Genomic DNA, 72,089 nt, shown 5'->3' with positions numbered 1-72,089 from the left:
TGAAGAAACAGTGTTGTCTGCTTTTATTTTTTTTACTTGTGTGTGTGTGTGTGTGTGTGTGTGTGTGAGAGAGTCCTGTTTGTGTTGTGAGGTCGCCAACAACCTGTTTTATCTTTTTATTTGTTTTTTGCTTTTTTTTCCTTTTTCAAATTCTATTAGCATAAAATTACTTCGCCCTTTTCCTCTCCTTCCACAGTGTTGTATAAGTAACAGAAAGAAGAATTATGGCTAATAATTTATTTATAATAATAATTTATTTATTTTATTTCTCTATAATTTAAATCAAAATCATTTATGTATTTTATTTTATTTATTTAATTGATAAATTATTTTATCTTAAACTAGCTGTTAATCTTACTGTTTCACATCTTTGTATACATTTTGGTACCTGTGCTTTGTGACTGCCTGTCTATGAAAAGTGCTTAAAAGAGAAACTTTGCTTACTTACCTACACAATAGCCCACAGTAGCGTGGATCTGCTCAGCTTTGAATTTGAAATTAATGGCACACATTGCAAAATGCATACAGCAAAAGTGTCATCATCACATGACATTTGATGAATGTTTTGCATGTGGCCCACATTTTTTTTCTTAACCATCAGGCATATGTAGTGCAGTACTTTGTTACGTTGCACCACTGTACATGATCTGGCCTTCAGAGTACCCTGTTACCCTTTCAAACAATTTTGAGATAAAATGAATCCATATGTTGCGTCAGGACTCAATTTATGCTTCTATAAGTGAAAGAGACCAGATTACTCCTGTCATCTTTTTCAAATCTTATCAGTGAATATATGTAATATCATATCAGTATATACTGCCTGATTTAGTGAAATGTGCTTTACTCTAAAGCCATAGTCAACACTAACGACCTTGAAACTTTCATAAAGTGTTTTATTTTAAGAGACTACAATGGGCTTGATAATGTGTCTGTCTAACAGTTTGCAAACAGCAGAACTAATCAAAGAACATCAACCCCCCAGGGCAAAATCTGGTAAATCCAGGAGTATCTTTCATATTATTAATATGGGATCTCCCAAAATCCATTCTTACATTATTAAACTGGTAGAGCTACTCCATTTATGCTCCCTCATTTCTGCTCTCTCTCAGAGAAAGCAACAGTTAGTGAATGCACATTAAATGTCCACTGGGGAGAGCATAGTCTTGGACTCACTATAGACGAAGTATGTAGCTTTCGGTCCCTGTTGTCTGGACATAATCAGGCCGGAGCAGCTGTTTTTTCTGGAAGCTAGGTGGGGGACAGGGCTATCATGATGTTCCAAGACCAGTAGCTGGTTTGGCTATTTTATGTCACACACAATGTGTAGTCAGACAAAGACAGAAAAAATACAATGAACTCTGGACTGCTGTTTGATCACATAAGGGTCAGACAAACTGCACTGCAGGAAGTATAACTGAAGTCACTGTGGGGTCTGCAGTGACCGCTGGTTAGCCTTTCGAAGGCTGACACAAAGGGAGGTGAAGTCTACATCCTAACTTAATAGTGTGACAATATGAAAATAAAGACGTCCCAAATAAATAGTGTAGATATAGCCTGTTGATGTTTTGCAATTTTTAATGTCAGTTTAGTTCAATAAAATAGCTCAATTAGAGTTGCTTGATTATGGCAGAAATCACAATCACAATGCTTCTTGAATGTTTCTGACAATAACAACACAACAACAACAGTCGCCCTAAGGCACTTTAAGGTAAAGACTAAACAATAATAAAGAGAAAACCTCAACAATCCCTATCAGCAAGCACTTGGTGACAGTGGGAAGGAAAAACTCCCTTTTAACAGAAGAAACCTCCAGCAGAACCAGGCTCAGGGAGGGCCAAAAATAACTAAAGATTAAATATAAAGTGGTGTATAAGACAAATACAAATACATCGGTGAAAAAGCCCCCCAATAAAAATATGGTACAATGTGTCATTTTAAAAGTAAGGATTTTTTAACCACACAATGAATTTTACCATTTATAGAAATCCCAGTAAAGCTCCAATTTTTTGCTACAGTAACTTTTAAAAATGAGGAGATTTTAAAGCAGAACAGGGTCGTCCATTCGATATTTATGTCTAGCCTACGGTGTATTTTTGAGTGTGAAGACAAACAAGGGGAAGACAAGTGACCCAGGCTGCAGTGAACCTCCACATTGTGGGAAAACCTGCAGGAAACCAAAGGGAAAGCAACAAAGTCCACTGCAGAGAAAGGTCGAATAAGGTAACAACAAAACCGTCACTGCTAAAAGTGGACCAGACAACAGACTCCCAGCCATCCAAACAAGATCAAGGTGTTCATGGTCATTCTACAGATTCACTTACAAAAACCTTTTTGGTCCAGTTTTTCTCTTTGTTCACAGTTCAGATCAGGCCAAGATGATGCAGTGATTTTGTGCTTGGTGGATTTATAACACAAAACAAAGCAAGATCATCATTATGAAACTGCAAATAGTACAGTAACTGTTTCATGTCAATTTTCTTGATTTTTAATGTATGAAATCAAACAAGGCTTTGTTCTCAGTGAAAAGGAGCAAACTCAGTCATCTGAGTGAAACAAAGAATGCTTCTAGTCAATGTTCTCAGTGAAATTTGTAGGCTGTCATCCTAATCTCTGACGCCTAAAAAAGGGTTTAATGTCTGATAGTAAGTAATAAATGACAAAGCACCAATGACTAGGCTGCTAACCAATTGAATAATAAGGCCAAGAATGACTTTTATGGAACCAGCAAGGTCTTAAAAAAAACAAAAAACAACACAGTTCTCAAAAATTCATTTGCTTGTTCAGGAAAGCTAAAATCAAGTATCTGTTGCTCACAGTAGGCTAATCTAACACCATTGACATGTTTATGTTATGCCCCCAGCTCTTTGGGGGTAAAGGGAAGTAACATTAACAACTACATAATAATGGCTCAGTCTCCAGGCAGTAAAAAGGGTGCCTCATTAGTCAAACCCTCCAGTCCAAATGGCTAAAAAATACACAGACAGCATGTAACAACTAGCTAGCAGATAGAGAAAACACAAGCCTGTTAGCAAGTGTTGTATAAAATGCAAAGCGAATGAGAGGTTGAGAGCACTGAATGATTTTGCCAAACACTTTTAAATCACAGTGCTGTCTAGTTTATAGTCCATCATAAAATATCCTCCATTCCATAATTTGTTGTTTGGTCAAATACTTTCAACCTAACAGCTCACTGAAAAACAGCTTTTTAGCATTTAAATAAAATACATTGTTACAAGGCTTTTGTTGTTGTTGTTGTTTTTTTTCCAGAGGGAGATTAGCAGAGAACATCAAAAACATTAATAAAAGCAAAAATCATCCTTACTAAGCCAGATAAAGCATGAAAACGGGGAGCTTGGGTGGAAGTGGGTTGCACAGCGGCTTGCAGATCCTTGGGAACTAAGTGCATGCTAAAGCAGCTTAAACAGTGTTCCTTGTGTAAGACTTGCCATTTGCCATTTGGAGACAGGATCGAGATCAGGCGATCTGCTGGCAACGCTGCTGAACTAAGCCTATGCTTGATTAAATGCTTTTTCTCATTTAGATGATGAAACATATATTCCAGAGAGGATAATATTTCTTGTTACCACCAAATTTATAACATATAGTCTACAAATGCATATTTAAGAAGACAGGATTAACTGTGAACAAATTATCTGTCTTTGATGTTAAGTCGAAAGATGCAGAAATAACACATTTTAGGGCTTGTCAGTGGAAAAATTCATGATTGTCCTGTGGAATTCACTTTAATTCATTCTTAAGGCAATAAATCGACCACTACAGTAGTATCAGTTTGTCTCCTTGAATGGGAGCTGTTGGTCTGCGGATAAGGGATGTGCCGCAGGGCAAGGGCTGTTGTTACTAAGAGTGAGTGGAGTGCATGTCCCTCCACCTCCACCTCTATCTGTTCCTTAAACTACGACAAGTGACACCACCCCCCATCCCCCCTTACTATACACGCTTCATTTTTCAATCTCCCCTGCAGGCAACCACTTTTATCCACCTGAGTTATCGCAGGGAAACCAAAAGTATCACCAATAAGAACAGATATAGATATTGTTCTTTAGCCTATTGGAATTCTTAATTGAAATAGAAAAAAGAAAAGACGCATGTGTGTTGTGCAGTTTGGACACACTGACAGTCACTATCGCTGCTGTTTTGTTTCCTTCCATGGGAATAAAGAGGGGTTAAAGAGAGAGTGAAACGATGAGGGGGAGAAGGTGTTTCTTCCTCCCAGAGGTAATTACATATTGATCCAAGTCACTGAAGATCTAAACTGTGACAGTACATTTAGTTTTATCTTAAAGGGAGCTTGTTGTTGTTGTTTTCTTTTTTTTCCTTTATTTGTCCCCCTTAAATTCTGCAGTGGTTGATTGCAAGGAGAAATGATATTCAGCTAATTACATTTTCATGGAGTCGTCCCGCTTCCCTTGTCTCCTGCTTTCAGCTCTCTGTTGTTATGCACTTTACAATTACTTGATAATTAAATGGTGGAGGTCTTTGGACTCTACTGTTTGCAGAGTCCTTTATTCGTGCTACGAGGGAGACTTTTTAAATTACCAAGTCACTCCTTTTCTCCGCCTCTCGCTCCTCACTCTCCCTCTCTGCCTTTCAAACTTCAGACGCTGTCTGTCCAATGATCCAGAACAGCCTTCAGTGTACCCCACCCCCACTCCAGCACCCCCACCACCACCCCACTGAGGAATTAAAAGTGTTCCTTTGGCATTCGAAGCCTTGGTGGCAAATTCAAAGGCAAGAGGCAAATAATTAAAAAAAATAAAAATAATAATTTAAAAAAAGATTTCTTTGAGAAAGTGAGAAAGGATGCACTCCATGCTTAAAGAGTGCACTCTTCATGCTTTAAGTGAGTGCCTTTTTTGGAGGGGGGAGGGGATTTTCAATGATGGACAATTATTAAAGAATGTTAACGGCAATTGCGTCTCAAGGCCGCCTGGGAGAAATGTGCTTTAAAAGCTTAAGTGGGGCAAATAAATAAATAAATAAATAAATAAAACATTAACATCATTAAGGAGGCATGTCACGTATAAACCTTTGTGGGCTTTATTTTTCCGTAAAAAAGAGCTGCTGACAGATTTCATTCAGTCATATCAGCCGAGGAGGAGACAGACAAAATGAAAGGGAGGTCCTTTTCAAATTCAGATATTCTTTCTTTTCTTTTTTTTTCATTCTGCCAACAAAGCATGCCCTGCTTGACCCTCAGTTATTGTAAAACTTCTATTCTGTGTTTTATCTCACACACTTATTTCACAACACTCTCCAGAGTCTGGTTCACAGTCTGCGCACATGTCTGACTCACTCACAGTTTTCCATTGAGCCGGATGAGGTGTTGCATCACAAAGCCAGGAGAGTGTGGATAAGTACAAAAGCATGTATCCCTGCAATCCTGGGTCTGTGTTCTTGTCTTACCACTAGGAGTCCAGCTAAATGGCACTAAGTGTTTTCTGGGGGGGGTTTTGTTTTGTTTTATTTCGTGCTGTTGGTCTTTTAAAGCTTTTCACAAAGTCTTCTTGAGAATAAATAAATAAAATTAGATGCAGGTATAAAAACAGAAACAAGGCACTGTGTTTTTCACAGATTAGTAGTGCTGCAGATTTTTGTGTTGATCCCAAACTGATTGAATATATTGCAGATACCAATCAGAGTACTGATAATTTTACCCTATAAAGGCAGCTTTGTAGGGCAGAGCAGTGTGCCATGATTTGCAAGATTAATCATCATCAATCTGTAAACTCTGAACACATTTTAATGACCACTATGCCACTGAGATTTTTACATTCCAATGAAACACAGGTTTCAGTTTTTCACATGTTTGAAGTTTTTTGGAGAGATAAAAGTATTTGTACCTGTCTCTAAAGCACTTTCTGTCAAACAGACCCCCCAAAAATAGTAAAAGTAAAATAGACATGACAGTCAACACACAAAGGTACATTTCAATTAGTTCATGTTTGAGGTATATTTTTGATACATATATATTGTTATTTTTCTATTTAATGCAATTCAGTGGGCTACATAGTTAACTTGGAAATTAGGAACAAAGTATCAATCCTATCACACTAATATCAATCCAGAACCAGCATCAACACTACTAATATTTTTTTGGCCTTATTAGACAGATACAGAGAAGACTGACAGGAAGGCAGAGAAAAAGAGAGGGGGAGACATCCAGCAAAGAGCCACAGGTCAGACTTGAACCTGGCCCGGCCGCTCTCAGCCATGCAGCATATGGTTGCCTGCTCATCCAACTGGGCTAAACCAGCAATCCATCAATACTGCTAATATTTGGATCGATCTGCCCACCTCAATATAGGTATTTTTTCATAGACTTGACATAAAAGATAGATGTAGTTTTAGGGTTGGCAAAGCAAAGCTAGTGTGCCTCATTCCTATATCCTTTTTAGTGTCCAGCAGTGGAAAACTGCTCTGCTTGGGAAACAAAACCAGGTTTATTGCTAGTTAAAAGCTGCATTTAACAAGATATTCTTTTGGTAAATTATGGTGGCAGTTAATAAGGACAATAAAGCAGAGGAAGCTTTAGACAGCAGCCTTCCATCAATCAGTGCTTGCATTGCGAAATCTAAAAACAGACATTCATTAACATGTACTAAAGTAAAGCTATCTCTCGCTTTTAATCTCAAATGTCATAAATGTCTGTCATAAAATTTCTCACCTGTTTGCAACCATTCTTTACATTATTGTCATCTTCTGGCCCAAACTTTCAATTGTTGCTTACTTTGTTTAGATAGCGTTGGAAACTGTAGTGTGTTTCCATTTCATGGCCATGAGTGTCTGCTGTTAATAATGGCTGGAGGTTGTTGAGGTGAGAGGCCAGCAGCTTTTTCTGGTTGTTTGCCCATGAACATTGTGAATGTAACTCCAGTCTCTGATGAGAGACCAATGGGAAATTGACATACTGCCATTGGCTCTGCTTTCACTCAACTGACATCAGTTATGAGCCATGCTTTGTGTGGATACAGCTAAATAGAAAAGCTTTTGTCATTTATCATTGTAACAATTATGTTTTCTCTTACTAATCATCCTTAGTCAACATCTGTGATATTGAGAAAATGGAGTGCAGAGTGAAAAAGTTTTCAGGTTAGCAAGGAAAGCTTTGATGATGAAGAGGAGGTGTCAAATACGATTTAATGAAACAGGCAAGCTGAACAGATGCAGGCTCAACCAGGACTTTGACCAAATGCGTACAGGTCAACCAGCTGATTCGCCAACACACAACCTTCGCTTTTCATTAATATTCTTAGTTTCCCTGATTTTTTGTTATTACAACATTTTAATATACTTTAAAAAATAGATGTAGGCTTATTTTTCTGAGCTCATTAACTGCTGTTTTCAGCAATATGTGGCCCTCATGGGACAGCCACTACAAATAGATTTTAGAGAATGACCCATTACTGTAGATTAAACAGAGTATGGTTATGGTTTAAATTGAGCTCAGTCTTAAACATCTCTAGTAGTAATACTGATTTAATGCAGACGGGGAACATTTTTCTGCAGAATAATTATTTTTAGTTTTAATGATTTATGTACAGTTTGCCAATAATGTGGTTTTATACATCATGAGGTGTTTTCATGTGTGTGTTTTATTGCTTCTTTTGCAAAAGGACTGGTTGCAAAACATCCTGCAGCATTCCACGTTGTCCATTAATAATACATGTTATTTGGCATGTTATTTGGCTTGGGAAGGGCACCTGTAACCGGAAGGTCGCCGGTTCGATCCCCGGCCTCTCTGTCCTGGTCGTTATGTCCTTGGGCAAGACACTTTACCCTACCGCCTACTGGTGTTGGCCAGAGGGGCCGATGGCGCGATATGGCAGCCTCGCTTCTGTCAGTCTGCCCCAGGGCAGCTGTGGCTACAACCGTAGCTTGCCTCCACCAGTGTGTGAATGTGAGCGTGAATGAATAATGTCATTGAAAAGCACTATATAAATCCAATGCATTATTATTATTATTATTATATAGTGGGTATTTATTTAACTAATACTACAGTGCCTTTGTATAAAAGTCACCATGTACAACACTGGCTTTAAGTGTAGCCTGACCTTTTGCTTGTTGGTAGATATCAACCAATATATATATATATATATATATATATTTTTTTTTTAATGATGAAAATTATATATGAGCTGATATTTTTTTCTTGTCAGTCATAAAACAAAATAAGATGTCCCTATATATGGAACATCAAAACTCATAACATAATGTTGTTTATGTTTCACCTATTTTTTTCCCTTTTTTCAACGTTATAAATGCTAGTACCACTATATTGGTCAATATTAGCTTTGTGGTAATTTAAAAATGAGGCAATGATTAAAATGCTCAAGAGAAGGCTCCAAGAGAAGCCGATGAAACCATGGGATTATTTCAGACATTGCCATTGTTTTTAAAACCAATTTGCATTCTAAAGTTTAGATTGATGTCAGCTCAGCAACTTAGTTTAGACTGATAAAGTTTCTTGTAAACAAACAAGATCAGGCAGAAGTTGTAACTGAAAACGAAAGACAGGCAGCTTTTACTGATCAAAAAACCTCCATAGCCACAAGGATCTTTTAAGAGCAGTCCCATGATGCTCTTCTTCTGAATTCAGAGAATCTCCAGTTCACTAAAAGGTACATAACACATCTTATCTCCTCACTGCCCTTGACAAGCACTAAGCCTTCTTCCTGTCTCTTTTTCCTGCACTCCACCTCAGTCCTTTTCTCTTTTTCTTTAACTCTGTCCCCTTTCCACAAAGGAACTGAATATTTTTAAGACTGCCTCATATTACTATGCCTCCATGTTTTTTGCTCAGCACCTGGTCTATCATTTCAAGACTTGAGAGCAGGACTGAACAATAGCACTTATATTTTATATACTGTAATCTTCTGGCATAAATTGCAGGAATTATGACTATTATGACTATATTGCTCAGCGATTGGAGGGTTCTTTTTGAGGAAAAGTTTTAAAAGCAGTAGCAAACTCAAAAAGAATCACTTTTATCAGGTCTTATTAGGTATATTCTGGCTTGAATACTGATCGAAATTACTCTTTGATTAAGATATTAAAGGTTATATTCATTGACAAACCAGTAGTTTGGACATCTTTATCTATTTGGCAGCCTCTGGTTATGGCAGGTTCTGTTAAATCATGAGTTTGGATTAGTATTTTGCGCAGGTGTTGCTCAGTCCTAATGGGAAAGCTAATGTCTGCTAACGCTTGGTTTGGATGAGACTTGGTGATTTATTGGACTATACTCTTAATTGTATTGCCTAATCATGCAATAGGAAATGCACTGAGCATTCACAACTTTTCAGTCTTCAAGTTTATATCTGTCAAGAGAAAATTGAAGCATGACAGCCTTTTATTTGTAAGGCCCTTGGATGCTTGGCAGTAAGGAGGTCTAATCCAACTTTGCATCTTCACAGTCTAATTCTCACACAAAGACCAGATGGAGGATTCTTGGCCAGGGCCAATGCAAGAATATAATCAAAAGCACTTTTCATTTATTTGAAAGTGAAGACTAAGTGACAATCAAACACCGCCAAGAGCGTCTTGTTAGGGGGTGAATGTTTTGAGGGAAGCCAGTAGCATAACCCTAATAGTGAACAACAACCGTTTGAAATTGACCAAAGAAATGTGTTGGCAGATACTCACTTGACTCAATTCCAATGGCATAGCTGCATTATGTCACACTACTCCTCTCATATAACCAACTGCTCACCCTCATGTAACAGTTATATCGCGAAGGTAAATGAGGTGAGAAGAAATGTTATTCTTTTTTTCTACTTCACTGACATATACATGAATAATCTCCAAGCCCCACAGTAAGTACTAGATTTGATGTAAATGTCATTTCCACCTCTGAGGTGTCAGGATTCAGCAGAGGTACTTTGTGCACCTCAGAAAAGCAACAGAGGATGAATGTCTTCCTTTGAGTCTGAATTATGGCACAGCTGAACAACTGCTAAGAAGTACCGTAATTTAGCCTTTGAGGACAAAGATGACAATCTGACAAGTTAGCATATGTTTTTATTTTTTAATTAAGTTTCTGGTGATTAAAAAAAATCTCTGCAAGGAGGAAAACTACAGTGATTTATAGTGAGCAATAAAGTACAAATGACTAAAGGATGATGATGTGTCCCCATATCAAAAACAGAGGCTCTTCTGAAAAAGTTATATAACTCAATAATGCTTGACTCATAATAAAAGAGCTGAACATTTTCTAATACTCTGATCACTTAAACTTGGCCTTTCATTTTTGCTGCATACTCAGCACGAGCAGCTTCTTCACCTCCTTAGCACAGATGATTAAGAAAAGAGTCAAGTAAGCCTTCTCTGAGCCAGAATGGCCCATTGGGCAGGAGGAGAAGCGTTCTGTTGTTTCTGAACCATGAGCCATTTTGGCTTACCAGACAAAACCTGCAAAGAGTCGAGTAAGTAAGAGAACCACTGACAGATTCATGAGATAATGGGCAGGTTGAACGTTTCATCAGTGCTCCTTGAAACCATGAAAAGGTTAAGAGAATTTCAGAGATTATGTGCCATTTAGGATAGCTGAGGACAGACGGTGCTGAACTGGCCTTTGCCAGGCAGATCAGCACACAGCCAGAATATGGAGATCTACAGTATGTTCAGTTCCATTGAGCAGTGATTTGCACTCACTTGTCTAACCTCCCTTGTCTTTGCTGTGATGAATGAGAATAAAATGTGTTCGTAATACATTGGAATTTATGATTTTACTACTCCACCCTCCTTAGTAAAGCGTAAAACCACATGTGAGGTGTACAAAATATAAGACTGGAGTTCTTGTAATGCACATATATTTAATTAGCTCCTTGCTCCCCTTTCAGGTATGGTACCAATGTTAAATAATTCAGCACTTATTGGTTTTGTGCATTTTTGGAAAGCTTTAGATTCTCTAGGGGGCATCAGGGAATTCTTTTTTCTCAGCAATATTAATCTCATTTGTTTTGTGTGTGTTTGGTCTGACTTTTAAGTACATTTGAACTTGATTCACCTCCTCTGTGAGGGAAAAAAGAAAGAAAGAAAACCCTTGTGCTTATTTTGTTTATTTTTATCCCACCTGGCCAGATGCCAAGATCTACTTTTTAAACCAGCAGTTCCCAGTCTGTACTACAAGTTGCACAAGCAAGGGTGAACAGCATAGCTCAACTCATGTTTTCTTTTAAGTAATTAAAGTTAGAAAGAAAGAAAGAACAAAAAGGTACATATCAAGGATCTCAATATGTTTGAGCGGAAGTGCTCAAAGTTAACTAAAAGTGTTAAGACATACATATATATAGTTACATTGTAGTAACATTGTCATCAGTTTTTTAAAAACAAAAAGGATGGATGATGGATGGATAACAACAGAATTATAGCTAACAACAGAATTTGTTATCCAGTATGCTAAACGGCTTTGCTAAAAGTATACATGACAGGGAAATGACTAACTCAAAATATGACTAGTTAGTGAAATGCAAAATAAAAGTTTTATCTTGTAAAAGTTTAAATTACAGATTATTTTGACATATTGAAATTATTAGACACAGTATGATTATCAGTTTAAATGTTAGCTAACAGCACTAATTAACAGCTAAATAGCTAAAGATGAAACTAAAGCTGTACTGAAAGTGTTTGTGAAAAGACGTTAAATTGTAAAAGTAGCAAATTTAACAGTTTCAGGGAGATAGTTGAAATAATCAGTAAGCAACTATGGAAAAATGATCGACATAGATGGCTGACTAGTTTGTGCAATGGCTCCGTCATGCTAGAGTGAAATAGAACAACAACCTACCTGCAATTATTTAAAAAAAAAATCAGTAGATGCCCAGTGATTGCATTGCATTTTTTTCAGATTGCAGGAGAGTAACCTTGCTTTGTGGAAGAATTTGGAATTCCCACTTCAAATCTACGATGATATGGCTGAACTCAGAATGTAAGTAGTTAATGTGAATATATATGCATGTTGATGGCAACATTTTGCAACAGATGGCAAAAGATTAGTAGTTTTTGCTGCTTTTTCAAAGTTAATCACAAACTGATAGCAGGCTGACTTCGTCTTATAAGTGGTTTCAGACCTGGTTCCCCTCTTCAAAGCAACCATTTCCAATTCAATGAGACTGCAAGTTCATTGCACACACGTGCATCAATTTTGATCATGCTGCGATCTCCAACCACTGTTTTCACTATAGTGACTGTAGCATTAATAAGCCAAAAGTCACCTGGTTTCAAAACAACGGTAACTCAAATGAACACATTTGAAATGAGACGTGGTTTTGATAAAGGCATTCTCAGTCCATCTGAGTGGGCTTTGTCAGATATCATATCATGATCGTTTTCAGCTGTTGACTGTTGTTTACCTTTACTTTCACTCATTTTCTCTTTAAAGTGGTTGACATATTTAACACTATTCACAATAGCATCCAAATCTGAGTTTTCCATATGGAAAACATAGTGAGCCAATGAGGATAAGGTCTTATGAGATTTTCAGCCTTCTTTGACCTCCCAACCAAAGCTGCAGCGCAATGCCATGTTAAGCTGCATCATAACAAATTTAAATACTGGTCTTCAATGTGACAAAGCAGGCAGGGAGTCAGCCAGTGGGGAAAACCCTCCCAGCCAACTGAGACATGTATGTTCACAAACCTTAGGGAAGGGCCACTCTGGTACATACAGATAAGGAAAAATGAGGAAATTATGTGAAGTAATGGGCATGAGACGCTGTAATCCTTCTCAAATGCTATAGGCATTTATGCTATAAAATTTTTCCCAGTATCCTGTCAAGATCCTCAAATGCAGTTAATTATGCTCACTGTGAAACACTGATTCACTTTAAATCCTTCATGTTCTCAGTACAGCTCTTGCAAGCTGACCAGAAAGGAGGGAAAAAAGATATTACTCTGCAAGTCTTGCATACAGCCTAAATCTGTCAAGAAAGGTTTGATAAGGGCCTCCTTGTATTTTGTCTTCTTTTTTTCCCCCTTCTTCATGTCTTTCTCCCCACCAGCCCTTGTCTGTGGAGGGCTCTAAAATAAGAAATCCCTTTCTGCAGATATAATTAATCACTCTGGGAGAACAGGCCGTGTAATTATTTAGGTTACCACAGAACTCTACGAACCTCCTCCACCTCACCCTCCCCTCCTTCACTCTACGTGGAAGTGAGGCTTTTAGGAGACGCGTTACCAAAATCAGCAGAAAGCATTTTGCTCAGCAGTTTTGCTTGAACGTTACCATGTATACATGCTACCTATAGGATGTAAATTTCATGGGCCTTTTCACCAGGAAATGTAACGCACAAAAACATCAAGTATATCCTGTTTTCTTATCAGGTAGTAGGCAAACAAAGAGCTAGATATCGCTCATTAAAACTTGATATGTTAGCGATAATGACAAAGGTCGTGATGATGATAGCTGATGTCAAATGTTGCATATGACAAGTAGCTGTCAAGTGAACATTATTTTTCTCTCTCACACTGTCAAAAAAAGAAGATGTTGGCAAACAGCAGCAGGATATTTGTTGAGCATAAGCGAGACATTCAAAGAGGGAGGTGGGATCGCCTCGCCTCTCCGTTTCTCCCCAGCTCCTCTCGAAGGCAATTATACACCCTCCTCCCCTAGCTGATAAAGAGTTCAGCATCAGTTCACCCAAAGATTAATACAGCACGATGAACACACCCTTTGGAATGGCCAGGGTGATTCAGAATTAGCCCGATTAGAGGGGACCTCAGCTAAAAATCCCCCTGTAGACAAGTCCTGCAGCCCACAGAAACTTGCTATTGTGCGGCGTCAGCGGGTTCGCATCAAGCAGTCAGAGAAAGGAGTAGGCACGCCTGTAATGTGAGCACTGCCAGTTGGATAACATGGGTGTCCAAATGAGAGATGGCTGCACTTGTCAGGAGGGTGATTGAGCCATGCTCTCTAAAGGGAGGAAAGATTGATAGTGTACTTTGTGCATGGTATGAGGCGCCACAGAGGGAGCATTACAGCTACAAACCAGGCCTTAACATGCATCTAATGCTAGCTCTCCTAATGTATTATAAAGTAGCTGTTGTGTTGCTAATGTGCTGCTAAACTAAAATAATTTCTGTTCTGCTTCTAGAACAGCTGGATCAGATGACAATGCTGTCGAGACAACCAGTGCTTGTTAAAACAGATTTAGCTAGCAAAACTGGCAAAAATATGTCTTGATGTTGCTTTAAGCTAATTGCTAGCATAATGCTCGTAAAACTATTTGCATTCCTTTGGTATCAAATACTGTTGTTTTGGAAGAGTTCAGTGATGTCTCTGAGATGTGTGCAAGTTGCTCAGGACCTCTTGGAATCATATTTAATCACATTAGTAGCAATAAAAGCCAAACCAAATACCCCTATGATTAATTATTTTAAGATTAATTTTTCAACATGCAGAGTAGGGATGGGTATCGAAAACCGGTTCTTGTTGAGAACCGGTTCCCACTGTTTCAATTCCTTGGAATCGTTTGCCATTTTTGCAAACGATTCCCTTATCGATTCCAGTCGCCCCGAATGACGTCACCACGTTGCGGAGCGTCGGAGCGTACCTGGCAGGAAACACGGCTCAAACCCTTAAAAGTTTGTTTATACTTTACGAGAACGGATGACAACAGGGCAACTTGCAATACTTGCAATGTAGATATTTCATTAAGGGAGGAAACACTACAAATATGCAAAAGCATTTGCTCACAAAACACGCGATGAACTTAAATGAATGTCTTTAATTCCGCTCCGGACTCGTGAATCTCAACCCAGCAGCAGCAGCGGTAACGTTTGCACGTCCTCTCCTGTTAATGCAGCAGGTAAATAATCAACTAACAGTGCATATTATGATAGCGCTGATCTGCTTTATTACAAAACCTGCCATTGTGCATTTAGGTGACCATGATGAGACAGACAGAGTCTGGCTGGCGCTCGCTGGCAGTTGTCGCTGCAGTCTACCGGTAGCGTCTCTTTTCAGGCCCGAATGTCACCGAGCAGTGACTAGTTTGTGGTCAAAACCTTGCAGCCATTTGCCACAGCAGATGGTAAGTGAATGTGTTTAATTGTAGGCAGGGACATTACTGGATATCTTGTGTAATTGCTACAGAATAATTTATGTTATACTTTGTTATTGCTACAGAAGAATATTTATTTTATTATTTTACGTTTACAATTTTCCCCGGGGACCCTGTGACACCCCATTGAAGAGCCGTAGGCTGTGGATCTCTTAAGATCTCACTGTTGGGTTTGTAAGGCCATGTTACTCCTAAATTTCTATCTTGTTGAAAGAGAAGATATAAAACAGTTCTAAGCTAATCGACCTTAGTGTTCTCCTTTTTAAAAACAAGAATCGATAAGAGAATCGATAAAGAATCGAATCGTTAAACAGAATCGAAAATGGAATCGGAATCGTTAAAATCTTATCAATACCCATCCCTAATGCAGAGTAAGTAGTAAAATTAAGCCAGTGTGGAAGTGGAAGTGTGGAACTGTTGTTACTTAGGGATCTGATTTGCTGTGTTTTTTGCTGCATGGTACAGATAGATTTGATACAAATATCTGCTCCAGATTTGGTAAATGCATTTCTAGTTTTTTATTAGACTGTTACTTAGCACTACTTACCGTATTCTGTGTCTTTCTTGCTAGCCAAGCTTCCACTCAACCCTCTTGTCCAAATATGCTAACTTCTATCTCTTAATAACTAGCATAGCAGCAGGTAAAGCTTTAACTGTTAAGCTTTAAAATGTCCCCCGTTTACACTGCTATTGCTATGTCAGTGTAAACATTAGCCATAATCTTTTCCTACACAAGTAGCTTCGGTGCCTAAACCAAATATTTTCTGGTAACATAGGGTTAGAGCTACTTGTAATTATTGGTGATAATATACATCTAGAAGGTTAAAGCAGGATTCTTGCCCCAATATCACAAAATACCAGTGCTAAAGTACTCCTGTTCGCAAGCCTTTCCTTTGCAGAATCTTACATCCATATTTGACACCTATGATAATAGCTTGCGCGTTCACAATGACAATGTTACGATGCTGATGTTTAGCAGGTGCAAACCACCATCAAATGTCAGCGGATCAACAAAGTCATCAGGATTCATTCTCTCAGGGACAATATATCCAGTACTTGTCAAGATATTTCACTGAAAGCCAGACATGTCAACCTGTGGGTGGCATTAGATAAAAAGCCAGTGGATCAATGCAGTCACAGTTTATTCTCCTGGGAACGCATGGAAGTGTGTACAAAATGGCAGCTGGTGATTCATCTAGTACTTGCCAAGATATTTCAGTCAGAATCAAAGTGTAGACCGGGCCAGTGACAGTCGGAATGACACTGACATCCCTAGAGCCAGTGCTGTTAGCATGCTAAAAACAATACATCATTCAAATCTCCGAACAATAATGAGAGAATAAAAGTGGCAACCTCTCTCCAGTTTCTTATTGGGAAGTGTTGTGATAAATTTCACCGCACACTGCAATAAATCTAGGATTACTGGAGAGAAGGTCAAAATGAAAGAAACCCGAGCAGTTTATTTGAGTGACACTGACTCGAGGAGCGATTTTGTGAATTTGAATAGAACCAGCTTTGCTCACAAAGGGCAGCATTAAACTACCAGTACATAAGATAAAATTAATGTCTATACACAGGCTGCCAGCAAAGGATTTTAAAATTTTTATCGGTGTGTGGGTGATTTTAATAAATGCTGTGTACATTTGGATATGTTCCTTTGGTTGTATCATGCCTGTGTGTTATGGAAACATAGATGTAAGCCCATGCAGCCCTCTCTCCCCCAGCCCATCTTTGTCTTTCATTTCTCTCCCACACACTGTCTCTGCCACAGTGCCGACTCTGAAGTGACTAATGCTTTAAAAGTTCCTGTAGCCAGGGGAAAGACTGTCAAGCAAAATTATATGTTGGAAAGATCTTTCATCATCGTGGATGTTGTCATTTGCCTTTCCTCTGCAAATGACACAACTTTGAAATTGAAAGTAAACTGTAACATTAAGGAGGGATTAAAAAGTACTCGTTTGTGATCTGCGCAAGTCTCCAATGTCAATTAATTTTTTTAATTTATTACTCTCACCATGTGACCATATATTTATGTTCACTTCTATGGCTTTATATATGCACATACACAGTTTAACACAAAAACAGTCCCCGTAGCTGCTCAATCAAAAAGTGTAGAAGTTGTGCAATCTCAGTAATTCACTGGGTTGATACAACTAGTAAAAAAACATTGGATTGTCATGATATTGCACTTGTTGCGACTATCACATTTTGCTGCGCATGAATTATGTTCCTCACTTCTAAAAGCTTATATTCTTTGCGTTTAAACATTTTTTTTCTTTTTCTTTTTGGATGGCAGCAGCAGCTTTCTAGAGTTTTACTACTAAGTGGATAACGCAGCATTCTTCTCTGTACAGAAAGATATCTGAAAATGTGTGGAACATTCAAAATATTCACCCACAGCAGGTATTGATGGCGATAATGCGTGCCAAGTGACTCACCGGGCAATAGAGGATGATGGAGCAGACCTCATATTAGTGATAATTAAGATAAATTTAACGCTGGCAAAGGACAGCGCAGAAGCCATAAAGTTTGTATCAAAGAGCACTCACTTTATTTTGTTAGTCTTTATGCTGTGGTTGCACAAGTAGGAAAATGATTTACTAGCTTTCGCTCTCACCCTTTTTTTCAATTAAATCTGCACTGGACTTAAGAATGCAAGCGTCCAGACTGTCATCAAGACTCTTCAGCAGACTGGATTTACTAACTGGATCAATACAATTTCATCAAGTCGGAGCCATATATCGCCCTTTTCGGTCATGTAAGCCATGCTAGAGTTAGCAGTGCTTAGTGTGATGACAAGTTCTCAGGGCAGAACAAGGAGATTAAGGGTCAGAAACAGATGTGAAGACAGAGCAAAAGAGTGTGTCCAAGGATATAAAGGAGAAAGAGCTGGGAAAGATAAGAAGGGGCCTTGACTGAGGGCAAATGGATGACACTAATATAAAGGGCGCTTTGTCTTACAGAAGATCTAAGGATGAGGACAAAGACAACAACAATAGGTCGTATCTTCTTTTATGGGATCTTGAGTATGGGAAACTGAATGCCATATAAGGAGGCAAATGAACATTCAATACATCAGAGCTATTTTTAAAGTTTGGGCCTTGATATCTGTGGATTAATTTACAGGTGAACAAGCAGAGGTTGGAAAATGAGCTTTAAGGTCAGTAGAAAGAGTGTACGCTCGTTCCTGTGATAAAGATTGCTGCTGAAAATGAAACAAGATTGTTCACAGATCTCTAGAGAGAGCTATAACATTACAATTGCAGATATGGAATAAGGAGAGGTTAGAGAAATGAATCTATAAAGATCAGTGTTGCCGTTTCATTTCATTGACTTTTCTTGTTTCATTGACTTTGACTCAACTCTTTGAAAAAACTTCCATAACCTGCTGTCTTAAAATAGGAACAGCTTTTCACTGTGTTGATGAAAACTGAACCTGTAGTCCAAAGACCGGCTTCCAGAGCCCGACTCAACTGTCTGCCATGGAAACTTCAAAAGGACTTCTCCCTCACTTAAATGGAAGCTCCTGCTGGTTGCTATTATCAACTTTTGGCAAGTCAGGCTTTTAATTATAAATTAATTTCAAAAGGGCTTAAGACGTCTAGCCAAAGCAGTTGGGATTTTTTTTAAAGGCATTTTTTATTTCTTTAAAGTTTGTCCCCAGCTCACTATTAGATTAAAACCTGCATAGTTCTCTTTTGTCGAGAATGTGAATTGCTGGCCGGTTGTGGTGGTCTAATCAAAAGCGCTGGGCAGGCTATGTGCTTTTTGGGCAGCCCCAGTCACTGTAACTGACAGGCTACCAAAGACTCTTTGGCAGGTCCACTCACCCATTCACAGCAGTTCTAAGACAGTCGACAGCCTGGGAAACAAAATTGCCGTCTTGCTTTCTGATGATAAGAAGCAAATCACATCAGACGGCATGGAAAGTCTGATTGTGCTTTTTTCAGTTTCTCGGAATAATTTTCTTCCTATACATTTACTTTGATGTCTCACATTCTGTGAGTTTCTTGGAATAAAGGCAACAGCACAATGATAGAAGTTTTTTTTCCCCCTCTACAAGAAAAGGAAGGTGCAGAAAGGCCACTTTGTGTCCTTTCCTGATTTCATGCTTCAACTCTTTCTGCCACTCTATTTCCCCCCCAAAAAAGTTCATTAATAGACTATAAAAATGTTCTCACAATCTTTTAATAATGAGGTTAATTCATCTTCATAGAGAGATTAAAAAAACTGCAAGAGCAATAAAAGCTTGTGGCAGAAAAGACTGAAGATGCGTTGGATACAATGGTAGAAAATTGATTTATCCAATGTCTCAGTGGGATTTCATTGAATTGTTCTATTTAGAAAGAACAGAGGAAAAAAATGGATGAGCTTTATTGGAGAGGGGTTTCTGCTGAGATTTATCCCTCCCCTTTATAACCCTCCCTCCAAGTTTTCTCTTCATACACAGTGAGAGTTTGCTCATTCATGGAATCTCTCACTCATTCTCTCCCTTAATGCTCCTGCGCATTTCTGATTATAGCATCTACATTCTAACAGAATACTAATCGAGCAAGTAAATGGTAACACGTTACTCTGAGTGAAGATCAAGACCTCAGCTAATTTGGTTTAGCATCCGAGTGGAACAGAGTTTAATAGGTCTCAAGTACAACATTCCATATACAGATTTAAAAAAGACACAGTGGTTATGGATCCAGTGTATCCCTATATGGCAGTGTATGAAATACACATAGGCAACATTGTTCCAAAAACTTGCATGCCGCTGAGAACAATAAATGTTTATTTTAGCCGCATAGTCCCCACTGGGGTTAGGGGTAGGGTTTGGGCCTGTTATTGAATTTTCACCTGTTTGAACTCCACAATGGAAAAGCTTTTCACAGAAGGGACTTCATGTGAAAGTAACATCCTGTAGTTTCTGAAAGGTAGGTGATTTAACATATGGCTAAAACACAACCCTAAACCTCACTCGTAGATGTGGTGATCTTATAAGCGAACAACTGTAAGGTTAAGATAATCGGAAGAGACTGAATGGTAGTATCTTTGCTTTTTAGCATGTGGCCAAAACCTAACCCTGACCCTACACCGGTTCACTGGTGACCTGGTGAATGTTGTTAAGAGATTAAAGATTGCTCATGTGCAAAATAGTCTAAGTAATCACAGACACCAACTGAAAAACACTTGAGTTATTTTCTTGACTTAAGCTCTGTTCACTGAACTGCATTAATGTCACAAATTCCTTAGATGTAGCATAAATTGGCAACCACTTTTCCCCTCTCGCTGAGATAATGATTAATGATTTTATGATGACTTAATTACTTCAAGGCATAATGACCAGCAGCATGATGGCATAAGAGCTTACGTGATCGTGCCTATCCATTAAATTTTATACCAGTCAGGGAAGAATTTAATTGCACATGGCCTACAACCAGTGTTAGATTGTGTCCTTTTGCTCTATGTGTCAGAAATTTGGTTGGCTCTGCCAGAGAACAGAGCTATAAAACAGTGGACCCATTTTTTTTTTCAGATGCCTCCTAAAAACACTCTGGACAGACACATTTATGCATTCAGTTCATTAAGAGATTCACTCAACACGGCCAAAATCTATTAGCATTTGGCTTGTGGGTGGTGTTCATTTTATTTCTAACTTAGCATCATTTTAAACCTTGGATACCTAATCACTGTGCACATTACATTTATAATTACATCTTCCTCATAGTGCCATTTGGTGCTGCTAAACTGTCAAGTGATTAATTGTTTTTGACAGCACATTCAAAGGTCCTCAGCAATCTGTGGAGTAACCCCCAGAACGATAATTTGCAACTGTAGGGTTATTCTTGGACACTGTTTGACATTTGATTCTTATATTCATCACCGAGCTATCATCCTAATATAATGAGTTCTGTCGTCATAATAGTGGAAGAAAGGACATTCCCCTTGTCACGGACCTCTTTTTTTCATTCATTTGCCAGAATCCCTTATGAGAATAGCTTCCAAAGGTTAGCTCTGCTGATATCAAAATAAAATCCGCATCACCTAAGAAAACCTCAGCTGTCACAAAAACAATTTTAGCTGCTATTTTAAATGGTAACAGAATGATGCATAGTCATATTTTAGTTATTTTTTTATTATTTAGTCTGTCACTAGATTTATTTCTTTGGGATTTGTTTTTCTTTAGCAATGCATAGAAGGGTGACTGATTAAAGCAAAACTTTGATTGATTATCCCCTATACTAAGGATCTGGATGTTATAAATGCTGTTGTAGGATATTGGTTAAGTGGAAAAGTTGACCAAAACCATGTTAACAGACTTATATTGATTAGATTTATGGTGGCTTTTTTTTTCTTTGTTGCACCTTTGTAGTTATTTTACGTTGTCTCAAATATCATGTTGAGAGAAGATTTAATAGGTGACGAGAGGATGTTGTTTAATTAGCCAATGGTTATTTGAACAATCCCAAAAGCAGTTTTATTATGATCTTTGTTGTGCTAACCATGCTACCACACAGCAGACAATACCACTGTATGTTTATAATAGAATGCTTCATGAAACCTCTGCTTTATTAACTAAGAGTTCCTGTAAAATGCCTTGGTAAATTTTGGACATTACAGTGTGTAAAGTAATTTATATATTGCAAACAGCAGTGTTTTCTTTTTTAGCCATTCTGTTGTGGATTTGCTAGTGTCCCCTGGGTGATTGTACATTTACAATGACTCAGATTTGGCCAGGCTTTAGTTTCCAAAATGATGGCCTCTCATTTGACTGATGTGAATATAGTAACACAGCATGCAGCTATAGACTAGCTATGTCTATATATAGAAATAACACAAGTGATGATTATATAGTGTTTTAGAAACATCTAGCTCATCAAATAGGTTTGAGTGACAAAATGAGCATGATCATGTATTTTTTTAATCATTAACCAAAATGCAAAATGCAGCTAACCAGCAAATGAAAGTAAAAAACAAATGAAAAGTAAATGAACCCTTGAGTAAAATAGATTACAAATCACAAAGATCTAAACTGGATGCTGAAACAAAGCCCTTTTTTCCAGTAGTTCTGTAGTACTAGAGTGCTCTAGGAACATACAGGAAAAAGCTAGATGCTCAGTCTGTGCAATGGCCAACTCTGACCAAAATATTTAGGTCTGAGCTGTGCCACAAATTAAACAGACTTCATAAGTCTCTAAAATGGGATTATTTCCCTCTTCAGCCAGTATTCCCATGGCTTTTAGTCTCTGCATCAGTCTACTACAGTAAAACAGTGAATAGATTTCTTCATCGGTACTACTATAGTTTATCTTATTACTAATATTAGTTTGCAGGGTGATAATTATCTCTCCATTACTTAGGATCCATGCTGTCACACTTGTTGTGCCCTTTGTGTTGTAGATGACTGTATGTGATATTATAGCATATGATCCCTACAGAGCCTCTGTCACATCAGTTTCCATTCAATATATTCAAGTTTCATTCCAAATATTCTAATGTCATTCCACATACTTGTTTCATTCCATAGAACTGGAATTAACTGTATTTATCATTATTATTTTGTTATTTTAGCTACGTCTAACAGTGAAGGTTCACTGTGTGTTCACCAGTGTGTGAATGTGTGTGTGAATGGGTGGATGACTGGACGTGTAAAGCGCTTTGGGGTCTTTGGGGACTAGTAAAGCGCTATACAAATACAGGCCATTTACCATTTACCATTCACTAATGTGAAATGGTCCTTTATAAAAGACTATTCATTTCCAGCAAAAAAAAACCCCTCAAATTATCCATTCCAAGACATTGCCTATCAGCTGTCGACAGAGATGCCTTGCTTTTACTAGAAGAAATCCTGGTTGTTTCCGCTCTGATTTCTTGAAAGGCTATAAGCTGCCAGAGATTTGAAAAGCTCACAGGTGTGATTGTGTTGTGTTTAAGGCTTGCTCCTCACTCAAGCAAAGGAGACAAAGCGAGTGGCTCTTGGCACGCACAAACCTTCCCACTCAGAGTGCCCTCCAAGGCTTTAGCAGTTAGCACATTCAGGCCTCAGTGTTCTCTACCTGTGTTGGCCTCTCTGTGTGAGTGAGAACAATAGCTGTCTGGAAATAGTGTCTCCCTCTTGCTTCATGTCCTTGGCTTCATGCTGACAGCAACAGAAACTATGTCATCTTTGCATGGCAGCAGATTGCAGGTAACAGTGGTTATAGCTGGGCTGGAGCAACTAGTCTCACAATGCTTAATAGGATACATTATTCACACTTGCCTTTTACACTGATCACATTAGCATGAATGGAGGTGTTGGAAACCATTTCTGTTTATTCTGGGCTTTAAAAATGTTGAAAATGTTGCTACATCTCAGCATTTCCCTTGTTTAAAGGTTAATGACTGAGAAAACAAACACTTAAACTACTTCGAGAACAACTGCTGATATAATGAGAGGTGTTTATCACACTTCATCTAAAATCCCATCTTCAGAATAATCAAAATGACAGAAAATATAAGATATATTCTCTTTTCAGTTAAAGCCAGTCTGATTGTGAAACCTGGCAAATTATCGGTCAGGCTGTTAGGTAGGTTAGGTTGGTTGATTTGTTGGATATAACTTGCAAGGTTCATCACTAGTACTTGGGTAGCACAAGATTTACAACTTTAAATATATAAAGAACATGTTGAAATCTGCATAAATAGCATAAAAAGCAAACTCGTGTTGATTTAAAAAGTACGTGTGATGCCTCACAAGCAAACATAATCGAGCAGAAAATACACTCAGTGGTAGGTACACCTGTTCATTTAATTTTTAATGCAGTTATCTAATCAGCCAGTTCCCATGGCACCAACTCAATGCATTTAGGCATGTAGACATGATCAAAAGGACCTGCTTAGGTTCAAACCAGGTATCAGAATGTGGAAGAAAGTTAATGCAAGTGACTTTGAATGCAGTGCAGTTGCTGGTCCAGATTGGCTGATCTGAGTGTTTCAGAATCTGCTGTTTTACCTGGATTTTCATCTATCATGTTTACAGCAAATGGTCCAAAAAAGAAAACCTTTCTAATAAGCTAGATTTCATTGGGTAAAATGCCTTGTTGATGTGTTAAATCAGAAGTGATTACCCAGAAAATTCCAAAATAATAGGAAAGCAGTAACTGAAATAACCACTAGTTACATTCACGGTACGCAGAAAAGTATCTCTGAATGCACAACATATCAAATCTTGAAAAACATGGGATACAGCAGAAACAGACCACACCAGGTGCCTGTAAGGTAAAAAGAGATTATTGAGGATAAAATTTGTACTGGATAACTAAAACTGGGCAGTAGAAGATCTTGCCTGGTCTGATGCGTCTCAATTTCTGCAGTGATTTAGATGGTAGGGCATAAACAACAGGAAAAATTGATTCATCCTGTATATTGGAGGTTCTGACGGTTGGGTAGTAGTGTAATGACATGGGACATTTTCTTGGCACATTTTGGACCACTTAGGTAGGCTGTGACGTTTAAACGATGCTCAGTTGGTAATGAGTATTGCTTCACACCATCCCTTTATGACCACGGTGTACCCATCTTCTGATGGCTCAAATCATCTCAAACTGGTTTTTCGAACATGACAGTGAGTTCATTGCATTCAAATAGCAGTAACCAGATCTCAGTCCGGTAGAGCTTTGGGTTGCTGCAAGTTTGTCAATCCACTGTATGTGAATGGATAAAAAAGGAGGCAAGGGTTTTCTTTTTCATATTTCCCTTACTGTCTCTTCTTATCAACATCTCTGACTATTCCTCAAAAGCATGTAAAATCAGTTAACGAATCCAAATATAAAGGCATGTCAAGCTGTGTTGTGCAGGAATTACAGAAAAGTGGCTCTCTGCTTTTGTATTTATAGTAGATCAAAGCTAGCACAAAACTGGGTAAGTGTTAGCTCAGTATTAGTTGTTAGATGACTTGATAATGGGATAATGGTTCAGAAAACCAGATATTTTTTACGTTTTTAACAGTAACACGTATTCGGTTGTGCTGAAGCTCCCTCAGTGCTTCAGATAGATTCTGCTATATTCTACCCTAAACTTTACAAAGTGTAAATATTTTAACTCTGACATGCACTTATTCAGTGCCGTACAAAGCAAGAAAAATGCAATATGACAGGTTAGAAAAGTGTTATTTGCCACTGTGATGAGTTTAAAGACAGATCATGTTATTAAATAACATTAGCCTGTCTTAGCAATATATTTGTAACAGTGCAAAGAGCTGCCTTTTGCTCCGTGGAATATTATGACAACCCACACTACACCAATCAGGTTGTCTTGACACCCACAAATTTGTCTTCCATAAAATATGATTAGATTATTATTTAGCAGTAGCAGTATGCACTGATTAACACTGTCTAGACATTAAAATAGCAGCTAATAACTTAAAAAAGGCAACATCAGTTTTGTCAAAAATAAGTGAAATACAAACTTAGCCGTGTGCCGTCATGTTCTTTGTGCAAACACAACCTGCTGCTAAAAACACACTCTGAATGACTTTCTAAAAGAGTTGCCATAGCAACTCCACAATGGTAACAAAGTCATTCTGAGTTAGGTATTACAGTTAGGGGCAATGTAGACCCCAACACAAAAAGAAGAGCTGAAAGCTACATTACTGCCGTTTTGTATGATCTCTGTTCAGGTTTCACATCAAGGTGATATTACGCAATCCGTTTCCTAGGGCTCTTCTTTTCTCAACCTCCTTTGTGCTTATTATGGCAAACTTTTCTCAGTGTTTTTGTTCCCTTAAGGTTAGCCGTGAGCAAAGTGGCTTTGCTTGATGCTAAGTGTTCTCCTTCTGGAAATATACTGATGTGTTGGCAAGCAAAATGTAATTTTAGATTGCTTTGGAAATGCAAAGGCTAGATGAAGTCTGTCAGAGTCTTAACAGATTCCTGCGACCGTACTTGAACAGCGATTTGAACTTAGGCAGTGTAACTGTATGAATTAGGCACACACCAAATTATCCCCTGAGCAAAAATCTGTACTTTTTCCTATTTTTTATCTTAACTGACTGTTGTGCAATCACAACTCCTCAATCAAAATACAGTCTTGCCCCCCCCCCTCTCCCCACCCCAATCTTTGACTCTTCTTTGAATTTGATTTCTGAACACTTAGTCTCCCATCTAATCTTTACACCATTCTAGCTTAGCTTGTGTTTGGGGAGGACATATACTTCTGCAATACTGCAGTAAGAACATGTTTCAGTGACCTCCCTCCCCCAGCTATACATTTGGTAATGTCTGTTCCTTTGCACACAGCAAGATAAGTAAATCCCTGCTGCCTTTTTCACTTCCTGTAACGATATCTAGAACATCTGTTTGAACACACCTCTCCATTAGCATCACAGGGTGACAACTAAACCTTGTGGCTAAGTTGAACAGTGTGTGTGTGTTTGTTATAGAGCTTTCAAGGTGTGATAAAATGATATCAAGAAAAACAGGCTGCCCAAAAGGCTTCCAGTGAGGTTTATGCTAACAGTAATAAAAGACTCAAATACTCACAGCCAGCACAAGCTTTCTCTGATTCCTAAGTCACAGAATTAGGGTTGTCATTTGGACTGAAATATGAGGAGTAGCTGATGTTTAAGAGGTGAGGTGGCTTCTAAAGATGCAGAACTTATCCTGGATCGCTGATCAAATAAAGTATTGGACTGCAGGTATTTTATTACTGTTATCATTCTCAGCTGTGCATTTCCTAACCATGCCATTTTAGCTTTAGATGAAGTATTTTGGCCATGGTAGCTGAAATTCACCACAGCCCAATGAACTGTCCCAGTGAAAAATAGGGTGGACAGGGTTACCTCAGAAGAATGAACCATTAAAGACTTTGTAAAGCAATTGCTGAATAACTGCTTTTGACTACATAGGCCATAGTTCCTTTTTCAGAAAAATCCCTAACACCACAAATGGCTGTTCGGTTCCATTCATTCAGCTCTGTATTTTAGAGAATCAAAACTCATTCTATAGCTAGGAACTGCCTCGCTTGAGGCCTTGCTTTCGAGACTCAAAGCAGATTAATGCTTTGTCATATTAATTTCCCAGATTGTGGAAGGACTGTCAAATTTAGCCTTTTTTTACTCAAATGTGGAGGACGTAACTGCTGCATCCTTTTGATATCACCACAACTCGCTGAATCTTTTGATAGTCAGTTAAACGAGGGATCACTTCAGAAGCTTTTATATGCTCATTGCGAAGGTTCTCATGGAAAAGGGTGGATTCTCCACTTTGAGTAAGGGATGAGCATCTTGTATCTTGAAGTTGTGTGAAGTGGGGGAAGAGTGGAACTAAAAGTGACACTGACTGCAGTGATGTAAACACAGTCTCTTGTGGGCAGGTAATACTGTCAATTTCCTGTTTGATCAGCATTTCTATTTTCACCTATGGCTGAAATAAGTTTTCTCCAAAGGGTGCCTGGGCCCATCCATAGAAATTCAGTGTAGATCTGTTACTCCTTCATATCAAAAAAAGAGAGGGATGAGGTGGTTCAGGTATCTGACTAGACTACCCCCTTGACACCTGCTAGATGAGATAGTTAGGGCATGACAACCTACCCTGGGGCATACCCGGGACACTGTAGAGAGATTAAATCTCAGAGTTTCGGAACACCTCATGTCCTCTCAGAAGAGTTGAATAAGGTGGGTAGGTAAAGGTAGAGTGAAGTTGGGGCATCAGTGCTTAGATTGCAGTGCTCCACTTTCTGGACCGAGATAAGAAGTAGAAAATAGATGGATAGATGGACAGATGTTGGGATTCTCTCAGTATATAGTCAAATAATTAATTATGCTGCATTCGTGCACTCCATCTGACCTTAGTGGACATTGACACATGAAAAATTTACGTTGTAGGTGTTGCAAATGATTTGCATTTGAGCCCACTGGCTACCTTTTCACAGGTTTGAAAAGGTATAAGCTGACACTCAGTTTGATGGGTTATTTTTTATATGCCAGCAGAAGACAGCTTATTCCCCTGAGTAGACTGACAGAGGCATGATTGAAAGATGTGGAAACGTGAAGACGCGGAATTATTAATGAAAGCACTAGCTGATAATGTGAGCATGTGCTGATTATTTTAGTGTTTGTATCCGAAGCTGATGCCTGTGTGCTATGCAAATTGGAGGGATTCTGTGCATGCATTATGAACATTTTCTGTTACTGCTCACACAAGTTTCAGCTGCAGATGGAATGAGATTTGTTGTGTGTGTGTGTGTGTGTGTGTGTGTGTGTGTGTTTGTATTTCCATTTTGAGGTTTGTGTACATGTGAGTCATGAGTAATTCCCAGGACTAAAGTATCCCGGGAATTCCTGGGTTGAAATTTATCTTAGAAACTACACATGGCTGCACTGCCACTACTGTGTTTCCATCTTTAAATGTATTTTTAGGACTTGTTTTTCCCTTTGTCTGTGTTTCTATAAAAATAAGTAGAATCAGTGATGCATGGCCCCATTATAGTTTGGGAAAATATAATCTTGGTGTGTCCCGGATTACTCCATTTCAAAAATGGATTTACTGGCTTTCTATTATCATTTGTCCCTTTGCAACTCCCAGAATGTTAGATTACCTAAATAGCTAATTTGTTCAATTTATAACAATGACAGTTTAATGTCACTTTTCTTTTCACATTATCACCCATTGTGTTATTTTTTCGACCAGTATGTGGGCAAGTCTTGCATACTAATCAGTGTTGCCCTTCAAGCTGTTGTCCATACACTCATTAACTGTGCATAAGATGTGAAATCAATGTGACACTGTTATATGAAGACACTTGGTTTCGCATGTTGGCTGTTGTCTCACTCCAAACAGCCATCATATCTCAGTAAAATAAACAACAACGAGGACAGCATTACCCACGATTAATTATCCATGTAATCCTAACAACAATTAGTAGAAATAATGGGGGCACGGGAGGGACCAAGAAGCAGGCAAGGGTAGGGTGGAATTCTCCATCCACCCAGGCATTTTTTAACTTATTATCAGAGTGGACCAATCCGATGTGAGGCACATGGTGGGGGAGTCTTAAAAAAAGCATTGTTGGCAACCGGGACAAAAAGAAACAACTGGAGGAATATTTTGCATCTAACTGGGTATAACATTAGTATCTCAAAAGTAAAGATGGGTCATCCATCTTTTTTAAGGTAGACTTGCATATTTCTGCAATGCTAAACCACTTACTGCCTCTATTACAACAGCATGGCTTCATCAGTGTTATCCCTCTGTAGTTACATGGGCAGACCCCTAATTGTCCACAGCCACTCTTTTTTAATCTCTTCCATTTTCTACATTTATCAGCTCCTCAAATTTCTCCCTCCATCTTCTCAAGACACTCTGTTCTAGTGTTGGACAAGAATGTGAAAGATTAGGATAATTATGGGTAGTGATGGAAATGTGCTAACAAATGAACAGTTTCCAGTGACACCCCTTTGGCCAACAGCACTGGAGGCGGTCATTGATAACTGATTCAGAATCAAAATCTAATTTTTGAATGTTTGATTTTACGCTGTGGATGCACTTCCCGACACAACCCTCTCCATTTATCTGGGCTTGCACTAGAAATAAGCTGCTGTCCTTTAGTCCCCTGTGGCTGGGCTCCTCTGCCGACACTTTCACTGTCAAGAATTTCCCATTCAGCAATTTTTACATGCACTTAATTTTAGTTTTGTATCAGGCTGAGAAGATGTTTTTTCTTCTTCTTCTTTTTTTTTGTGCCATGCAAACACTGTTGGTTTGCAATATGCTGTAGTTATGTCATGCACTATGAATATAGCTAACAATTTAAGTAATGTTTATTGTACCATACTGAATTTCAGATGACACAAATGCTTTTCTTTGTTTGTGTGTTCACATAGGCCAGAATGCATTTGTGTGTTCCTATAAAGTGGTCATCTAAACAAGGTGGTGTGCCGTATGTGTCAATTTAGAAAATGCCTTTTAAATTCAGATCTTTCTTCCCTGCTGAGCAATTCAAATGGGTCACAATGCAATGTCCTCATACTTTTATGATATAGTTGGCAAATGCTATTTCAATGCAGCTGCAGGTGCTTTGAAAGCATTTTTCTAAATGCTTTGGGAATGTTTCTTAAATGGAACCATTGTGTCTACAAAAGCCATTTTAGTCCATTATGTCTCTGAAGAGCAGACAGGAAAATGATGAACTAATTCCTTTACATTCAGATACAAAAATCAGACAATCATATGTCATTTCTTTAAAAGAAAATATCTTTGTACGTGATTTCTGAAATAGTGCTTAATAAACATTAAATATGGTGGAGGAAAGGGAACCACTGCCAATGAGAGCTTGAAACTAGAGGAGTGCATTGGGAGAAAGTGATTGCAAAGCTAAAAGCGTGCTTTATTAAACAAAGCAAGTCCAGTGGATGATAAATAATCCAAAGAGAAAGAGCAAGAGAGCAAGGGACTGCTCACAGTCCTGTGAAAAACTAAGTCTACCTAATGATTCAGTGGCTTGTAGAACCACCTTTACCAACAATAAATTCTAAGTAATTGTTTTCTATATGACTAGCAGTTTCTCACATCATTGTGGTGGACCTTTGGCCCACTCTTCTTTACAACATTGCTTCAGTTCATTGAGGTTTTGTAAGCATTTGCATGTGCGGCTCTCTTAAAATCACACTATAGCATTTTACTTGGTATGGACTTTCTTTTCAGCAATTCTGTTGGAGATTTGTTGCTGTGCTGTTGAATTAACCAGTGTTGGATGGATGGCCTCACATTTGACTCTTGGATGCTTTGGAGTTATTGGTCAACTAAATGACTGCAAGGTGGAAAACAAGCCCAAGTCATTACCCCTTCACCACTGTGCTTGATAGTTGATAAGAGTTTGTGCTTATATGCTCTTTGATTTTTCCCAGATGTGGTCCTGTGAATTATGGCCAAACATCTCCACTTTGTTCTCTGTCTGAAGGACATTGGTCTTCATTTACTAATATCTATGTGGGAACTTTCTTACTCTGTGCAAAAAAAAGTTTGCATGCAACTTCACTGTCAGGTTTATGATGTGGCTAATGACGTTGGCTAATTTTGTTCTTAGCACCACATGTATGTTAGTAAAACAGACCACTGTAAATCAGCAGGCTCATGCTTGCTGCCTGCAATATGCATACTATTTTATACTGTCTGACTATGTTACAGTGTCCCAGAAAGTCACAATGAAGTTGTAAGATCAAAGCCTGCAAGTCTAAGGCAAAAAGACAGAGTAAGTCAGAGTCTAAAAACTTAAATGATAGTGTCTGACTTCCAAAGCTAGAAATGTGTTGACCTTTTTTATTTTTAAAGGGTAAGCAAAAATAAGTTTGGAATCAAAGCTGATATGAGTAAAGATTAACAGACTACAAGAAAAAGAAGAGAACTGGTGGAGGAAAATGAGCATACGATCAGCTAGTTTGAGATGAGAAACTCACTGCAATGAAAAAAGACATTTATAAAAATTTCAGATTTTCCAGCAGACGTGGGCTAGTGCCAAGAAAATAAACCATAAGTGATGACATCGAGCAATGACAGAAGGAATTTTGAATGAAAGATAAAATCATTTAAGGTAAGATGAGATAAGGAGTACTGCATTGGGTTTAAATTAAAAGGTTAAAACCACACCTTTCCCATTTTTTTTCTCAAATTTACAGTTAAAAGTTTTTTCTCATTAAATTGTAATTCAGAGCATTTTGTGGTTTATTTTGGAAAACTGTGAAGGAAATAATACTATTCAGTAGTGATAATAATAATAAATTACTAGTTGTAGTAGTAATTATAATCATTTTAAAGACTGGTGTTTTAATTTTCTAAGACTGCCAGATCCTCATGCGTCTGTACAAATGCCAAGAGACACGGCTACATTTGTTCTTAAGTATGAATGAATTCAGTTAAGAAAACATAGCAAAATCATGTATTTGTGCAGGGAACTTTTTGTACGCATTACTTATGCCCAGATTTGTGGTTAGTAAATTAAATCTCACTGCTCAGCTTAGTTAGAGGGAAGTTGTTGGATGTTTGCTCAGATGCAGCTTTTGCAAACCTAAGCTCTGGTGACATGTTCTTTCAAAAAAGACAAGGCTTTCTGCTGGGAATGCTTCCAAACAAGCCATACTTGTTCAGTCTTTCTGAACAAGCCTTTTTTTAAATGGTACAATCATGAAATTTAACATGCTACTTAAGGCCATGTAGCATGTGGCCATGTAGGAAAAAAAGCAACTTCTGCTTTTTTAAAAAACCTCACATTTGGTGATAATCAGTTAATCACGTGCATTGGATTAGCAGCACGTGGATGCTGCTTACCCTCTTTATTGCCCTGTAAGTAGTACGGGTGTCCTTATTTTTTCACATGACTGAAACTTAATTTAAATTTTCCAAACTATAATTCAATATATATAATAAATAATTTTTAGATATAATTTTTACTTTTTGGCAGCCTCGAGTGGCAGTTTGAGGAACTGCAGGTTTTGGTTGCTACATCATTAGCTTCATTTTTCAGGTTACTGCTTGGAATGCACAAAATCGTGCAAGAGTGGGCATATGAGCATTGCTGTAGCCACAGTGACTGAGCCACATAGGCTATGACCACTTAAATTTCTTGTTCGGTTGTGACTGATTGAAACTCTTCTTTCACAGAGGAAAGAGGAAGGAAGAATGACAAACAGCTACTGTAACTGTACATATTACAGTGAAAGCAGGATGGCTTCTAACAAGCTCAGCCACTAACAGGTTATTTATGTTCTATGCAACACACCATAGATACAGTCTTACCTGAGTGAATAATGCACACACTCATACCCTTGTACACACAAACCAATAGTTAGGTCAAGCATAAGGTGACCCAGCTAAGCAATAGGATGAAATTACAGTTCTTACACAGCCCTTGGCCCTGTGCCTGGTCAAAGTGATTGTCCCTGACACTGTGTAGTTGTGCCCACTCGTGTGTGTCTATACGGGAACACGAGATTGTTTGCGAGAGTTCTCGAAAAGTGGGAGTGATTCACCTGCATTGAATATCAAGTAAATGAATTATTTTTCCACAGAGGAGAGAAAAAGGAGATGGTGAAATTAATCTGAGGAGCCAGCTGTCTTTGTAGCCCGTGCACTTCGCTGATGATGTATTCTCCTGTCGGAAAAGAGGACGAGATGAGTAAGTGAAACCTTCGGTCTTAATGTTCACAATGACGCGATTTGCAGCGAGGATGTTTATTCAGAAGGGCAGCAGGTCAAATCAACTCACTTCCCTCGGGTAATTATGTTTGAATTGGGTTTAAAAGTGAACAGATTCTTCTTTGTCTAATAAGAGAAGTAGTCTCTTAACCTTTCTGCGATTGAAATGTTGGTCATTTTTGGAGATTTTTCTGGAGAAGCACCTAAATTTTTAAATTCAAATTGCAATGATGTAATGAGGAAATCGTATTTTGTTTGGATTGCTTTTGTTTGTTTTTTGCTAATGGAACACTTTTAAAGTATTATTTCTATCTATAATCTTTATACTGTATACTTAATATTCTACATGTACTTGCAAGTAGAGAAAGGAAATCCAAAGCCAGAATTTTGCTTCACACCACGACACGTCCAGCAGTCAGTAATAAAACTCGACCTCAGTCCTGCAGTAACGCTACTTCAAACATGTCTGCATCACTGAACTAATTGAGTGAGCTTTCTGAAAGAGCATAATTCAACCTCAGAGAGAGATTACATGTCTCCAAAATGTTGAAAATGTCAAGTGAGAAAATATGAATCAACATTTTTTTTGAAATCATATCAAGTACCATTAAATTACTGAATGTTAACTACTTTGATTTAAGAAAATAAGGCAATATTTTAGTAGGACAATATTTCAGTAATTCAGCACTTGAACTTGTTTTCCTGCAGTGGCCCCTAGATTCATAAACTGACTGACTTCTGTTTGCTGAACTAAAACAAATTTTCCACTAAAAGTCTCCTAAAATTACATATTTATGGCTACCTGATGCTTTGCTAAGCACAAAGTGGTGGCCCCAAACAGCGATTAGTCTGAATTGGTATGGCGTTTGCATGCCCGTGTGCTTGTGTTAGGTTAACTGGAGATTCTAAATTTGGATACAAGGTAAATAAATTGCCTAAAGTGTTTAAAACAAAGCTTTATATGGACATATGGGAAAATACTTTTGTAGTCTGAGGCACAAAATGTGCCATATAAATACTATTATAGTTACAAACAAGTAAAGGCAAATAGAGAAAACATTTTGACAGTTACCAGCATGTGTGCTAAACCTGCATTCTTTCTAATTGCCAACAGGGGGCAACTTGTCTGGCTGCAAAAAGACCTGTGTTTGCATAGAAGCCAATAAGAAAATGTCGGCGGGCTCACTTATGGGAGATTTATGCTCCAGCATACTTCATATATCTGCCTTTTAGTTTTTAATCTGTTTTGTCTGTTTGTGTATTAGCTCTTCCTATTTGGACAGTTACTGTGATGCCCTTGTTTTCTTACCTCTGCCAAGGAGGTTATGTCCTTGCTTGTCTGTTTGAAGGATTATTCAAAGATAGAATGAGTGCATCTTAGAATCAGCTGTTATCAAGTACTATCAACAAACATGCACATCAAAGTGTTTTTCATCTAATCATCCAGTCATTTTCATTGCACATCTGCTACATGGATCGGTACTACTTATCTTGTTGACGTTTGTCATTTTGGATGTCGAGACTATTGGATGAATTGTCATGACATTTGGTTCAGAAATGTTTGTCCTTAAATGATTGTTTTTTTGATAAATGTAGTTATTTTGCTATAATGTGCCATATCATTAATTGATCATAGCTAGAATTTGTGGTTACTGCTAACTAGTAAACGTGGGTTGAACTTTGAGGTAGCCAGCCTGTAAAGTTTGTCCAGTTTAAATTATTCTTTCGTGTATGTGTATGAGTGCACTTGAAGGCCTAACTTTATATGTCCACTATGTTGTTTTCAGCTTAGTTTTCCTCAGAGCAGTCTACACTGTTTTAAACATCAGGAAGAGGCATTGTTAACGTGCTAATCCAATTTATTTCATGGGTACATTAAGTTACTTGACAGGTAAATCCCACACAGCTCAATTACTGCTATATTCTGCATGCTTTTATCCAGTTGTATTTACCCCGAGGACACACTGGTCAAGCTGTGGTGTAGGAAATGCATAAAAATAATAACAACAGTTTTGTTCCCTTTTCCATGTGGGTATCACCCTGCATAACAAACAGTTTAGTTTAAAGAAAGGGGGGAAGGGGGGGCTCTCTCTTAGTCCAGCTTTTATTTTCATGCATCTGATATTATCTCATCCAAATAGACCACATTTTTATTAAATAAATTACTGTTTAATTCAATTCTCAGACACCAGCATTAATTGAAACGTGTTCTTGTTTGATGTTGTAGCATTTTATTTAATCAGTGCAATTATACACACACAAAACATTTCACTATTATAATGAGTAGTCTTCGTCACAAGCGGATGATTTTTAATCTTGAGGCTTTTTTTTTTCAATTCAGTAAGTCCACTTGAATGGTAAATAAGAAGATAGTAGTAGTAGTAGTGTAGTGTAGTGTATGAAGTTAGATACAGCATGAAATGGAGGAGATCTGATGGATGTGGGTTGCAAAGTAGCTTACAGATGCCCAGTAACTTTGGCCAGCCAAAATAGAGTAAATGGCATGGCCTATATGAGCTTTACCAAGTGGATGTGTAGAAGGGTAACGTTTGATGTGGGCTGGGAGTGGAATCTGGGGGACTGTGGGTAGGCCATAAAGTCAAGCTCAGCCAAAGACTATTTTTACTTAGTTCTCTAATGTGACCGTTAAAAACTTGTCAAGTTATAAATGTGCCAAAAGCTCTGTTTAGTTTTTTCTTCCTTTCTTTCTTTCTGTAGTCTTCAATGTAAATGTACCACCTCCTTCCCAATCCTAAACTACTGACACACCTACTTTCTACCTTAATAGCTCTGGCTTTCCATCCATTCTTAGCCATTGTGCTCAGCTCAGTTTTATAACTCTAGTCTGTTTGTTCCTAATGAACGTAGCTCTTTGTTTATCTTCTTTGCCTAAGGGGGCCTGCCTCATCAGAAAGTGATGAGGCAGAATCTGATGCTCACCCAACAGATTCTTGCTCCCAAATTGTCAAATACATTTAGTCAGGAACCCCTTCTCTTCAAATTTGAATTCAAGGGTCATCTCTTTGCCTAATTTTCCAATCCAGCTAATACTCTTTTAATGTCCTTTCCTGACCTGGAGGGTACTGCTACATTATACTGTTTTGCTAGATTATACCTGTTTTTGCTTTTTAATGTGGATGTAGGACTGCTATTTTCAAACTGTAGTTTTCCTTTTATTGATTTCCCTTTTCTGGCACTGTGTGGTTACTAATTTCACTGTTTACCATGGTTACTGGTCTCATACAGTGACCGCTGAAGCTGAAGCTTCAGAGTTAGGCCTCAGTCACACAGGCCCAGAGGCCACTGGGAAACCATCTGCCAACCACCAGTCAGAAAGGAAGTCTATGTCTCTCCAAACTGGTTGGAAAGTTTTTGCTGGCAATGAACTTCGTCGCAAAGAGAGTGCTGCACTGAAAACCTTCTTGTGGTTGCTTTGGTCATTAGCAGATTGCCTCGTTTTCCTGCATTTTGCACTAAGATATCGACTTGTTTGCGAACAGCTAAACACTGAGTGGTTTTGAAACTTGTTTGGCACAATGCAAACAAGAAATGGAGAAATTAAATGCAAGTATTCTCAGTTTCTTTGTTACATAACTCCTCCATGCAAACTATGGATGACTGTGCAATTGCTTTGGTTGCTAGCAGACTGCTACAGAGCTTTTTAGTGCAACACCTCTACAACCAGTTTCACAGCCAGTAACATCCAGCTGCCATTCGCCAAAGCCATGAGGAATACTAGTTGCCAGCCGGTCACTGACCTGTTCTTGGCTTTACCAACAGATTTCACAGTGACTCCCAGCAATCTTCAGCTACTACTCACCAGCTGGTTGAGGAATACCCATTTTGCCAGGGGCTCCAAACCAGTCTCTACGCCTGTGTCACTGAGGCCTAACGCTGGTATGTGACAATGTGGGAGGCAGAATAGATTCCACACAAATAGCAGTTCAAATGGCTCTCCATGTAATAGCTAAATAGCTTCATCACCCACATATATAGCAATAAATATAATTAGTAACACTATTTTATTTAACAGCATATGTCTTGTAACATTGCTTGGATCCACCTCTTTGGCTGTACCAGTTTTGCATGTCTTCACCTATTATCAGGTTGTACCTTTGGCAAAAAACAAACAACAATGAGCTTTCCTGTGTACAAGCGATTCAATTAAAAGGATAATTTCCAATAATCTGTATTATGTGTGTGACAGTGTATTATCACACAGTTCAAAGATTATTTATCCCTTATTTTTGCCACCTTAATAATATAATACTCAATTAAGCATGGCTATCATATGGCATACTTGTCTCCTGATTTAGAGCCAACTGTCCCTTTTAAAAGGTCTGTATCTCATTTGCATTGACCTGTTCCTCTGTGAGTATGCTCAGTGGGGAGTCGGCAGGAAGCACAGACGAGCCAAAGGAGGCAGTCATTTGAATGGCTGCATGAAATTAGTCAGGTGTTGGCACTGCATGGAGCATATCAATAGCAGCCCCCCTTCCGCCACCACAACCAGCAGCACTCCCCCTCTATCCCTCCACCCCCACCTTCCTCTCCTCAGTAATGTGAAGGAAACAAATGCATCTCACTAAAGACTCATCATTCCACCCAGATGATGTTTGTTGAAAGCCTAATGACTGTGTCTGTTAGCGCATGCGCACTCACGTCTGGCTGTGTCAAATTCAACCTGTCTAAATTTAGTTTGCTCCTTTCAAAATCCGCTATGTGCTAAACCAAACACAGCGCAGGCTCCTTTCCCACATCCTTCGAGGCACATTTCAAGCTATTAGCCACACTCTAAATAAGAAAATAAAAGGCAACATTGGCGCCTTCATAAGTTCTATATTTTCTGCCTGTATGGGAACCCACAAATGTTTCATCTTTTTTTTTGTATGTCCGCTTTTGAAGTGGAGGTCTTTTATCCTCAACCACTAATTTATAGTATTTATACTTTGTTTGTCCTTTAGTTGAATTGTGACCTCTGAGTATCACTTACTCTGGTAATTCTCCCTACAGCACTATTTGATGATGAGACATCAGGAATATGTACATGTATACACATGTATTTTATATATAACCATCCAAGAATAGGGATATATTTACAGATGCTTATACTGATGTGACTTGAAAACCTTGACTTAAAAATCTTTTTTTTTTTTTTTTTTGCACACACGCAAAAAAACAAAACAAATAAAAACTGAATTAGTCATTTGTTGATATGCTTAATTTGACTCGTGTTTAACCTGGCAAGTACTGATACTGCCAAGTAGTTGTTGTTGATACAGCGTTGGATAACAAATGACTCAACAAATGAGTGTTTCTGATGTCATCACAGGGAGGCCTGATGCAGATGCCAGCAAGGAGACTGTGTGGACGGCCTGAAAAACACAAATGACTTATGACCTATGTCAAAGTTTTCATATTTAGTTGTTAGTTTAAACTAGTACTCTACTACAACTATAGGATGATGGCATATAATAATTATATTGAATATTAGTTTGTTAAATTTGTTTTTTTTCTTGGAATGTCAGTCACACAGGCCATGAGGCTGGGGAAAACTTCTAGTGTGAAACTGGTCACAAAGAGGTAAACGGTGGGTGTAAGCCACACTAAGCTAATGTCACCTTATTTCCATGGTAGACAAAGGCTAATCTACAACACTATTGTGCTAGTTAATATCATGTTAATAAAGCTGTAGTGTCACACTGTACCAAGGACAATTTAATGCTTTCATTTTGGTCCTCACTCATAATTTGTATTTTTTAAACAGATGTGTTCGATTGGCCTCATTAGCTGCATCAACTTGTGACTTATCTTTTACTGTATTAACAAAATATACAATATGTATGCCTTTATATTCTTTTACAATGTGAAATGGTTAAACTAGCCATCTGAAAGAGGTTTTAAAGGACACATAAGTGTAATTTTAAGGATTATCATGTTGTGGTCATGCAAAACACTTAATATTTACATTTAATAGACAGAGGGAATGCACAGCACAGTCCTGAGATGTGAAAAAGTCAAGAAAAATAGATTTTCAAAAGACAGAGGGTGGAGGAGGGAGGCTTGTTGACAACAGCTGGCAGACAACGATGCATCTCCTGAAAGTCTTCATCCCAAGGCTGATGGATGATAGCGATAGAGATGGAGGGGGTCTGCACACCAGCCGCTCTCTTTTTTTTATCCTCATCATAAAAAACAAAAAAATTTTTTACACAACAGCGAGCATGTTCCGCAGTTCACCAAAGCACTTTTTGGGGCATACAAAGACTGTATGTGAGGTATAGACAATAAGGATTTCTGCTGTATTTTTTTGCAGAAGAAATGTGACCATCGTGTGTGGGGAATTCTCACGGTCCTTACTGAGGAGAGATATCTGGGACAAAACTGTGTATATTTTTAATAGCTTTATTGGAAGCTTAATGGCAATATCATCAGGAAACCTACTGAGCCTCCTAATTGAAACCATTACAAGTCTGTCATGAAACCAGTGCAGTCAAATTCAACAACAACAGAAAATGGAGACCATTCAAACCACCAAAAACAACCCCCAGAACGCCATCCAACACATAATGGAAACAATAAAAAACGTGTCACTGAATACATAATATCCATTTCCTCAAACAGAAGAAAGAAAATCAAAACCACTAATAAGCAACTGACAGACATTTTTAGATATTTTACTATTCTGTGGAATTATTAGTAATGACTCTGCTCTTTTTTCGCCCTGTGACAAACAGTGTCAGTAACTGTGGTTGGCATCAATGAGTCAATCACGTACATCACACTCCAGAGTCCATATCTATATGAGTTATTTCTGACTTGTGTAGAATCCATAGAGCATCCTGCATGTATAAAATTCATCTCTTTTGACTGAGCAGGATTGTCAGAACAGAGCAAGAAAGTCACCTGTAATAATCATTCTGCTGGGAATTGGGTGAATGATGGATAGCACCTCTGAAAACTTGTCTAAAAATACAGCTCACTGTTTTGGGTGGGCTGCCTAGTGTAAATGCTCTCACACTGGGTTTGCATCTCAATAAAATAGCAGGACATTTCAAGGATGAAGGTTCATTAAGTAAGTGAGAGGATGTGAAATCATGCATGTGCGTTTCAATAAAATAAATACTGTATAGAAAACAAAAAAATAGGGAAACTTCATTTTCAACGCAACTGGAAACAAACTAGAGATGTAAGAATTGGTGACACATGGTGATGATTCTTGCTGCAGACCGAGCAGCTTTCATAGTTTTATCAGAAAAAAAGGTGTTCTGATGTGAGATTTTCCCTTTGGATTATTTGTGTTAGCATGAATTAGTCCCACGAAAGAAAGGAAAACCAACAAAGTCACTGAATATTGTATTTATTCCCTTCCCTTCTGATGTACCCAAGTCCCACAGTAATGGATGGAAACAGTGCTAGAAGTATGTATCAGTATGTATCAGCTCCAGTCAAACAGGGGCAAGTCGTGCGTATCTTTCACTATTTTGAGTCAGTCAGTAATACCCTTTCTCTATGTCAAGGTCAGCGTGTGCAGGATTGACTTATATTACAATGAATTGTTTTAGTTATGACGTCTTTTGTATTTTACAGCTGATTAATCCACTGCAGTAGATTTTGTTATTCAATTAATTGCTAAAGAAAAATGTTACTGTCCATGTTCTCTGTTTTAATAGAAAAAATATACATGTATTAACAGATAGATAAATACATATTTCTAATAACTGTATTTAATTAAATCTCTTAACAACCACACATAAATATCTATTAAACAATTTAAGATTGTTTGTCACAAACAACTAAGCCCAATCTTAAATGAAGCATGGCTTTAAAAACGCAGATTGCAAATAGAAAATTAAAGCAGGCTATTGCTTTCCTTTGAACCACTTCACACTACAAACTAGAAAGGGCTGAGCTGGTATTACTGACAAATACCTGCTTATGCAATAACTATGTAATACCTAAATATTCCTTTCTTGGAGCCACTTCCACACATGCACTGCAGTCTTAAATGTTTCTAGACCTAAAGGAGGTGCATGTTAAAATGCAAATGTTCAGCTTAGTCAGGTGTGTGATGTCTGATTGCCTTCTTGTAAAAATAGTGCAGGTAATTATATGCAGAAGCAAGTGGTCGTGGTCATTATGTGTCATGCCTCTTGCAAGTTCTACCCAGGCAATACCCTGGCGTAAGCCAAGAGGAGTGTTTCTATTTGTGCAAAACGCATCTGGCTATCTCCTGCCATGTGTGAGAAAAGGCAACTTTGGATAATGTCACCAACAGATTCTCTAGAATTCATGTACAAAAGCACCTTATGAAAACTGACGATGAAAAGAAAAACATTAAAGTGACACGCTTAAGTTAAACTAGCATTCAAAATTCAAATTTAGGAATGCTAAATTCGCATTTAGCCTAGCACAGTGCTATTCTGGCAGACCACAGAGCCAAGCTCAACTGCAATTCCAGCAGATCACTGAGATCAGCTCAGTGCCAGCCCACATCATGTGCCTGCATTTGCTACAACTGCAAGCTTCTTTGCAACCCACCTCTATCCCAACTCATACTTTCATGTTCTGAGTTGTTAATGAGGCCTACTCTGTTACGTAGTATGGGCCTTGTTGCTGCTTCTCTCTCCTACTGATATTTATGAAAAGGTGGGAAGATCGAAGAACAGTCATTGTTGGACAGTACCTAATGAGTTTGACATTGCATCTGCTGACTGTCTTCCTTCCTGTAAAAAGGAACTCTTGTTCCCTTTTGTTGCCAACTACTCATACTATAGTGGACCATTGGGTCATTGGGGTTCTCACTTCTTTTGCTTGCTGCTACAAGGGTATTTAAGGTGCTTTACAATAACACATTAAACTGCCTTGAGAGAAGTTGTTGTGAACTGGTGATTTATCAGAAATAAATAAATCTAAAGTGAAATGTCTATGCATGCAACTAAAATAGACAAACAGTCTAAGGCCTGACTAACAAAGACATGGAAACCAGATGAAATTTGCAGACTGCAGTAGGAGCAGCCAGTGATGTACACAATGACTCCCAGCTGAGTAAAGGGAGGGGGAAGGATTGGGATTGTTCAGAGGGAGTCGTGAGACAGAGGCAGGGACCCTAAGGGAATCAATAATCACAGTGGACAGTGGCAGACTGTGCAGTTGGCCTGTTCCTGTCAGTTATGTTGGCATGGCTGTTGAGCAGCAGAAGAGATGTGCAGCTTTAAAAGAAACAACTTCTCCATCTCAGCCACCTTCTTTCTCATTCTTTAATTAGGAATGACCTTGGCCAATAAAAAAATGGCTCACTGACCTCACCATCATCGACCCATCTTTTAAGTGCAAAGTCACAATTTGCCTCACTGCTTTGTGCATCATGTCATAGTAAAATGGACCCTTTCATGGCAGGGGATGTGTAATGGTGAGCGATTGAGCCACTAATAGCATTACATTAGGCCAAGCAGAGGGCTGTATTACAGTATGTCATTGTAGTTAATGGCTAACTGCATGCATGGCTCATTCAAGTTATAACCATTTTTAAAGTTCATTCCATCTGCCTCTCTTTCTCTACAGCTATGTCTAATCCCTTAATGCTGCTTTATTTGGCCTTTTACAATATTCTGAGCAGCAGCAGTTTGTCTGCCCAGACTATTTAATTCATGGGACGGAAATGTTTTCGATGCTTTGGTCGTGCTGTGATGTACTTAAAGTGGACCTTTTTTGATCTCTTGTGGATTTTTTTTTTTGGAGCATGCACTTGTGGCTGCTGCATGCTGTGTGCGGTGGATCCTAGTTCTAAAGATGGATTTCATTCACTAAGCTGCCCTTTCTGTGAATGCAGGGTTCTTGCTCTAAATTGTCTATGTGAAAGGCACTTAGATTACATCACAAGGCAGCTGATTCAGAAATCCCTCCCTAATTGCATTAGTAAATGCAGTATAAGCCATGCAAATAGGTCTTAAACTATAATCCAAAAAACTTTTTACTGATAATTTTTGGGTTTTTATCCATCCTGTGCCACAACTGAAAAAAAAAAAAGATTCAAGGTCGCCAATAGAACATTTAAGGTTTCATCTGTTATCCATATTGCCATCTGATTTGGGCAGATGATGACTGTGGTTATTCTTTCTTTTTTGTTTTATAGCAAGTAACAAGTTTTCAAAATGTACTCTTCCACTAAGAGCCAACACACCATAAAGCTGGAAAGAGTTCATTATTTCATCCATAAATCCTTTACTTGTATCCAAGTCAACATTTAATGAATTAAATGTGGAACTATTCACTTCTTTTGGTAGGTCTCACCCCCTAAAAGTGCAACTTCTTATCTAATATTTGGATAATTTCTACAAACAGGCATCATGTGTAAGAGTAGTATAACTGCCTATACAAAGCTGTTCTCCTTGCAATAATGCTGCAGTCAGTACCACGAGTAGGTGCCCCAAGTGAAATAGTCAAATAGTTTGGAAGGTTGTTCACGAGATATCAGATGGTTTCGTACAAATTGATATGGCATGAACAGTAATGGCGAGGTATAGGAATCATGCCCAGAAGGCAAAGCTTTCAATTTCCCAATCACTTTATCAGCTCTGATTAGCGACTGAAAGAATAAGATTGTGGATAAAAGAGACTGATATGAGTTTCCTGTGTAGAGTACTTGGCTTCAGACTTAGAGATAGGGTTAGGAGTTCGGACATCTGGATGGAGGTTGGAGTAGAGCTGCTGCTCTTTCAAAGGAGACAGCTGAGGCGGTATGGGCATCTAATCAAGATTCCTTCAGGGTGCTTTCTCTTGGAAGTTTGTTGCTGTGGAAAAGGACACTGAGAATACCCTGCCAGTTTGCTGCCACTATGACCTGACTTCAAATAAGCCCAAGAAGGATGGATGGATGGATGGATGGATGGATGGATGGATGGTCTTACTTTGACGGAAAAGATGAGACTCTTGGTGATTAATAACTGGAACAGCCTTTTTTATACTGGGATCATGGATGTTTTATTTAACCAAACTTCAATAGGGTGTCAAGACACTACTACTTATGCTTCAGGACTCACTTACCACTTTGATAAGGACTGCTCTTAAACTATTCTGACTAAAGAAGTCTTGACTCCACTTCATGACTCTATCAGTATTGTCAGCAGGCCTCAGAGTGTAGTGTTGTCCTGTGTTTGTCCCTCACTCTCCGCCTCTGTGCTTGTAATTACCTCTCCACCACGATCCCTTAATACCTCCAAGTGGGCAAAGACACCTCCAGGGTGTCCGTAAGTGTGTTTTGTACGCACGCTCATATGCACGTGCATATGGCAGCCTGTTCCCAATGGAGCTGAGTGGTGTGTTTGTGTGTCTGGGCGTGTGTGTGTATGTATAAGGTGTAAATTTGTGTGCATATGCCGGTCCTCTGGGGCCTTTTGCGCGCTGGATAAATAATGATGAATTACAGATTGATTACCCAGGAGTGAAAGCTCTGGTATTAAACTTATTATAAAAGGCTGCAACCTGTGAGCTGTGCGTGTGTTTGCACAGGAGAATGCCTTTAGCTTCTGCTTTGCTCATAATTAAGGGAGTAATATTTCTGGGTCATAAACATAAGGATTGGCAGCATGGGTTTTTAAACTATATTGATTGCATATAGTTTGCGTGCTCGGGCCTAGGCAGCAGCAGCTTTACAGAGCATCAATATTTTACCTGTATACTTCACACAGACACACTGAGTGGGTGGTCAAGTAGATGTAGCTTTTATGGCCAATGCAGAGTAATAACCTGTGTGGACCTGCATTTTGCAAAATGAGATATGTGTTGTTTTTATGTTCGGACACATTGGTGAATTACACAATTGAGCCCTCGAGAGCCTGTTTAAAGTAGCATAGTGAGAAGTTTAAATAGAAAAGGCAATTTATGAGAAATACTCTCTCTGACTGCAAATGCAAGCTGCTGTAGCTGCCACACTTTTCTGCTGGCTGGTGTTCACTGATTGTTAGCTCTTGTACCAATTAGGCCCTTTATTCCTGGTGCAGAAATTGTCTATTTTTGTTCCAGCTTCACACAAGGTATGACATGGTCAGACTGTATAGGAGGGATGACAGAGTAGAAAGGTTATCCTGTTAGAAAATATGTGTCCATATTTGTTTTGTATTCAAGCAATCTGTATGATTATGTTCTAAAAGCATATAAATGTTTAAAGCAGTTTCCCAATTGCCTAGTCATAATTATAATTTACAGATGCTGTTTAGTTTCTATACAATGTACATGCTTATAATACATTTTCCATAAAAATACATTTTAAATATATTTTTGGTGAAAAAACATTAGAACCTCTGATTTAAGTTAGCAATGTTTAAATATGCTACCCAGACACAGAACGGTATTGGTTTACACTGAACTGATGATGAACTTTTTAAAATGTCTCAAGGGATATTTGCCTGCAATTCTGTACATTTCATATTGGTAGTTAGTAGTTTTTAGCTAGTTAGCTAACTTGTTATCACAGCCTCACTTACAAATATTAACCCTCTGTCAGTGTTGCCAACTCCTCAGTAATGAAAATCGCTATTGGCTGTCCTAAAAGTCGCTAGAAGTCGTCAAATGACGTCATCGTCTAATTTGCATAATTGGTCATGCTAATGTAATTGTAACCTACGTTGTTGGAGAGAGAAATAACATCGTGGAAGAGACATAAAGTGAGTAAAAAATACCCTAAATGCATTTAGAATTTATTTAGAGCTACAAATTAAATTTCTTTTAGCAATTATTGTTTTTTTAATGTCACAGTTCCAACCTTGCACCTTTATCCAGGCTTGGACCGGCAAAAGTGACCCGAAATAAGCACTCTGGTGGAGTTACTTTGTGTGTGTGTGTGTCTGTGTGTATGTTTATAAGTAGTTTTAAACCTTGTGATCCACAAAAAAACATAACAGTAAAAGAAGAACTGACTGCGTTACAGTCAGTGCGGGAGCAGCGGCTTCGCTCATGCGCGACTCATTTGCAGTTTGGACGCATAGGTGTGAACGTCTCCTGCCCTGATAGCAGCTGCGTGAGGACTATCCTCCGCCTGTGTGCCCTTTGGCACAGGCCAGGTGCCCATGGCAGCACCCGCTGCTTGTTGAGAGTAGTAGCGATTCGCGCTTTCACGTCAAAAAGTCATCATAAATAAGTCTCCAATAACACCAGAAAAAGTCGCCAGATTTGTCGCTAGTCGCTTTTTAGAAAAAAAGTCGCTAAGGGGTCTGAAAACTCGCTAAATATAGCGACAAAGTCGCTAAGTTGGCAACACTGCCCTCTGTAGCCCATAATGGCCAAAGCCAGCTAGCCTAATGTTAGCTAACATAATGTTAGCTTACAACCAGCTGTTGTTGCTATAGCTGGCTGACTGTCAGATGTAAAGTTGCAGGTTAGACAACATGAGAGTTGTCTAATCTCCTGACAATAACTAACTGCAACACTATTTAGGAAAAAATCTGAATATTTATGCACATTTTCATATGTTATAGTCCTGACCCCGACGTCTGACGCAGATGAAGAATAAGAGGAGAAAGAGATGCTAAGATGATGAAAATATAAATTTACAAAACTTAAATGGTCATTTATAGTTTGACAGAGCTATTTGTGATCTTTAACTTAAAATGAACTTATAATCAACATTTTATAATCAATATTTTTTAGCTACATTTTAGATGTATAGTGTTCATTTGGAACATTCTTTTGGAATTCTTTCTTAAGTAACAGCTTCAGGTCAAGAATGGTGTGAGATTACTCTGAGCCTGAAAGGTGTATCGGTCCGCTGTGACTTGAAGTCATGTTGATAAAGCAGATTTTAAAGATAACCCCTGAATCTCTGTTCCATTATAACCAAATAAGAATGGATCCCTATGTGCCCATATGTGTATGTAGCATCAGTAAATAGAGCAAACTATAAGGAGCTCTGTTCGCAAGAGTCAGTTGAACTGTTTGGACTTATTAGAATCTCACACCAGATGACTCAATCTGGAAGTACTCTTTGAACTCCCAAACAGGAGAAGACCGTTGAGCCAATCCAGAACACACTGGAGGGATTACATATCCTATCAGGCCTGGGAAAGCCTCAGGGTCCCCCAGAAAGAGCTGGAGCACGTGGCCGGGGATGACGACTTTGCCTCGCCTGCTGCGACTGCTGATAAAGATGGATGGCGGGATAAAAATCACACTCCCACTTTGAGCCGCTGCTTCTGAACTTTGTCCAGGAGGGGTTTTGGATCTGATGGTCTCTCGTAAGATTAAAGTGGGATATTTATTTGACATTTCCAAGCAATCACTTTAATGTGCCCTATTAAGCAGTCTGTTGTTTGATATTTTATGTCTCACTTGTTTGAATAAATAAATGCTTGTATTTTTGGGCCACAATTGTTGTGCAGCACATTTCGCGTAATAAATTATGGTTGAGAAAAATGCATCTTCATATGACTCACGTCTTAGAAAGGGAATGAAATATTAATTCACAACGAAAAAAGGAAAAAAAAAAACATTATTCCCTAACAAATTTTCAATGCCTGAATTGTTTTTCTCACCAAATAATCAGTGTAACAAAACAGTAAAGACATTAAGCCATGCTTTGTGTGGAAAGAAATTGTTCCTGTGGTGACAATATGTCTGCATTCACTATTCAGATATGATCTTATTTTTCATTTGAGAGCCTTTATACATTCAAATAACGAATATGTATCTTATTACTCGGTATACTCGGCAAGGCACCCATGTCAAATTCAAAAATGGTTCTTTTTATCCACTATTTCACACTTCTTTACTGGTCAACATTTTTTAAATCTCTGCTATCCTGTTGTATCTACAACCGGACAAACTAGAGATTTTGCACTTGTTTCGTAACCTGTAGCTTTACCCAACATAATCTGCAAAGTTAAGACATTTATTTACTTCACCATCCATGTCTGTTCCAAATCACTCAAGCTAAGTCCAATTAGCTAAACCAGCAGCATTTACCTGTGTCTTAATTTAATCAAATCTAATCATATGGAAGTTAAAAGCTAAGTAAGTGGTATTAACCTCTGTCTTTAGCTTTTATTTGCACTGAGATTTGTTTTATTCTCCCCTTTCTTTTCATCGTCACCAGCCTAATGCAACTACTCATGAATTCTAATTGTCTCAATGCAACATTGGTGTATACTTTATTGAGAAAAAAACAGTTGTATGAGGCAAGATAGAACTTAAAATCACTTTTTTTTTATGAATCTCCAACTAAATAATTAAAAAAAGCAATCAGGAAAAACAAAACTCGGGAAGAAAATGTGTTAGATGCAAGGAATGACACTCACAGTAGGTAGATAGCTTGACAAAATGATAACACAAAAGCTAATTGGCTAACTGAACACACATATTCTGTACTGTAGACACTTTGTGAAATTTGCCCTTGAAAAGCGCAATAAAAAATAAAGCTTACTTACTGTGTGGATAAATGGAGGGAAGAAGACAAAGGCAGGAAACAAAAACAAAAGAAAGCGTTTTAAAATAAGGAAGGGACTGAATGAAATAAAGAAACACTCACATACAAAAAAATGCCAAAGACAGGATAGAAGGCATAAAAGAAAGGGAAGAACAGAAGAAAGCACAAAAACGACAACAGAGGTGTATAACAAAGACCTTAACACAAGGACATATATCTCCAGTCATGGTTAACGTGAGGTAAACAACATCCACACCAAAGGAAGCAAATACAATAAAATGTCATAGTCTTCTTTGTGGTGGTAAAATTGCTAATTAAAGAATCGTTAGAATCATCAGAGCCTGTTTAGATATGACAGATTCAGTTAGCAACTGTGGCTGGAAGTTATCATTTGTCATTTGTCTTCCTCAACATAAAGTTAGAAAGAATGAAAATACAGTGAAAGAATTTCTGGCACATTTACAACATTCATTATGCGGAATTGCTGGTTTTTGTTCTCATCATACCAGGCTACGCACGTTTTATCCAATTATATGTTCTATACAAGTGATTTTCACATATGGCAGCTGTATAAACATCTACTTATAAGACACCATGTGAAGTATAGACTATGAGTCATATTTTAGTTCCTCCAATTTGTAACTACTTAGTAAACATCCAGTTAGTGTGTTTTTGTTCCTGGGTACACCTTGGCACACAAAAGCTTGCAAATAGTTTGTTCATTCTTGGCATATGTTTTATTTTTCAACACGTTCTTCTTGCCAAACAATTTGTAGATTTTGTTGCCAGCGCACCTGCAAATTGGGTACTCGGTGGCCTCTTTGAAACACTTCCTCATGTTGCTTTGAAAAGTGACATTAAAGAAGTTGTTGTCAAACCCCTGTTTAATCAGACCCATACTGCTGACTAGCATCCAAATGACTGACTCTCCAGTGCATTTCTAGCAGTAATTTATTTGCCTCAAAGTTGAAGTTCCACTCTTCGTGTGACGTTACCTTAATTGTGTCCACTTCTTACATACCACTTAGTGTTTGTTCAGTATGGGTTTCTGAGTGCATTAATTTTTGTCATGCCGAATAGGGGGAAATTGTTTCCCATAAAACGGACAGCGGTAAGCATAACCTCCCTCAAACATTTCTCTCCATTGTAGTGGTACGAATGACACTTACTTACAGTCTCTTGCCTTTGTTTTGTATTTCTCCATCACTGTTTCCTAATATGAACCAAAGGATGCACAGTTGACCGGACTCTTTCAAGAGCTGGGTCCTCTGGGCATCTATCAAAGACCCATGGGAACCTTACCGACTCCTTCAGGCTTAATTATCCTCACCATCAATATTACAAGAATGTGTTGTTGTTTTTTTCAAACTCAGTACAATGATCAATAGTTCAGGCGAAAACAAATGACGCTTTCAAAAGCTTCGGGATGTTTTCTGAGTTCTTACCACAGAGTGCCAACTGCGGTTATAATAGTTCATTAAGACGAAATTAAAACTAAAACTTAAGCAGGCCATCGGTCTAACACTGAGATGAAAATGTCAAAACAAAAAGGGAAGCAAAAGTACAATTCAGTTTTTGTTAAGTACGAAAAAATCACTTTTTTGCATGGAAATGTGAATAATTTAGTATTTTCTGAAACTGGTTGAAAGTCAGCTAAACAAAATATAGTAAAGAAAATACTCAGCATTTTACTGTGGATGCATCCTAGTTTATTGTTATTTTTTATTAGTCAGGGACTATGTACATAAAAACTGAACTGAAATGATGCCAGATTTATCTCTTAGATACAGTTTTTGTAGTTATGCCTTTGTACACCAACACTATGCATAGTAAATTGAATCATCATTGTGTGACTGAAGTGTAGACCTTCAGCTTTAATTAAAGCGATATACTTCGCACCCTTAAAAATAATGGACTTTTTTATACAGGCTCCCATTTTCAAGGGTTCAAAATTAAAGGGGACATTTGACTGACAAATAGTTTCATAGCCAAGTGACGCCTGCTCCCTTGTTATTTCGTGACAAATGAAATGGACATGATATCTAAAGTTGATTCAAGGGTTTGAATTTGTATTTTATAATTTTTCTCCTTAATTTGATTGTAATTTTAAATAGGAGGCCAAAAGAGACGTTAGTGCAAGTGAGGGAAGCCATCATTAGGCTGAAAAAGCCAAATAAACACGCAAGTGAGACAGTAAAAACTGTAAAAATCATCCAATCAACAATGTGAGCATTGCTAACAAAGAGAAGCATTGCAGTAAAGGTCTAGCAGAAAAACTACAGCAACAGCTTTAGTTGTTGATGAATGTTGTTCACCATCAACTAAAGCCCATCTGTTCTAGACTTCAGAATGATATTGGGTAGAAAATCTGCACTTCGCTGGCATCTTCATTGTTTGATTTACAGTCAACTGTGACAGTGTACAGAGACAAAACTAGAAAAAATTGTGTCTTTGTCCCAAACATTATGGAAAGCACTGCATCACTATGTTATCAATAATTTAAATTCAAGCTATTTTACATCTGGATATTGACAGGTAAAGACTATGGGCAGAAATCTGTGCCATCAGAAACTGAATTTGAATAAGTTAAATCTGAATTTGAATTACTCGGATTGAATCTGAATTGTAACTTGAATGAAAGCTTTTGAAAACTGAATTTGAATTAGTCTAATTTGAAATTGAATTTATGGTTTGAAAATGAATTGATTTGCTTTGAAACTGCATTTTATCCTTTAAAAATTCAGCTCTCGAATAATTTCAGATTCACTTCTCACCATTCAGTTTCAGTTCTACAATTCAATTTCAGTTCCAAAATTCAGTTTTTTGGGACTTACATCCGGTTCCGGTTCAAGCGCAGATTAATAGAACTACAGACTGATAGCGTTACTGACGGAATCTACAGCGTCTTGAGCTGAATTAAGACTTCAGAAGTTATTCGTCATGTCGAATGACCAGCGGATAAACTCTCAGGTTGGTAATAAATGTATTACATGTATAAGAACAAGCGTCATGTTAACAAATGATAGCCGTACAGTAACCTTTATGCTTATTGTAGCTGCTAGCTAAAAACGCTAATTTAGCCTAGTTTGCCCTGAATTCAGCTTTGACAAACAAATATGATCGACTGTTTCTAGTAGAATTCCAAAGTTGTCATCTTGTACCCTCTCAGAGCCCTGTATGCTTGCAGAGACCCCTACAGTAGGGAAACATGCAAAACGCTGTCCAAACCTTTGTATTTGAGCTTTATTTATGTCTTACACAGCATCCCAACTCTTTAGCTAACTTAATAACTTTAGCTAAAGTGAATAGTTAGTCTAATTCATTAGTGCAGCATTACTGGATCACCTCTGTTTGAAGTGATATAATATGATATACAACTATCACTGTGTTTAACTACCATAATAATTCTTAGGGTACTGAGTGCATGCTTATTAGTTGTTGTTTTTTTAAAAACATACTGCTCCATTGCTATGTTTGACAGGCTGAAGTTGTCGGGTCACCTCCTAAATCGACCATCTTTTACAGGTGTTTTGTGCCAGAAATGGAGTGTCTACTGAAGACTGAAGATACTGAATCTCTACGCCGTGCCATTGATCCCTCCTGTGCCTTCATCTAGACAAGAGACATTAACTTAACCACTCTCACATGCTCTGTACCTACATCACCTTCCCTGACAGTCGTAGCTTGGCTCATCTGAGGGTGAAATTATAAGAATGTGTTATTTTGCAAAGTGCTCTCTAGGGTTCCTAAATAAAATATGGCATTGAGGTAATTTCTTTTGAATTAATCCCTTCTTCTGAAATATAAGAACCTCTTCTGGTTTAAATGGCACTTTCTGTTCCTTACTTCCTGTTCCACTCCCAAACCCAAATAGATGCTGACAAGCTGACACAGTAATATGGAAGAGGGAGAGAAGCTGGAAAGGACTACTACAAATAAACCCAATGCCTAACAATGAAAAATGTAAAATAAGAACAATAATAATAATAAAGATAAAAGATGAAGTAACAAGTTTTTTGTTTTTTTGTTTATTCCAAATGATCATCCAGATGTCTGTGACATGTGATGACAAACACCATAATGGAAGGCCTTTGTCATCACATGCTTAAACTCATCATATATTTTTGCATATGCTGAACAGGCAGTCAGACATGCTGTAACTGTGGGGTAGAAAACTGCATGAACACCATACAGCAGGGGTCTCAAACTCCAGTCCTCGAGGGCATGGAAAAGTTGCATGACACCGGCCCTCGAGGACTGGAGTTTGAGACCCCTGTCATATTCCATATGACAGGTGTGGTTGAGCTTCATGAAGACTCTGAAGTTTCTCTTCTCTTCTGGCAGGACAGGAATGTCGCCTTGTCCTTTGAGCCACCGTAAGGATGTACTTAGAGTAGAACTGGACTGTCACCAGCCTCAGGCTCTTCACCTTTTCAAAGACAAAGCAGTCATTTAGATAAAATATTAGATATTGTTTACCTGTAAATGCACAAAGAGAATTTAGAAATGTAATTATTGTCAAGAGTGAACAAGCACTGATAGTGTAATTTACAGCTGTGGCCAAACGTTTAGAGAATGGGAAGTGTTGTTTATTTACAAAGTTTGCTGTTTCAGTGATAGTTGTATATCATATTATATCACTTCAAACAGAGGTGATCCAGTAATGCTGCACTAATGAATTAGACTAACTATTCACTTTAGCTAAAGTTATTAAGTTAGCTAAAGAGTTGGGATGCTGTGTAAGGCATAAAGCTCAAATACAAAGGTTTGGACAGCGTTTTGCATGTTTCCTTACTGTAGGGGTCTCTGCAAGCATACAGGGCTCTGAGAGGGTACAAGATGACAACTTTGGAATTCTACTAGAAACAGTCGATCATATTTGTTTGTCAAAGCTGAATTCAGGGCAAACTAGGCTAAATTAGCGTTTTTAGCTAGCAGCTACAATAAGCATAAAGGTTACTGTACGGCTATCATTTGTTAACATGACACTTGTTCTTATACATGTAATACATTTATTACCAACCTGAGAGTTTATCCGCTGGTCATTCGACATGACGAATGACTTCTGAAGTCTTAATTCAGCTCAAGACGCTGTAGATTCCGTCAGTAACGCTATCAGTCTGTAGTTCTATTAATCTGCGCTTGAACCGGAACCGGATGTAAGTCCCAAAAAACTGAATTTTGGAACTGAAATTGAATTGTAGAACTGAAACTGAATGGTGAGAAGTGAATCTGAAATTATTCAAGAGCTGAATTTTTAAAGGATAAAATGCAGTTTCAAAGCAAATCAATTCATTTTCAAACCATAAATTCAATTTCAAATTAGACTAATTCAAATTCAGTTTTCAAAAGCTTTCATTCAAGTTACAATTCAGATTCAATCCGAGTAATTCAAATTCAAATTTAACTTATTCAAATTCAGTTTCTGATGGCACAGATTTCTGCCCATAAAAGACAAGTAAACACCAGCCACTTCATTAGGTACAGCTTGTGTTGGGGGTTTTTCATGAGAGAAGACAAATATGCTCCAAATATAAGTTTTTACATTTTATTATCAAACGGTTAGAATTTTAAATTGTTGTACATAGTGCCATGGACCTCCATCTCTTTGGCTCAAAGACAAAGGCTGCTGCGGCCAGGCAGTATACACTTGATTGCAGGTCACAGAAACAGAATGTTAACATGATTGGTAGAAAGAGTTAAGGGTGGCCTTAAGTCTGATACCAGCTCATGTTTCTTTCTCGACACCTCTCTGGACATCTCCTCATACGGAGATGACCCTTTTGCAGGCAACATTCCCATTACTATGGCAAACTTTATTAGGCTTGAGAATTCTGAGAACCCTCTTGTCCTCCAGTCAGGCCTGTACAGTTAAAGCAGGGGTGAAGAGTGCATTGCATCTCCTAACACCTGATTTATGGATTTGGGGGGTTTTCTCGATGTTTATGTCTGCCAGCATCAGATACAATCCAAGACTATTCTATAATACACTGTGTGCAGTAAAAGACAAAACAACTGTGTGATGTTAATTGTGAGGTATTAGCCTTTAAGATAAAAATACTTGCTTGAACAGAAGGCTACCACCTTCGCCTTCAGAACTGCCTCACGTCTGGATATAGATTCAACAAGGCACTGGAGACCTTCCTCAGAGACTTTGGTCTGTATTGACAATATAGCATTGCACAATTGCTGCAAATATGTCAGCTGCACATCGACAATGAAAATGTCCCATTTCACCCCATCTTGCTTTATTAGATTGACATCTGGAAACCATGGAAGCCATTCCTGTATAGTGAACTGCCTGGAAGCAGTCATCCGAAGATGTGTACGCTGTAATTATAAAAACACAGGTAGGCGTTTTAATTAATGCTCAGCTGGTATTAAGGAGCTAAAAGTGTGCCAAGATTTCGCCATCACACCAGCACCATTAGCCTGAACCTTTGATACAAGGCAGGATGGAGCGTTTACGTTGGATTCTGACCCTACCATCTCAATGACCAAGGCAAACCAGGCAACAGTTTTTCAGTCTTGCCCAATTTTGGTCAGCCCATGTGAACTGTAATCTTAGTTCCCGGTTCTTAGCTGACAGAGGTGGGACTCAGTGTCTTCTTCTGCTCCTATAGCCCATGCTTAATGGTTCAATGTGTTGTACATTTAGAGATGCTCTTCTGCTTGGTTATAATGAACAGTTCTTTAAGTTACTCTTGACTTCCTATTAGCTCAATGCTTGGTTCATATCCTTAAATCTCTGGCAACAAGAGGACAATTTTACTTCCCCTCTCTTGATGTATACCTTTTTTTTCAAGACAATTCTCAGTAAACCTTAAATATGATGTGCAAAAATCCCAGTAAATTAGCACTTTCTTAAATACTCAGACCAGCCCAACTGGCGCTAACAATCATACCACATTTAAAGTCACGTAAATTTCAGCAGATCGTTTTCATCGTGTCTACATCACCTAAATTCATCGAATTGTTTCCATGTGATTGGCTGATAAGTGTTACTGAGGAGTTGAACAGGAGTGCCTAACAAAGAAGCAAGTGAGTGTACGTTGGAACAATAATGTAGGGTTTCCATTAAATCCTGAGCTAGACCTGGACTTGCCTCATAGCAGACCATTTTGGAACCACTGTTTGAAGGACTGATTCAGTGGATTCAGAGAGCTCCTGTTTGATCATCTGCAAGCAAAGTTGATCCCAGTGAAGCCAGCCTCCTGCTGCCATGTCAAACTCAGGTAAAGTGGGCTTAGAGATCTTTGTGCCTGAAACTGTGCTGGCTTGCTAGCATTAGCGGCTTTCTACTAAGCCTACTGAATGTGTGTAACCACTGAAAGTTTTTGTTACTCCTATGTTGATATTTGAACATTTTATTTTGCTCCATTTAACCTCATATTAACAATAACCTACAATAGCAGAAAGATGAAAAAAAAAAAAACCAAAGAACACAAAAACATGTCGCAGCATGTGTAAAGACTAAAAAATGATGGCATTGTTCGTTCAAAGAGGAAATGTAACAGAACAATTAACAGCTTCATTTAGTCAGTAAATTAATTGTGAAATTAGTCCATTATGAAATCAAGCATGTTCTTTATCAGTTAAGGTGCTGTCAAGCAGCAAGCAGTTATCACTGCACCTGCTGGTTGCTGCCATTCACCTTTTCTAATCTCATCACCTTACTAAGTGGTTACAGATTGTAGTTGAAATAAATTACATGGTTAATGATACGACTAGGGATGCAACGATACCAATTTTTTCAAACCGATCCGATACCGATACTTGGATCTGAGTACTTGCCGATACCGAGTACAAAATCCGATACTTCTACCACACACACAAGTTAAACTTAACCAGTAGTAAAGAAACGACCCCAGACAACTCTTTAACACAAACGAAACGTTTACTGAACGTAAGGGCAGAGACAAATACTGTACAACACATCCCTTTTTTAAACTCAAATGATATTCCAATTCCTTAACCAAATGAAATACACTGTATAAATGAAATAATTCCCTTTCAAATTATATTAAACAACCCAACTTATGTTATCACCTTTTGGTAAGTTACTCACTAATATACACTCCAAAACACGTTATATAACTCCACTAAACATACAATATTCACACATGGGCTCCACACACTCACATTCACACTTGTTGCAGGCCTGTTTGCTGCTCACGCTGGACGATGGAGAAAAATCCTCTTCTCCCCAGTAAGAGCACAAAAGTCTGACTTACAGTTCCGTTGCTCGGTAGATCGCCGTTCACCAGTCCCACACTAAATCCACTCCCTGCGGACCCGATGCTGTCTCTGCTACAGCACGTTAGCCCGTCACTGTCCAGCTCTCCGACAGTCCATAGCGGCTGCCTCCGTGGTGCAGCCAAGCAATCCGGGCTAGCCTTTAGCCTCGGCGATCGTAGCTGGAAACACAGTTTTCCACGGTGGTGCGACCGTTGAAACAAAAAGTCACTTCACCCACACTCTGTTGCGAAGCTCCCACACGGTTAGCTTTCTAGTTACACACTCTTTTGTGCTAGTTAACCTCAGTAAAACTAGCCGAGTCTCTCACTTTGGTTCAGCTAACCTCGTGCATCTCTCCATGCCGTTCTCTTCTCCTCCTCCATTGCAACAGATACACAGGTCCCGTTTTATGCTACCTTCACGGGCCTCCAGAAAATTAGAACTCTGAACAATATTTTAACTCCCTTCAGAGTTACATACCATAAAATAATACTTTATGATTAACATAACAGTTTGATTGCTCTAATTACCTGTATTTACCTTGTGACATATTACAGGGCAAATTAAATTCAGGGTACAGTTACATCACATAACTGTGAACACCTTATGTTACCGTGGCGTTCAAGTCCATGGGAATTATGAGTATCTACACCCAAATTCGGGCTACATTAGTATCGGTTCATGGTATCGGTTAACTTTTACGAGTACGAGTACGCACACATTTTACAGTATCGGCCCCGATACCCGATACCAGTATCGGTATCGGTGCATCCCTAGATACGACCTAAGTTTGGGATTTGATATCATTAGAATTATTTCATTACCCGCACTAGACAATTAAACCTTGAACCTGACACTTGCATACCGGTTCAGTAAGTTCTTGCATTCCTTGCTATGTCATATCTCGTAAATACATGTAGTATGCCGCTTACTGTTTCATGTGTCATGTCAATTTTTTATTCATATTTTTGTCTCTACAATGTCACAATTTAGGCAACAAAACTAACTTAGCTTTAAGAACCTAAGTTGGTTTTATCAGAATCTGGGCTAAAATGTAAAACAAGAACCAGCATGCTGAAAAATTGTGGCAAGGTTTGCCAGTGCACAACCAGTTCAATACCACCAATGGGTTCAAACTTTCTCTATCAACTGGATACCTACCTGCATTATCCTAACATGAGTGAAATTGGACATTGGCACTCTGACAAAGTCTTTAAATTTACTCAAGTACTGTAGATCATAGTTAAAAACAGACAATTCCTATATCATTGCCTAATAAATAAATAAATATATATATAAAGAAACAGTTTAGCAACAACAACAGCTGACGCTGCACAGACAGCAGCTGCATGACTGTTCCACAAATTGGGTTGTGAGCTGCTGGGTTGTAGTGACAGAAAGGTTCCCATTATGTGCATTGTGTTTGTTTGTTTCATAGACGATCTGGCAATTTGGGCGACATTCAATCAACTCACAAAACTTATGGATGCTTGCATCACGGGAGTTTATCTGGAAGTTGGGGCACACTGTGGAGATATGGAAGAAACCCAGGGGGAAAAAAATAGAATTTTGCCAGGTGTGCTGTTGAGAAAAAGATGAAATACTGCAATCATTTACCAACATAAAGTCTCAAATTTACTCAAGTACTGTAGATCATAGTTAAAAACAGACAATTCATATATCATTGCCTTCTGTCAGACGTCTCAATGAAGCCATAATGACTTTATTGCCATAAATCCAGTTAAAGGCCCTGTTACCATTAAGGCCTGAAGACCAGTTGGTTTGAGTTCCCTAACCAGTTGCTGGAAATAGTTGGCAGTCACTGTGAAATTTGTAGCTAAATCCCCAGTCACGCAGGCCTAGACACCAGTCAGTGCCCCATTCCAAAGATAGAGGCTTTGAAAGTTTTGTAGAAGTTGGTAAAACGACTATGATGCGTTCTGGTACAGTTGATGTTATATTTAAGATGTCATTGATATCAGAATTCTCCCCTCTGAGGGTCCATGGCCTGAAAAAGCTTGAGAATTCTGAGAACCCCAGTTATGATTCAGTCACATTAAACTAGTTCATGGTAATAAAAGTAACATGTCAGCCAGGGCCACAGAGTTGGTTCGCTGATAAGGACACCAAGAAGCATTTGTCAGGTAGATCACCTGTTGGTAAGAAATCAGAGAATTTCAACTTACTTATCCTTATAATTTTAATCAGAATGGAGTTTGTGTCCAACCCAGTGAAAAACGATTTTGACAAACAAAAACCATCATTGATTTCAATTTACACAAGTCAGTTTTTAGCCAAGTCTGTGCTGGATGATTTGACTGCAATATGTGTGACACAGAGGGAAGGATCAATGTGGTTATTTGGCAGAAAACAAATGCCCTATGTCAGTATGTTCCCAGATTCAAGTGAGAAGCTTAGTTTCAGCCAAATCTATAGGTCTGCCAAATTAACACAAACCTATTATAGTCTGTTGTTTGCAATCATTATGATAAAAAGCAGAGTGTTCAGTGCGCTCATCCCTTAAATGTATCTAATTTTTACCTCTCACTGGCCTATTTGAGTTTCATTGTTCATCTGGCACTGCCCGCAGATTTGCTTTGCTACAATGCTTTGATATTTACAGCCAATTTAAATGTCTACTATATAGCATATACAAATTTTGTATAGCATACACATTTTTAGGCACTGTTTAGGACTAATTGACGAACTACAAGCAACAGAGCAAGTTAAATGATTTTGGTGATATGACGTGAACAGTTCAGCCACAGAATATTTGAGACCACCACCTATAGAGTGTATTAAGACTACACAGTGACTTGCGTAGATTCTGAGATTTCGATCCACTCTTTCTATCTTCTGATAATACTGCTACTGTTCACAACAGGCCACATCAACCGTCATAGGGAAATATCCAGGTGCTCCCAAACTGCAGCCAACCAGAGTACTGCTCAAGGTATTATAAATTTTCTGTGTGTGTGTGTTTTTAATGCCGATCTTTTCTGTGTCTTTGTGCGAATAAATAAATATATAAAGAAGCGGTTTAGCAACAACAACAGCTGACGCTGCACAGACAGCAGCTGCATGACTGTTCCACAAATTGGGTTGCGAGTTGCCGGGTTGTGGTGACAGAAAGGTTCCCATTATGTGCATTTTGTGTGTTTGTTTCATAGACGATCTGGCAATTTGGGCGACATTCAATCAACTCTCAAAACTTATGGATGCTTGCATCACGGGAGTTTATCTGGAAGTTGGGGCACGCCGTGGAGATATGGAAGAAACCCAGGGGGGAAAATGGAATTTTGCCAGGTGTGCTGTTGAGAAAAAGATGAAATATTGCAATCATTTACCAACAACCTCACCTGGACACCCATCTGATCGCAGGCTGACAAGCGAGCAGGAAACATTGTGTGTAAAAGGACTAAAGGACAGGGGGTTCACATTTGACATTTGTAGCAGGTTTCAGTGCAGATAAATACTCACATTCCATCATTTGGCCCCCTCTCTCTTTCTCGGACTGTCACATGGCTCTATCCCCGGGGAGACATCCACTGCCTTGAAGTCCGCTGCACCACCAATCGCAGTCTTCCAAGGCTCAGAGAATAGAACGACTGCACCCTGCTGTATCTAAATATCACTGCCACTGCTGGAGTGTGTGTATGTGTCTTAGTCACACAGATCTTGCCTTAGCATAGTGGAGCCAGCAAATGATTAATTCTTTCTCCCAGATTTTTGGCCGGTTCTCCCTATTACCATCACTAACGACATCACAGATAACGCAAACTAGCGCTTCTGCTTCGCCAGCAGCCAAGATATATTTACACCAAGCTTGGTATCGAGATGCACGAGCACATATCACATGAAGCCGCAATAAGGCTCGCTGACATCATCTCCAATGATCGGATCAAACCCCCAGAGAGTTGTGTTACACAGACGGAGAAGGAGTGCGATGGAATAAAGGGAATCAAAAGGAGGAAGTGGAAAGGAAAGATGCGAAGCAAAATGAAACCGAATGGAAAAAGCAGAGGAGGAAAGCAGAGAGTGGAACAGAGGGAGAGGCTGAGAGTGGGGGGGGGGAGAGAAGCAGTCTGACTAAGCAAGACGAGCATGTTATGAAACAGCAATGGGCTGCGTAGCGACTGGCTTCTCAGATTGATTTATAAATGTGAGCTGACAGCTGAAGACAAGTGAAAACAAACTTTCTGGTTTTGCTGCCAACAGTCGTTGGAAGCTTGCAGGCATATTATTCACTGTCATGTGATGCAACTTGTAACAGTGATTCTGGCTCACACTCGATTTGTCTGAATAAAATGTTGGAAAAAATGTAGAAAGAAAAGCGTTTGTATACATTTACATACTCTATGTAGACATACCCACTGTTGGGTATCACGATCACGGTACAGGAAGATGGGACCGTAGTGCGATGCTGTATTGTGGGTTCAGCCTTGATTTCAGAGCCCTGCTAAATTAATACATAAACATAATAAAAGAGAAATTTATATATTTTTTCAAATAACTGCATGAAAATAATGTTTTCCTCCCCTTACCCCCAACCTGAGCCTGTTCTGCCTGAGGTTTCTTCCTGTAAAAAGGTAGTTTTTCCTTCCCTAGGTCGCCAAGAGCTGCTGATCTGATTGTTGTAATTGGGTACAGTACTAAAGCTCTGAATAATCCATTAATATTTATGAATGTACAGCATTTATTCTATTTATTAACATTATGACATAGCTTTACTACCTTACAAACACTCAGTCACTAAAACAAACATTCACACACAGTCAGTCAAGGGTCTGATGACTCTTTGTTTCTCCTTGCTGGCATGACTGCCATGTCACAGTAGACTCTGGTAGCCTTTTAATTTAAAAAAAGCATACATAAAATTACACAAAGTTTTTCTTTATAATTGCTGCTAAAACTCATAAAATAATTACACTTTAAATGTGTGGGTGGCAGAGCCGAGTTTCTTAAATGGGTTGTCACAGTGGGGACCAAGAACAAGACCAGGGGCGTAGAGAAAAAGAATACAGTGTAGTAAACTGTAGAACAGACTGGATTGTCAGGCTGTAGAACTGTGCCCAAAGACAGATGGTATTTCATGAGAAGCAGTGTTGCATAAAGTTGCATAATTACTGTTTTGTATTGAATAACTGGTTCACAAAATGGTAAAACAAGTATTTAAACTTTTTAATTACATTAAAGTCATAATGTTGTTTGTTGATCAGTGTTTCCCAGCCACTGTGCTGCGGCACATAGGTGTGCCGTGAGAAATGATCAGGTTCCACCTGATTAGTACTCTAAGCGACTGGCGTGAGTAACGGGCAGAACAATTACATTCTCTTCCACTAGAGGGCAGTACAACTACCTGCTCTAATTAAATGGGTTGCCAACTGCCAGTAAAAGAGAAGAAGTTGAAGAAGAAATTACATAATAGTCATGCTGTGAGAAATAGACAAATGTTTGAAAAGAAAAAGTAGCCAGTCTGAACTGGGTCCTGGAGAAAATTCCGACCCAGATGAAGGCCCTAGCATAAGTAGCGGTCAGAAGAAAACAAAAAAGGTATACTGGGAACACACTGAGCCAGTTCCACTGTGCCAGGTGCGCAGAGAAAAAAATCATCAATATGCTTTTTGTGACATTTTTGTTTGGTGGTGTGCCATGTGATTTTTTCTAATGTGAAATATGTGCTGTGGCTCCAAAAGGTTGGGAAACACTGCATTAGATTACTGGAAAATAATACTGTTGTTGAGATTAAATTACTGTATTAGACGAAAGCTACCCAACAGTCGGTTAGATTTATAGTTTAAAATCTAAAAAATAATGAGGAATTATTGCTTTGAAGTAAATTGTATACAGTACAAAGTACATTCTTAAATATAGTGGAATAAAAGTAGCGTCCATGCAGTCACCAATTCTTGTTGGTCAAGTAAGATTAATAGTATTGTGATCTAGTGGCATTGAAGCAAAATGTTATAAATAGGTTGTTTGGGATGTCCAAGCTTTAGTCTCCCTGGTCAAGCCTCCGTGAATGCAGTGGGTTTCATAAGTCACTCATTAAGTTGAATTGTGGGAAATGTAATTTAAACTGTCAACATTAAGTTTTTTGTACAGTTGTAGTGCAAGTTTAACAAGAATTTATCCCAAATTTCTATTTTCTGAATTGTGGTCTCATCATTGAGTCCATTTGCATAACTATATGTCATTAATTATTCGCAATGTCTGCTTGCAGCGCACCAGGAAAAACTTTTCCATCTCAACCAAGTTAAAAACAAAACAAAACCCCAAAAAACACTATTCAGTATTCCACCTCTTTTCAGTGTGGCTTTTACATGAATATCGTATTCACTGTGTTTCTTCTACTTCTAGTCTTAATGTATTTTATGGAAAAAGCCCTTTTTATTGTGGTTCAAAGGTGCTTCAGAAATAAACTCGCCTTGTCTTTTCTTTTCTTTTTTAGCATTTCCACTCAGACTTTTTAAAAATGCACATAATAATGGGATGAAAATATCGTGAACCTTAGCACTAGTTTTAATGCATACACAAACATACTTCAAATTTTGACGTCTGACTTAAAAACAAATCTAGTCTGAAAGAACATCAACGATTTGTTGCAATTTCATTAACAATTTCCTCCCCTAGTAAAGATATAGATAACCATATGTGTTTGGTAAATAATGACAATAACCCCAACATGGGCAGAAGGATCTTATTCAAAGTCTTATGCATCCAAATGAGTTAAAAACATGAATCTAAAGTCTATAATTTTCATATGTAGCTTCTATTAATTTTTAGCTTAGGAACCAAAAGTGTTATCAGTTTAAATATTATTTGATGTGATACAACCAACAAGCAAAGCTCTGTCAACATTTCACTCACTACAGCCAAGACATGTAACTTAGGTTTGCATGTGCTGCCAAACAAATGTCAACTGCCTTTCCTCACCCCTCCAGCCTAAACACACTCACACACACACACACTTTCTCTCCCTGTCTCTTGCGCTACCTCGTGCTCTTCCCCCGGTTCCCCCGGGAGACTGATGCAGTGGCTGATTGTGTGGGAAGTTCCTCTGTCATCGTTAGCGAGGTTGGAGGCACTTGTCAGGAGCCGTATTAGGAGTTTCCTATGAACTCCTCTTTGCCCCTGTCAGTCATGGAGGAATTCACGGAGGGGTCAGCGGTGCACTCATCGTATCAAAGGAGTACGTCAATGAAGGTCAAAGACAGCCAAGAGGGGTCATTCTGCAGCACATGTTTGCTTGAAGCATTCTGTAACACAGAACTACACGTTTTAAAGGAATTTCCCTCGTCAAGTACAGTGTGACGTGCAGCACAGGCAACAAATCAGCCGCCTATCTGGTACTTAGTCATTAGAGGTAAGAATTTAATGGGGGGAAAAAAATAAAAAGTAACGGCTTTGTATCAGCAAGGACTGCAAATGTTACCTCCTCACATGCCATATTGATTTACCCACCAAAACACCTTTTTATTGGCATTTAACTTGCTGAGTGCTTATTTCAGTGCTGCTGTCATGTCAGCTTTTAATCCCAACAAGAATCTTTTGTAATACTTTAAAAGCAAGCAATGAGTAACTCTCTAAAGATGCCCTTGAGCAAGGGAACGTGCTTTAAGCTGTACAAGAGGACTGTAGCTGTGCTGTGCAGCTGTAGGGCATGAAATGCAAATTAGCGTTATGCTGAACCAGCAGCAAAATGGACATAGTGCAAAGGAACCATTGGAGGAAACCTTCAAGACAGTGAAAATGAGGAAAATGTGCATGAGCTATCTGTCCAAACCTTCAGTTTCAAAATTCAACACCCGTGATTGAATCTGAACAATTCTCAAATGCAAGAAGAAACAAAAACACACGTGTGCATGAACGAATTCAAACTTTCAGCCACTTAATTTGCCCCCTGCAAGCCACGCATCACTTGGCAACTGAAGATTAAAGAGCAACACATGGATAAATAAAAAAGTAGGAAGAGTATGCATATACCTTGATATAAGGTGTTATGGTGGGAAAGCAGTCACACTGTATATGTCACGTTTCTATATTGAGATGAATCTGCACTGTACAAAAATATCTGAGAAATCCACAGAAACTATAAAAGGTATCTATAAAACTTATCTCATATTGCCTGCAGTTACCATCAGCTGCTGAGGAGGTGAGAAGCTGTCGACAGCTTTATGTCTTCTTAAAATTGTTTGATATATATGTGATTATTTTATGAGCCTATCTGTTATTATTATAGCATAATACAGCTTTGAGAAATACATCAATCTGAGCTTTAACCTGTGCGTTTATGGGTGCATAGCTAGTGATATCTTAAAATGAAATGCAGAAAAAGATTTTGACTGGATTTTATAGCCTGACTTGATTAGCTGTTTCTAGGTCCAAATTCGTCTATGGTTCCCAAAAGCAAACAATAAACATATAGGGTAAATAAATAAATTCAAATAAATTTAAAAAAAAATAGGAATTTGGATAAAAATGAAGATGAAAATTGAATTACACTGACGTTCTGAGGGCAACTTGACACATGAAGCTGTGCCAGCCCGTGGCTAGCTACAGAGGCTGTCAGGTTTTACGTGGAGGCGAGGAAGAAGGAACCCAAACACAGGACTCGCAGGTAGGTGAAGACTGGTGAAGGTTTATTATAAGGAGTGGATGAACAGAGGGTGAACGGACACTGACTGGCTGGATAACTGAATGGCTGACTGAACTGAGAGAACACACGGTAAGGACAACATCACACGAACATCAATGACACGACAAAGAACTGGTGAAACCGAGGAGCTTAAATACACAGGTTGAATGATGACAATGATTGGAAACAGGTGAGTACAGGGCTGAACATACTCTGACTAATGACACAAGCTGACACGGGAAAAACAGGAAGTAAGAACATTAATGTGGCAAACTAAACTGAACATGAACAGAACTGAATCACTGGGTCAGCGACCCAGGAAACCTGACAGTACCCCCCTTCAAAGGCCGGCACCCGACGGCCGAAAGAAAGAAAAACCAGAACAGGGTGGGCGGAGGGGGTCCAGGACGGAGGGACGGAGTCCAAAAGAAAGAAAGTTAAGCTGGGCGGCCACGTGGCCAGTGGCCGAGCCGAAACAGTTCTGGTGGGCGGCCACGTGGCCGGCTGTGACGCTGGAGGTGATCTGGTGGGCGGCCGCGAGGAAGACGGCGGCGGCCACTGAGCAGGTCCGGTGGTCGACCACACCGGCGATGACATCCAGAACGTGGCTTGGGCGAGGGCGAAGCAGCCGCAGGACCAGGCGAAGCAGAAGCCGAGGCAGCCGCAGGACCAGGCGAAGCAGAAGCCGAGGCAGAAGCTGGACCACGCGACGGCATGGGAGCCGGCGGTGACGGAGCAACAGATGCAGAGACAGGCAGGGCCAGCGGGCGCGGAAGCCCCTGGCTGGAGACAGGCAGGGCCAGCGGGCGCAGAAGCCCCTGGCTGAGGAGCGGCCGGGCCAGCGGGCGCGGAAACCCCTGGCTGAGGAGTGGGAGAGCTCACAGCTGGCTCTGGATGCTGTGGCTGCAGCTCCGGGAACTGAATGGGATGGTGGATGAGTGACTGGGCCAGAGACTGAATAGGAGATTGGGCAACGGACGACTGAACTACAGAGTACTGGATGACAGACTGAACTGACTGGACTACAGAAGACTGGACTACAGGCGATTGGGAGCCAGGCGGCGACTGGACTACAGGCGATTGGGAGCCAGGAGGCGACTGGACTGACTGGACAGGGGACTGGAGAGTAGGAGACTGAGGTGGAAGCTGAACAGCAGGCGAGTGAACTGACTGGACTGGGGATGCTAAGGGACGAACAGAGGTTGGCGAGGCTGACGACGGAGCTGAGGTTGATGTGGCTAATGGCTGAGCTACAGACTGAGCTAGTAAAGGAGATAGGCACAAGCTTTACTAGCCCAGGCTGTAGCTCTGAGCAGGGGACACCTCAGCTAGCCTAACCAGGGATAGAGCTACATCAATGACACGACAAAGAACTGGTGAAACCGAGGAGCTTAAATACACAGGTTGAATGATGACAATGATTGGAAACAGGTGAGTACAGGGCTGAACATAATCTGACTAATGACACAAGCTGACACGGGAAAAACAGGAAGTGAGAACATTAATGTGGCAAACTAAACTGAACATGAACAGAACTGAATCACTGGGTCAGCGACCCAGGAAACCTGACAGAGGCACTGTTAGCTTAACAGACGCAGAAGCACAGGAAACAGATAAAACGTTTTGGGGTGCGGTTTAGATTGTTCCCACTGAAAGTAGCACAGACTGGATAAAAGTAGCGACTCTGATAGCTCACATTTTGTTTTGGACTTTTTGAAACCTAAAAATTTGAATTTCACCAAAAACTGAAGCTCAAATTTCTCGATGGGGGCCACACAGCAAGCCATATCATTAGTCAGATTATGCTGTTGGTCCCTTTTTAATGGAACAAAAATGATCAAGGGGTCATTTCACTGACTCCACTTAGTGAAGGTGTAGCCTAGCAGCTGCCTGCATCAGTACACCTGTTAATCAACATGGCTATGCTCCTAACTCCAGCATTAAGATGGATGATTTACTAAAAATCATTTGGTAGGAAGAATACAACATGCTGTTTTTATGCTTTGGGCATTTTAGCATGAGACTCACTTAAGTTGCCATTACTAGCACTTCAGTTTTTGTTACTTCGTGGCTTTATTTTTTAGCCCCAGGTTGCTGCTTTGATAAATACACAATGAAGATCCCTCTGTGAGGTGCAGCACCTGCCAGCGCCCTGTGGGCAGAGACAAGAATCATCATATGCCATAAAGGAAAAGTAAAAAAATGACAAAAGTCTAGCCAAGAAATTGTCTGAGATGACCTCTTTTAGTTCTTTCAAAGAGTCATGATGTCTATACTGAAATCTTAGTTGGCCTGGATGGAATTCATTTCTTACCTGTTAAAATGTCACAGTGTCTGGCACACAGTGAGGCAGAAATCTGTAGTGCAGGCCATCCTTTGTTTTCTTTCTTTTTTAACAAGCTTAGGTGTGCTGCACGTGTAAAGCACAAATTAAGAAGAAAAGAATGTATATAGGAGAATGACAACTGACTGAGATTTAAGGACTTTTATAAACCAAGGGACACAGTGCTGCAGCACGCTGAAAGGACAAGGACCTCAGCCAACTCAGCAGAGGCTTGGATCCTTAAAAAGGTTCAATATGTCATCACTTAACAAGCAGATAATGTCAATACAAGACCAACGCCAGGGCGAACATTTGGCCAGGACTGAACTAGAAAGTTTCTCAAGTTTTTCATTTACAGACTGCATTTTCTTTCCTTCTTCTGCAACGAGTCAGTGACAGATAACTGGATAATTAGCATGACCAGGTATTTGATTTTCTGTTGAACTCCTGTGTCAGTTGTTTAAATGTGAATGTTTGTTACATTTGCATAAAAGCCCAACTGGAGAGGTTTTAAATTCTTGCTCTGTCCTGTTTTTGCTTCAAGATCATTTACCTGTTTTTGTATAAAATATATATATATGAAAAACAAAAGCCAAGAAGACTTGAGTCTCTAATAATACATTTGTATAGTAATTAATTTTTAAATGCAGTATTTTATTAGGGGACAAAGCAAGAGGATAAAGGTTGACGCCCCTTTATATGGACTCAAAGAGAATCATCACATCACTGCATAAAGAGCTTTTAGAATCCTGCTGTTTTCTACATGCTTAAATACATATATGTGGTATATACATAATGTGAAGGATTTCTCTCCTAAATCCAGGTGTCTTCCCAACCAGTTATTTACTTCATGTGCAAATTGCTTTACATTGCTAGAACATTCATGTTTAGCAACTTTTGTATTTTTTTCACCTGTTATGTTCCCCTCTGGCAAGAATAAATATTAATAGTAACAACAATAGTTACTACTAATACTAATGATTTCTGACATCCCAGAGTATTATCATTCAGGTGACAATAATATGAAAAAGCTTTTGGTTAAATTAATTTTTCACCTCAAAATTCTACATATACTACCCTGTAATAACAAAGTGAAAAAGTTTGCTTGAAGTTTTTGCAGATTTATTAAAAATAAAAGAACAAAAATATGACATGTTCATAACTATTGACATGACACTCAAAACTGAGCTGAGGTGCATTTTATTTCCACTGATCATGTGTCAGGTGGAGTCTACCTGTGGTAAATTCAATTGATTGGACATGATTTGGGAAGGCACTTATCTGTAGATGGTGCATGTCAGAGCGAAAACCAAGCCATGAAATCCGAGGAATTATCTGCAGACCTCTGAGACAGGATTGTATGGAGGCACAGATCTCAGGAAGGGTACAGGTTTCTGCAGTATTGAAGATCCCAGTCAGCACATTGGCCTCCATCATCTATAAAAAGAAGAAGTTTGGAACCATCATTACTCTTCCTAGAGCCTGCCACCTGGCCAATCTGAGTAATCAGTGTAGAAGGGCCTCAGTCAGGGAGGTGACCAAGAGCCCAATGGTCACTCTGACAGAGCTCCAGACAGAAGCCACTTATTATTAAAAGGCACGTGACAGCCCACCTGAAGTTTGCCAAAAGGCACATGAAGGCCTCTCAGACCATGAGAAACAAAATTCGCTGATCTGATGAAAGAAGGTTTGAATGCTTTGGCCTAAATGCCAAAGCATTCTGGAGGAGACAAGGCATGACTTATCATTGGGCCGATACCATCCCAACAGTGAAGCATGGTCGTGGCAGCATCATGCTGTTGGGATCTTGTTTTGGCAGCAGAAACTGGAAGACTATTCAGAGTTGAGTAAACGAAGAATAAAGCAATGCACTGAGACATTCTTGGTGATGGTGACCTGCTCCAGAGTGCTCTATACCTCTGACTGGGACGAAGGTTCATCATCGAGACACAGCCAAGATAACAAAGGAGTGGCTTCATGACCACTGTGTGTGAATCTCGTTGAGAGACCTAGCCAGGCTGCAGACTTGAACCCAATCGACCATCTCTGGAGAAATCTGAAAATGGCTGCACACTAATGTTTTGGACATGAAGTGAGACCAGTTGTGTCCTAATGCTCTGTTGATAGCTTTCATTTGGAAAGGTTTCAAAACTACCATTTCGTCCTGTAGGAAGTAAATAGTAAGAATATTTTTTTTAATATAATAACCTGAGCTAAATCATTGTCTTTGGGCATACTGGTAACTTATAACTAGACTGATAATAAACTGCTTTAATCAGCAGTTTTACTTTGCCTGGTGCTTACTACCAATAGCCAAAAAAAAGAAATAAACAGTAATCAATAACAGCCAATAATTGCTGCAAGACATCAAAAAAATAAAATCTGACCCTTGTTTTTGACGTGTATACCACACATACCTATATTTAATTACTATAAATGTAATTGCAGTTTGCACATGTTGTGTGTGTGAATATATTATATGTGAACTCCTAATACATTTTTGGAGAGTATAGCCTTAGATAGTTAGAGGGCCTCTGAATGGGGGAAGTGAGTGTTTTAAAGCCAAAGCTTGGTACGTCAAGGAGATTAATGCCCTGCTATTGTCTCCGACTCTCATCAGAACACTTTTATCTGCAGAAAATGACAGAGCTTGCACTTTTCATTATGTACGTTAGCTAGCAAGCTGCACTCCAAACCCCTCTCAGCCCCCCGCTTTCCCTTTTTTAAAAAAAGGATTGCTTATGGGGGTGAATGTGAATATGTGTGTGCGCATGTGTAAGATGGGGTATTTGTGTGTCTGAGGCAAGGGGAGGAGGAAGGAGCATAGCTTGCATACGTTTGGAATAAAGTTCGTGTGTGTCCCCGTGCGTGTGTGTGTGTATCCAGGACTCATTTGTATTCCCTACATGTCATTCTTGACTTCAGAATAAAATTTGACACAATAATTGATGTTTTATGTCTTGCAAACACGGATATGGAGAATATGGATTACTCTGGAGAGGGCATTGATTGTTTAAAGTGTCTCTGAAAAATAGGATGACAACTGCAGAACCAGAGTGTGCACATGTGTCTTTGTTCTTTCCTGCAAAGTCCCTCAAGCCAAGTGGCTATTAGTGTGTTTGTGTGCGCTTGTGTTAAAAGTACTGAAATATAACACTCCAGGCGTTGTTCATCCAATCAAAGCATGAAAGTGCTGCAATATAGCTTATACACATCCAACTTTTAAACAGAGTGGGAGCTTTTGCTTACAATTAAGGTTAGACTATTAGTATTCCCTCCCATCCAAGAACATTATTCACTTAAAAGAACACATGAGAAATAATGTACCTGTGTAGGCCATCTTTTGGGCTTGTAGCTAATATGCAGGACTACTACCAGCAACTACCAGCTGCCTTATTTTATTTTATTTAATTCTATATAATTGAATTTTATATATTTGGTGGGGGTTTTTATTTATTGGTAAATATTACAAAAAATAATCCGAACTGATAATTGAATTTAGCCAAACAAACCATGGGGCAAAACAGAAAATCTACAGATGAGTCATTTTCATAAGGATTTACTCTTAAACAGAAGTAGAATGTGAAATTTCAGCTCCTTCTGTCAAAGCCCTTTTGTAATTATGCTTTCAACAGTTGCTATGCAAACAAAGTTATGATGCAGCACAGGAAAAGCTGGCCAAAGACGCAAACTGAGAAACAGCCCATCAATGAAGCACAAAAAAACAGACTTTTTGATTTTTCCCATCTTTGTTATCTTAACGTCACTGCCTGCAAAGATTTTGCAAAGCTATGTCAGAGAAATATATTTTCCTGCATATACTGCTATTTAAAAAAAACAGACTATTTCCCCCTAAATCCTCAGCTACAAGGGGAGCCTCGCTCAGCGCAGCCACAAATAAATGGGGGTCATTTGCCCCAAAATGGTGCTGGTGACTTTTCTGCCTTTAACCTGTAGCAATAACACTGTTTGATTGCAACTGATCTGCAGTTTCTTGATAAACGTTAATGTTTATATCATGAATGTAATCACTTACAAACATGCTGTGACTGTTGATCCAGTTGCACCATTACTAAATTGCAATAATTTAAATAATTTACATCTTCAATTTAAAAATTGAAAGAAAGTAAAAATAAGTAAAGATAGATAAATGATGTGTTTTTTGCTTTTTATGCTAAAAGTTTTAAAAATTTAGAAAATGAAATTTTAAAAAATTCATGGAAATGAGTTTTTACAGC

At 38.8% G+C, this 72,089-nt stretch overlaps 1 long non-coding RNA gene across 3 annotated transcripts; it reads left to right on the top strand.

Annotated features, from left to right (window-relative positions):
- The first annotated feature begins 31,495 nt into the window (after positions 1 to 31,495).
- Positions 31,496 to 61,198, top strand: LOC102081524 (uncharacterized). Of its 3 annotated transcripts, XR_002058146.2 has the most exons (5): positions 31,496 to 31,633; positions 32,701 to 32,793; positions 33,108 to 33,214; positions 59,775 to 59,843; positions 60,061 to 61,198. It is a non-coding gene; the product is annotated as an uncharacterized LOC102081524 (long non-coding RNA). The 3 variants fall into 3 exon arrangements; XR_003216206.1 differs by lacking the exons at positions 59,775 to 59,843; positions 60,061 to 61,198 and adding an exon at positions 47,232 to 47,559; XR_001223974.3 differs by lacking the exons at positions 59,775 to 59,843; positions 60,061 to 61,198 and adding an exon at positions 34,349 to 34,640.
- The last annotated feature ends 10,891 nt before the right edge of the window (positions 61,199 to 72,089 follow it).

Source organism: Oreochromis niloticus, linkage group LG23 (assembly GCF_001858045.2).
Source record: "Oreochromis niloticus isolate F11D_XX linkage group LG23, O_niloticus_UMD_NMBU, whole genome shotgun sequence".
Lineage (NCBI taxonomy): Eukaryota > Metazoa > Chordata > Actinopteri > Cichliformes > Cichlidae > Oreochromis > Oreochromis niloticus.
Note: the sequence above shows the minus strand (reverse complement) of the source record. Positions and strands in the feature narration are given on the sequence as shown.